The sequence below is a fragment of the Triturus cristatus genome, chromosome 3_2, assembly GCF_964204655.1.
Source record: "Triturus cristatus chromosome 3_2, aTriCri1.1, whole genome shotgun sequence".
In the NCBI taxonomy this organism is placed as follows: domain Eukaryota; kingdom Metazoa; phylum Chordata; class Amphibia; order Caudata; family Salamandridae; genus Triturus; species Triturus cristatus.
This window is the reverse complement of record NC_140584.1, coordinates 288,811,893-288,883,981: the sequence shown is the minus strand read 5'-3', so window position 1 is coordinate 288,883,981 and position 72,089 is coordinate 288,811,893. Positions and strand designations below refer to the sequence as shown.

At 46.3% G+C, this 72,089-nt stretch overlaps 1 long non-coding RNA gene across 1 annotated transcript; it reads left to right on the top strand.

Annotated features, from left to right (window-relative positions):
• The first annotated feature begins 24,079 nt into the window (after window positions 1-24,079).
• Window positions 24,080-60,080, top strand: LOC146857171 (uncharacterized). Its single transcript, XR_014979865.1, has 4 exons — window positions 24,080-26,332; window positions 35,524-35,581; window positions 58,462-58,521; window positions 59,466-60,080. It is a non-coding gene; the product is annotated as an uncharacterized LOC146857171 (long non-coding RNA).
• Window positions 60,081-72,089: the final 12,009 nt, after the last annotated feature.

Here is a 72,089-nt window from a genome sequence, read left to right as displayed (position 1 = left end):
ATAACAAAACTCACACCAGCACACAGCGCCATTCAAGGGCCCATCACTTTCACACGCCCACAATCCAGACACAGCAACTACACAGGCTGAAGGATTGCGTGGAGTGGCACTCAGCTAGCATTATGTGTAGTGACCAGCAGAAAGTCACTACTCACACACAGCCAGCCAAGCACCAGTCGACACACACCGCTAGCCAAACGCCAGTCCACGCACACCGCTAGCCAAGCGCCAGTCCAGGCACACCGCCATCCAATCGCCAGTCCAGGCACACCGGCAGCCAATCGCCAATCCACCTACACCGCCAGCCAAGCTCCAGTCCACGGACACCACCAGCCAAGCACCAGTCCGCACACACCACCAGTCCACGCACACCGCCAGCCAAGTACCAGTCCACGCACACCGCCAGCCAAGCACCATTCCACGCACACCGCCAGCCAAGCTCCAGTCCACGCACACCACCAGCCAAGCTCCAGTCCATGGACACCACCAGCCAAACACCAGTCCGCACACACCACCAGTCCACACACACCGCCAGCCAAGTACCAATCCACGCACACCGCCAGCCAAGCACCATTCCACGCACACCGCCAGCCAAGCACCATTCCACGCACACCGTCAGCCAAGCACCATTCCACGCACACCACCAGCCACACACCAGTCCACGCACACCGCCAGTCCATGCACACCGCCAGTCCACGCACACCGTCAGCCAAGCACCATTCCACGCACACCACCAACCAAGTGCCAGTCCACACACACCAACAGCCAAGCGCAAGCCTACACACACCGCCATCACATTTTGAATTTTTTTAGAAAAAAAAAAAAACACAAACAAATTGCAAATAGATACAAATCTTCTAACAGAAAATCAGCAACTAAATACATTGCACTAACACCAACCTTGAAACAGAATCATATTTTCCAAAGAATACAGACCAGGCAGTTCACTTTACCTCTCATGAATGTTCCCAGAAATTTTTACGCGTGTGGTACGCTCTGAAACAAGCAGGGAGACACAGTGCAGGATGAGAGGGACAATCGGGGCAGTACATACGACTCTCCTTCCGCAAACCTCTTCGCCAACAGACTCTACATCTCCTACTGGGAAAATCTTTTGCGGGTGTGGGAGGAATGTGATCTGGAAAGTGGCGTTCTTTCAATCTAGCAACATCCTCCACCAGTCCAACTCTAGGAACACTTGCCTGTTCCACTACAACAAGGCTGCCTATTACAGACTCCTGAAACTTAGCAAAAGTCATCTTTGACTCAGGGCAAGAATCCTGGAACACAACAAAAGCATTAAACATTGCCAAGTGGAAAAGATGGATAGCCAACTTCTTGTACCAAATGTAAGCCTTACGAAGAGCAGCGTAAGGTTCCAACCTCTGATCTACTCTGTCAACACCACCCATGTGCCTATTATAGTCTAAATTGCGCACTTCAGGGACCTGACCCCAAACAGTCACAGGTGCAGTGCTTTCATCATGGATGGAAGTCAGCATGTAGACATCTCTCCGGTCTGTAAACTTCACAGCAAGAAGCTCCTGGCAACGCAACGCACTGCACTGTCCCCGCACAAGCTTTTGACAAACAAGTTCTTTCGGAAAACCTTTACGGTTACAGCGGATTGTGCCACAAGCAAAAGTGTCCACTTTGGCCAATTCCCTGAACAACCGCACACCAGTGTAGAAGTTATCTACATATAAATGGTGGCCTTTGTTAAAAAATCCTCTACCAAGTTCCCAAACAATTTTCTCAGTCACTCCAAAAGTGGACGGACAACCAGGGAGGTTAAACCTAGATTCCTTACCGGTGTACACCCTGAAATTAGAGACATATCCAGTCCTACTGTCACACAGTATATACAGCTTTATTCCATAGCGTGCCCTCTTACTAGGAATGTATTGCCTAAAAACCAAGCGGCCCTTGAACAACACCAAAGACTCATCCACTGCAATTTCTCTACCAGGGGCATAAATCTCAGAAAATCGATCAACAAAGTGATCAAGGACAGGCCTAATCTTAAAAAGACTGTCACAATCAGGGTGATCTCGTGGCAACGCTAAACCATTATCAACAAAGTGCATCATCCGAAGCAGAAGCAAATACCTGTCACGACTCATGACTGCCGGAAAAATAGACGTTGCCATCAAGGGACTGCTAGACCAATATGAAGCCAATGATGGCTTCCTTAGCAAGCCCATCAAAAAAGTTAAACCCAAGAACTTCTTCATCTCTTCAACATTTGTGGGAGTCCACCGGGTAGCTCTAGAGTGTGGCTTAAGACTGGCACTGTTGTCCCTCAAAAACTGTTCGGCATACAAATTAGTCTGCTCAACAATCTCTGCCAAAAACACATCGTCCATAAACAACTGAAAAAAATTTACAGGCAAAAAGTTCTCAGTATTCACTCTAGACCCTGGAACACCAGTAAACTCTGGAAATTCCGGCTGCACCATGCCAGGGGCAACCCAGAGGTCATCAATTTCAACGGGAAGACTTGCAGCCCCAGCCTGCAGCCCAGATGCCTCTTGCCGCACTATCGGCACATCAGTCTCCTTCTCTAACACAGGCACTTCATCCGCACTAAGAGTATCTTCATCATCCGATGACCCCATACGGAGAGAAAACTCACTGCCAGAATCGTCCCCTGCCTCCTCTCCCCAGAAGCAGAGTCAGTCTCTGACCCAATATCAGAGGAAGACTTAAACAGCAAACCAACAACCTGCTGAGCAGTCATCCTGCGGCTAGCCATTATACTTACTAAGATAGAAGACTGCACAAACAAGTCAACAACAACCAACAATGTGCAAACCAAGTAAGTAAAGAAATGTGTACCTTTTATCACAAAGAACAATGTACTCAAAAACTATACAATCCAATTACAAGAGACAGCTGCACTCACCAGAAACAAACTCTGCAGTGACACAGCAAAGACCAACGATATCAAACTAGAAAGAAGAAAAAAAAACAAATTTCTCACAAGACAACAAAATACACATCGAGCACCAATGCAAAAAGTTTTTGACACTCAAAAACCAAACATACTGCTATTATTACACCATTTGCAAAAAAAAAACAGGCAGAGAAATCAAACACATTTGCATTGTACAAAAAAACAGTCTCTTACCAAACTACACAAACAGCAGAACCACCAGTACCAAAACGTCAACGTGAAAAGAAGAAAAGCCTTCACCTAGAACAAAAAAGTAAACAAAAAAAAAAACATTACAATTGGAAATCACAAAAAATATAACAATAAACATTATAACATGCCATGTCACTACCCAAATGGTCAATCGGGTTGTGTGCCAGGTGGGGCAGAAAACAGCAGGAAAAAAAAGGCTACTCAGTCCCGGGGCGGGTGAGCCAAATACATATAACAAATTGCACCCTGGAAGCGAGGGGTCACTTCTATTTCTAATTGAACTAATTCCCTGGTGTCTAGTGGGCTTTTCTGCCCCCAATGGGAGCAGAAACGGCAAAAAAATAAAACCGATCTGCCCCCAGAGGGGGCAGAAAAGTCTTCAAAAAATTTAGGGGCCCAAGGAAGCGACCCTTGCCCAAGGGGTCGCTTCCTACAATAATATTTATATCCCTGGTGTCTAGTGGGCTTTTCTGCCCCCCCCCTAGGAGCAGAAACGGACAGAAAGACGACCAATCTGCCCCCAGGGGGGGCAGAAAAGTCTTCTAAATAATTAGGCCGCAAAGGAAGCGACCCTTGCCCAAGGGGTTGCTTCCTACATAAAGAAAAAGACATCCCTGGTGTCTAGTGGGCTTTTCTGCCCCCCCTGGGGGCAGAAACGGGCAGAAAGACGACCGATCTGCCCCCAGGGGGGGCAGAAAAGTCTTCTAATTATTTTGCCACCCTAGGAAGTGACCCTTGCCCAAGGGGTCACTTCCTACATAACATAAGACATCCCTGGTGTCTAGTGGGCATTTCTGCCCCCCCCTGGGGGCAGAAACGGGCAGAAAGAAGACCGATATGCCCCCAGGGGGGGCAGAAAAGTCTTCGATTTATTTTGCACCCCAAGGAAGCGACCCTTGCCCAAGGGGTCGCTTCCTACATAACGAAATAGACATCCCTGGTGTCTAGTGGGCTTTTCTGCCCCCCCTGGGGGCAGAAACGCGCAGAAAGCGGACCGATCTGCCCCCAGGGGGGGCAGAAAAGACTTTGAAAAATGTTGCCCCCAAGGAAGCGACCCTTGCCTAAGGGGTCGCTTCCTACATAACATAAACGACATCCCTGGTGTCTAGTGGGCTTTTCTGCCCCCCCTGGGGGCAGAAACGCGCAGAAAGCGGACCGATCTGCCCCCAGGGGGGGCAGAAAAGACTTCGAAAAATTTTGCCCCCAAGGAAGCGACCCTTGCCTAAGGGGTCGCTTCCCAAATTCAAAAAAACAAATCCCTGGTGTCTAGTGGGGCATCCCTACTCCACGATCGCGACGCTGTGCGCGATCGTGGAGCAGGAATGCCCTGTATTGAGACATCGGGGGAGAGGAAATACTCTTTCCTCTCCCCCGATGCCTCAATACAAAAGAAATCACCCCCGCGGCCCCCACCGGACAAGGGAACCTACCTGTTGCTGCCTTGGACGCGCTGGAAGAAATGGATTCCAGCGCATCCACCGCTTCCTGATGACGCCGGCGCGCGCTGTGCGCGCTGACGTCATCAGAAAGCGTGGGGGGGCTCGGGGGTGGCAGCGGAAGCTCTTCCGCTGCCACCCCCGTAAAGGGGGGCAAGATCGATGCGCAAGGGGGGGAGCGCCAGCGCTTCCCCCAGGGGCTGTCCTCATGACGGAACGGTTCCGTCATGAGCACAGCCCAACCGATGCTCATGACGGAACCGTTCCGTCATGAGCATCGAAGGGGTTAAGATCAATAGTAGCTTTCCACAGATCATAACCCCTGACCGCCAAATCATCCATAAAGGATTTATAATACAATAATTTTGTGTGTGTCAGCCTAACCTTCGAGGCAGACTCCGCTGCCACTTTAAAATAGGCAGGTTTTGAAACACTGAAATCAGTAACATAAGCAAATTTGTTAACCAATGTGTTGGAGCTGCCTTGCATTGGCGTCCGACAATGTTCCCATTGTGTATAATTTACAAAATTTCGAAACGTATTGGCTTTATGTAGGAAATGATTGCCATAATGTTGATAGCAAAACAGTTCCCCATAATTAGCAGTGCCTAAATACAAATACAGCATCAAAAGTGGCATAATATTTCAAATCAGAAAATAATGCTTCTATGGCCTGAACGTCCCAATCATCAGAACGGATGTTCTGTTTCACAAAATCACCCATAGAAACACGAAGAACATTCGGAACATTAATAACCTCAGTGGGTCCATGAATTTGAATTTTAACAGCATCCCAAACAATCCCATCTAACACAGGCCAGGCAGTAATATTCACAAAAGTCTGGTCCCTCTTCATGATGTGTGATGAGGAGTGGGGGGCCAAAGTTCCATCAATTAGTCTATTTGTAGATCTTTCCTTCCATTTACAAGACGAAAAAATACCACCACAAATCCAATGGACATTATCAAAAAAATACATATGAGCACCAGCCAAATGTAAGTCCAAGGGGAAATTAAAAAATGTATTTTAAACCAAACAGCAAAAATAGAGACTTTTGACGGGGCACCGGAAGTCATAGTGTTAGTATCAAAGGAGAAACGTGACTGGGTAACTGCGGTTGATTGTAAAACAGGCAATGACACTTCTGTGGGATAAGCATACTCAGTATCTTCAGGTGGACCACCAGCCGATGGTAGCAACAAAGGATCAGCATCTCGATAACAATATCGGGCATGGTGGTAGAAGCCGGAGCCAAAACAGAATTTCTCAGCATCGCAAGGCAAGAAACCGCTGGAGTCATACTAAGAAGAATCGGCCATTCGCTGTAGTTTGACATTGTCAATGGAGATGTTATCCTTGCGACCAGGAAGTGAAGTTAAAATGACTGTTCTTGTACCCTGCACTCCAAGCACTGGAACCGGGGCACGATAAGAGGGGCCGAACTCCTTCTTGTTCTCCACCTTCTCACGGACCAGGTCTGCAACTCGAGGTAGCCAGCCGACTACCGGAATCTGAAGCGCAGCATCAGATGTGGAGGGCAAGTGTTCTTTTGTGAGACTGTCTCTGGTCTCTTGTAGACTCTGTAATACAGCACAGTTATCATCTACGTCAAAGGGTGCGGCAGACGGCGCCATGTCCAGACCATCAATGTCCGGGACAAACATTTTTATGCCAAAGAGCATCATGTATGGGGTCCGCCCACCCAGGGACCTTCTAGGGAGATTATTAAGAGCACGTTGAACGTTATACAGATGGGCTAACCAGTTCCGACAAGTGACTAAAACCCTGGCTGTCAAGGATAGCTTTAAGTCACGGTTCATTCGCTCCACTACACTATTACTCTCAGGTCGGTATGGAGATGAATATTTGACCTGGACCCCCAAGGATTTCATGGCTTCTTTGTACGCCTTCGAGGCGAACGCAGGGCCTTGGTCAGAATGAAAGGTACCACATGCAAAAATTCACACAAAGACACTCAAATGCCTGATGACAGTACGGGCATCAGCACTCCTTTGTGGCCATACCCAAAGAAAGCGTGGGCACGAATCCACTGCAACTAAGATGTACTTATACGCAGTATCAGAGGAGAAAGGACCGCAGTGATCTAAATAAACACACCCGAGTGGTTTATTAGATATATACAACTGAGTTTGTGGTGGGCGCGCAGCAGTCGAAGGTTTAATCTGCTGGCAAATGTCACAATCAAGAACATAAGTGCGAGCTTGTTTATACAACCTGCGCCACCAGTAACGCTGTGAGTAACAGTAGCTGAAACGCCGGCATGGGCAGAGGCCATACCCTTGTGAGCCGCTGTTATCAAGGAAGGTCTGCAGTCCGCGTTGGGAATCAATCTGTTGCCAACGTCGTTCATTCTCACATATGGGACTTTATCAGGACTTAAATGTTAAGAGTACCGAGAAGGGAAACCTCTCGGGTAATTACTTCCCTTCTCTGTAGCAGCAATAGCCGCCAAGATGTCATCATCGATCTTACTTTTGGATCTTGTAACTGCTGCTACTAGATATGTTGCCACTGCTTCGCTGCCTCGTCAGCCAAGCTGTTGCCGACAGCGTGTACACCAACTCGCTGGTGACCAAGAGTGTGAATTACATTCACGAGAGGCAGATTTTGTTTAAGTTCTGTCACTCGAACCCAAAGCATTTTATGCTTAATTGTGCTACCCTTGGAATCACGATATTCATTTTGAGACCAAAAGAACAGATTGTCGTTAAAAGACTGAACACAGTAAAACGAGTCACTCACTATAAGAGTAGTAACCCGAGGATCAGCAAACTCCAGTGCAAGCACCAGAGCACGGAGCTCTGCCAACTGTGTGGTACAATCACCCAATGACTGCGTATGCACGACATCAGACTTGAATTCTCCATTCACGAAAGTACCCGCCACAATCGCACAGGCTGCCGAATAAGCATGCTTCGAATCAGTCGCCGGTTGCGCCGAACCGTCAGTGTAAATGACACAATGGTAATCTTCAAGCGGGCGCAAAGACAGAGGAGCCGGATGAACGAATTCATACTGCAAGTACTCCTGCGTCTGCAATGAGGCATCAAAGATATAGGTGACATCTGGCGATGTCAAAGAAGTGGCTCATTGTATCCAACGTGGATGCAAAGCTTTAGAATTAGGTACACTGGCCTTTGTCACTGCATCTAGAGCAGGATATGGTGTGACCACCAACATGCGTTTTCCTTGCGATAGCGCTCGTTCTTTAAGAATCGCCATCTGCACTGCAGTCAAAACTTTTTCGACTGTGGGAAAGCGCAGTTCAGCCGAAGTGTACAGGTGTGATTTGTAGGCCATGAGGACTGTGTTGCCCTCATTGAACGTTAAGTACGTGAAACGCACTGCGCCTGGCACATTTCTTATTACCAGGTTAGTGTGGTTATCACGTGTCAGTAAGTATTTCAAAGCAAGAAGATCAGCTTGCAAAGATTGCAAAATAGCTGAATGCTCTGGCAGCCAGCTCGCTTTGGAAAAAGTAGGTTGTACCAAGGCATATAATGGCTTGATACGCTGGGCATAATCGGGAATATACATACGACCGAAATTCAGAAAGCCCAGCAAAGGCTGTAATTTTTTAAGTGTTGTAGGAGCACGAAAGCATGCGCACTTCTCCAGAAAGTGAGGAACTAACCCTCGACCCTCATTGTTGAGCTCGTAGCCCAAAAACAACACTGTATACTCTGCAATGTGAGACTTCGCAAAGTTGAATTTGTATCCGAAGTCTGCAAACATTACAATGATGCGATCAACGCGACACAGATGCGGCCACAACTCGTCGTCCGTAAGATAGATATCATCAACATACGAGTACGCATCTCTAACAGAGAGACTACACGTGTGGCAAAGACGCCAGGGCTGTTTTTATAGCCCATGGCAAATCTCTTAAACTGCTTTTGTTTGCCACCAGAGGTAAACGCTGTCCACTGACTACTAATAGAGGACAGGTTATGGCTGTAAAAGCCATTGGATATGTCAAGTTTGGTTTTAAACCTTTTTCTCACGAGACTATCAACAAGGGCAGAACTGTGGGTATTCTGTACAGCACATGTCCGACAATGAGAGTTCAAATGTTGGTAATCCAAAACTAGGCGGTACGACCCATCAGGCTTCATTACAGTGAATAAAGGATTATTCATTGGTGACACACGTTTCAATAACACCCTGATATTCCAATTGTTCAAGGATTTCCGCGACGTGAGATCTAGATTCGCGGTGCATGGGATATTGCGGATGTGGCTGGGGCATGGACCGTAAAGGAATCTCATGGCTTGGAGACCATTTATCCCACTTAACCGGAGTACGGTACAACACCGGAGCAAGCACCTGAGCCCACTCTTCAGCGAACCTTTCAGCGTGCTCCTTTGGCACTGTGTGCGCAAAGGATGGGAGGATTAGCTCCTCCCCTCTAGGAGCATCCAAAATGAAAGCCGGGGGCCAGTCTGCCTCCGCTAAGAGAATATCATAGGAAGAGGTCAGATTATCCCAAAAAATCCCTTGTATTGTACGTTGTATGTCACCTTCAATTAAAAGGACTATGTCATATAGTCTATCAGGGGGAGCCACTCTAGTGTCAGCAGTTTCTACAGTAATGAACGTGTCAGTTGCTGTCGCGTCCAGATATGGACACAGTGCTTGCCGCACTACTGTAACCTCCGCCGCGCTGTCGAGCGGCGTTAGTGCCCATGTCAGGTTCCGAAGCTGCGTTCTCACTATCTGTGGCATACCTCGCTGTTAGTGCAGCAACTTTCTTCTTCTGAAACGGGGGACGTTGACGTGCAAACTCGTCCTGCTTGCCTTTACCGTCAGGCTGACGGGGCTGCTCACGTCCTTGTTGGGCACCCCGACATTTGCCACGTTCTCCGCCACTGGACTGTGAGACCGATGTTTCCTGTGAAGAACGAGGAGAACGTTGTTCAGTAACCTGAAATCTATCAGGCGACCTAATATTAGTGCGATCGCGCAAATCTTATGTGCGTTCACCACTCGCCTGTACTGGAGATGCAGGACAAGACCCCTGTTTCTGTTGCTGTTTTCCCTGTTTCTTTGTTCGCCAATTTTGTTTCGGAAAAGTTGGACAATCGTCTTTGACAGACGAACTCACCTTAGTCTGCTGTATTATGTCTGGAATGACAATAGTTGGCTTAATCCCTAAACTACTGCGGCCAATAGTTCCATAAGCTTCCGCAATAATTTTAGGCTATTCTCGGGGCTTATCGAGTTCGACGCGGGCCAAGCCATTAGCCACTTGAAATTGTACAGCATCTCCCTTGAGATTACCAAGGACGAGAGTGGCAACTACGTTGAACACACCGACAAGCCGCATTCCCAACTCGACTGCCGCCTCTGGACCGTGTTGATCTTGAACACGTTTGATGACGGAGGGAAGCACAGCCATAGACGGGGTGCCAAAGCACTTTGAGTAGACCTCTGCAAAAACCTTACCCCAGTTGTCACAATCGGACACCTCTGGGACCAAGTCCTTCTGCAAACTAATGGTGAGGATCCTGTGTTTCTCCACAGGAGTAGAGTGTGGAAATACTGCTTCCAGCTGGTCAAATTTCTCAGCAAGCCAATAAGGCAAATCATCCTTATTCTGGGGCGCTTGCCCATTACCGAATTAACCATTAATGGACTAATAACCCCGGCCTGGCCAGCTGGCTGACTCGCAACAGCAGGTGCCCCCACCTGCACGTTGCGCGAGACGTATTGCACTAAAGCCCTATACACAGTAATCAGGGCTGTATGGAGGACACACAACTCATCCACCGCAACATTCAAATACCGAGGATGAGGCGTGAATCCGGCCAACACCGGCCAAGAGGCCCCTGGAATTGACCAATTGCCCATTCTAACCGCTGTAACCGCATGGGGAAGGGCGCCATTAAACCAAATACGATGCTGCCAAGCAGAAATAGGTATTTCTTGCGTCCTATATGGCGTATAGTTAGCTGGGAGCCGCGTAGGAGTATAGGAGTGAAACGTATCATCGTCCGCATTTACCGCCGGCATAGTCACCCAAGAGTAAAACAACTCGTAAGGATACGACGCATCGGCACTCACCACAATAATAACAACCATCCCATTGTCCGGCACCCCAAACTGCGTCAAATGTCGCCACAGAGGTGTTCGGCTATGCGCTGCAATATCGACCGCCATAAGGACACAGAGAAGTGCAACAATGGATTTTACAGTAGCACAAGGGTTCAGAAATATTAAAACCTTTTTAATTAACAAGCTTGAGGGAACCTATTGTACAAACAGGTAGGCTAAGACCGTCACTCCTGCTATCCGGAAACAAGAGTGAGGGCGTCGTGGACTAATATAAGCACTACTAAGGCGTTTCAAATCAAAAGACCAAACGTTGGGTGCGCCATGTTGAGGGTATTCTGCTCATGCACTGAACTATGTGCAGGAAACCAGGACCTCAGTGAATTGCGGTGTACCAAAAACTCACCTCAGTACCCAGAACCCCAATCCGACTAGCATCAGTGTCCCATTCGTTATCCGTATTCTCTCGGTGCTCCCAATGTATAGACAACCCAGAACAAGCGACTTAGAGTACTCTCAGGAATGGTGGGAATCAGAAATACCTGTTCGTTATTATACTGATATCAGTCCACAACAATATTCAGAGACACGGTAAAGTTTAAAATGTTTATTTTATGAACTACGTGTCCTAACATACAGTACTTTGGCTAACATAAGCAGACAAATGATTATAATTAAAACCATCAGCATTGTTACAATACCATAGAAAATGAAGGGAGAAATCATATTACAAATGACAGTGGAATACAACCACCCTCCCTTCACGAGTGAGCTAGTATTATTATAGTAATAGAAGGTCTCTAGGTTTGAATGGGGAACCCCATACCGTAAAGATCAGCTTAGGTGAATCACATCACAGGATCAGCTTTGCTCTGCGCCTGGAAAGTTCTTCTCCAGAATGTGTGTGTAATGCATGCAAACTGCAATATAAAAGGCTCTCGACTTTTAGATATTTGCAGCTGTGTGCGTGTTATGGCTAGAGAGTGGGCCGATCAACCTGAACTCAAAAACATACATTGTTTGGCGGCTCAGAGTGTTTCTACACACAATGTTCAGACCAAGGTCACAGTGCACGTCTAGGGATGTGAACAACAGACAGTTCCCATGTGAAGAAAATGCAAGCAAGCAGTCCACAGTTCCCATGTGAAGAAAATGCAAGCAAGCAGTTTTCAAATAATAACGTGTATCTACAGTCTCGTGTCCAAAAGCAGCAAGAAGTGGCAAGATGGCGTTTCTAACATCTGACGCGCTTATGCTAACATAGCAATGTATGTATCTAAAACACTGCCTCCACTACAGTTGTTGTGTGCAGAGTTGTGTTATTGCATACCTGCGGCAGCGTCTGCGACGGTGCCTAACTTGCTGGTAGTGTATCGGGTACAGCACCGGGAAGACCTGTAGAGCTGGATTCATTGCGGTTGGGACCGGGCGGAAAGGACCAGGAATCTGGTTTCGTACTCCGCTGTCATGCTTCCGCTGTCTCTGGTTGGGTAGTTTCTCCACTGCGGTGCGACTGGCTGTTTGGGGCATCCTGATTTATACAGCGGACGACAGGTCATTTCGCACGGCAGTGGGTCTCCATTGGCTCCCTCGCCGCAGTGGCGGGTGCATTTTGATGGCGGTCTACGTCGCACCGCAGCTGATGGGAAATGGGCTGTGTTTGGCCATACTAATATGGCGGGCGTGAGGACCGCTGCCGGCATGCGGAAAATGGCCAGCACTGCATTTGTACCGCCGCCCGCCATCCTAATGGGCCCCTAAATCATTTGAATGTATATAACTGTAGGGTGTGAATCATCACTTTTGAAACTAAAATAAGTGTGCTTAGAGTCCTTTTCATGCTCGAAATTGGGTAAAATACAAGTTTCTAAGTAGGAGGAAAAGTCTATAAATTAGCAATTTCAGTCACTGGTAGGCCTTAAAAAGGTGGTCATTCAACAAGAGGCGTGATACCATTGACATTTTCAATCATTTTTAAAACGATCCCCAAAAAATGCAGTTTCTGATGGAAAAAGTGATGACAAACGGACCTGAGGAACTTATGACGGTAAATAACTCTCGGATGTGAACCCTCATTTTATGACCTAAAATATGTGTGCTTAGTCATTTTCATGCTCGAAATTGGGCAAAATACAAGCTTCTGAGTAGCTGGAAAACTCTAAAAAAAAAAAAAAAAAAAATTACATAAAAAAAAATGGTAAATTTGGTCAATGGGAATCCTTAAAAAGTGGTTATTCAACATGACGCATGATGTTGACATTTGAATCATTTTTTGTACTGTCCAAAAAATCCTATTTCTGATGAAAAACGATGACTCTGGACCTGAGGAACTTTTTCCGAATGGACAGTAATGGTGATTTTTGTTATGATTAATTTTTAACCGTAAATGATTCTCGGATGTGAATCATTGCTTTTGAAACTAAAATAAGTGTGATAAGTCATCTTCATGCTCAAAAGCGGGCAAAGTGCAAGCTTTCAAGTAGGAGGTAAGTATATAAAATGGCAATTTTGGTCACTGGTAGGCTTTAAAATGTGGTTATTCAACATGAGGCGTAATGCTGTTGACATTGTGAATAATTTTTTGTACAGTCCAAAAAATCACATTTCCGATGAAAAACGATGACCTTGGACCTGAGGATCTTTCTCTGAATGGACGGTAATGGTGATTTTTTTTTAATGTTTATTTTTTGGACTGTAAGTGACTGTTGGATGTGAATCATCATTTTAGGACCTAAAATATGTGTGTTTAGAGCCATTTTCATGCTTGAAATCAGGCAAAATACAAGCTTCTAAGTCGTAGGAAAAGTGTATAAAATGTCAATTTTGGTCAGTGGGAAGCATTAATAGTGGTTATTTAACATGAGGCGCAATACAGTATGACCGTGGAGCGGTGCACTACCCGGAGCGCTTTCTTGATAACAAAAGACTGACCAGTTCCTTTATATGAAAAGTCTCTATTTCAATGATATCAGAAGGGAGTAGGCTCCAGCCAACGCATTTCGTTCAATAGGGATTGAATTTCATTAGGGCTGAAAGGTTACAATATAAATAAAATAAATCACCACGTAAACTCAGGTTGACACGACAGAAAATGATTACAAACATGACTAACAAAAACATATCCGACAAAACATATGACATGTGAACAATAAAAAATGTAAAAAGAAAAACCTGTTGAAAGAGAAGAACATACCTAGAGGAAAAAAAAAAGAGCTCGCAATGAGAAGGCAACTTAACAGGACTGACCATAATGATTGGCAGATTTAACACAGATGTGAATTAAAAACAACAACCATCACAAATACCCCTATAATCCTCACTAAGTGTATTGACATCGAGTGCGACAGTGGAGACATGCAAAGTCTTTACTAAACAAACCCTTGCAGGATGTGTGTGGAGTGTAGACAGTCAGTGGCGAGAGGAAGGCCCTAATGGGCCATATATCTCAGTGTCTATTTCCCAACGAGTAAAGACATCTTAAATGCGTTCCAGGACCATGCTACCACCTTTTCGGTGGTCCAAAAACGATCAGCTGTTATGAAAACACAGACCGTTTAAGTTAAAAAAAAAAAAGGTAGGAAAGGAGGGGACAGTGAGTGACAAGCGGAAACGGGGCAAAGGCGAAAAACATCCATAAGATCAAATTTGAGGTGGGACAGTGAAAAAGACAAAAGCGGTAACTGAAATGATCATCAGAAAGTAAACAACTGCCGAAGGCTGTAATTACCAGTTTCTAAGAATAACGACACACCACCGTAGGATGGATATGTTGGGTCGAATCGTGGGTGGAAGTGGATGTCAGTCAGCTCTGGGCGATGCGTCTTATTCCGGCCTCCCTGGTAAGGGCCTGGTTAATGTAACTGTGCGATAAAACCAAAGCAGTCCGCGTGTGACGTGAGTCCCCCTGCAGACAAAGCGGCTTAACTGGCAATAACATTAAAAATAGAAAAGTCTAAAGGGAGTATTCAGAAGGCACGCGAATGGAAGACTAATCCGACACTTAAGTATCCTGTACATAGAACAGATAGCGCCACCAATGCACATGAATAGTGAAGGCATGAATATGACAGTGTTATGGTGTTCTAAGGTGAAGGTGAAAAAGAAGAATAACTGGAAGGTGAAAAACAAGGGGGGGGGGGGGCAACTAAAGCCGAAAGGCGGTTGGGCAGGCAATAAGAGCGGAACAGTATGTGAGGTCGTTCGGGCAGGAAATAATCCGTCCTGGTGTTTGACTAGTCGGCTGCATATGTTGGGCGCTCGCAAGTATACGGGGTCAAAGATTGGAGGGTCAAATAGAGTGGGCACGTGATTGCGCAAGTGTGTAACTCTATGGCCCGTAGATTATAGACAATCTACTTGAGCCGCTAGTTAAGGGTGAGAGACTTATTATGCGGGGTCCTCACAAGTAAGCAGGGTCAATGAATAGAGGGTCAAAAAAGGTAGCGTGTGATCGTGCCGGTAGGTGTGTACCTTGATGGCCCATAGATTATGGACAATCTAAGTGAGGCGCTAATTAATGGTAAAATACGGCTAAGAGCGCGTATGCTCGTTGTAGCATAGTAAAGAAATGGGAAACACAAAAACAAAACAGTGATACGGAGTTGTGGATGGTTAATGGCTGAAACATGTTGACCTTTCTTTCATTCTAGCAGTTTTTAATACATACTGCTTAGCACTGCATTTTAATTCTGCCAGTCGAGATGAGCTCATAAAGTTTTCTTTTCATCTTCACCAGGCAGTTTTAGATTCACTCTTTTTCACTCACTTATTGCACTGCACCCTCACATCACTACTTTGCTTACTTTTGGGATTTTAGCATCCACATCTGAGGTTTAATATCAAAACATCCCAGAGCTCCTACCTATTAGAGAGGTGGTTGTAGCCCTCAGTGGGACTAGGCTTTCCCACTGGGAGGAGAAAGCCCAAATGATGACGCATGTCACCTTTGGTGAGTGAGGGCAATCGTCCTAAACGGGATTTTTTCCCCTTATTAGATTTCCATTTAAGAGACACTTCTTTTTCTTCTCTCTTTCTCTCACGCTGCCTTGTTTCATTGCTTTCAAGCTGTATTAGACCCAAGAAGTTAATTGTGTTTACACAATATGAAAATACACCCTGACTAGGAATCACCCTCGCGACGGGGGCTCCTGTGTGGTGCTTTAGAATCACAAACAGGCTTGTGTGAAGGCACCCAATATCAGTGCTGGAAAATGTGAATGACAAAGTATCGGGTATTGTCAAGTCACTATGTCAAAAATATATATATGCGTGGGTCACAACCGACATCCCACTAGTGAGGCATAAGCAGAGGTCAGTTAAGTGTGTACGCTCGCTGCATAAAGTGAGACGGGCTGTGGCAGACACAAACCCACCGAACGTGGTGTGTCATAAAATGAGCCCACAAAGGGGAGGTGGGGAGATGAGGACAGTCAAAGTGTGAAACTGAGAAAATCGCAAATGCTAACGCGGAAAGTGGAAGTGAAGATGTTTCTATTTCCAAACTATTATGTACAAATGAACGACTATGGGAAGGTTACAACAGAAGGGGGCCTCAGTGCAGTGGCTTCTGTTGCACAACAGCTCCCTGTCCCTGGGGGTATGTAAGCTTCTTTTCAGAAAGTAATGGAACTTGTTATCACAGTTATGTCCTTTTGCGACAGACTGCAGTCTGCATATCCATTTAGACTCCGTCTGTCGCAATAGGAGTTCTGTCTCCTCCCTGAACATTGGAGGAATACGGCTGATGCCAAAAAATCTAAAGGTGGTGTTACCTGCATGTGCGATGCGATAATGGTCTGTCATGGGATACCTGGTATCTCCATTGATTAAGGCCCGCTGGTGTTCCTGTATTCCTATTTTGAGACTGCGCACAGTGCTGCCCACATAAATGTCGCCAAATGGACATTCCAGAATGTAAATTATGAACTGTGTATTGCAATTAATGACCTGTTTAATCATGTGTACCCGATAGGTGTTATAACACAAATCTTTGCGTCTCTTCTGGCCAAATGCACAGATGTTGCAATTGGTGCAAGTGTTAAAATCCTATAGGTGCTGTCGGCAACCAATTAGTGGTCTTGGTTTTCTTGGTGGTAATGTAGCTGGGGCCTAGGGACCTTTTTAATGTGCGTCCTCTCCTGTAAACTATCGATGGATTCTCATTCAAGTAGGGCGTAGTGCTGAAATATCTTGCAACAAGTGCCAATGTTTTCTAAATGCCTTGAAAATGCTGTCACTGTGTGCTGTATTGTTGCTAAAAAATGCCACCTTATCTCTTGGTTGACCCCTGATATGTGGCTTTTGTGTTTTTTGGGTGTGGTATCCCCCAGTGTGTTTCACCTGGGGAGGCTTAGTGCCCTGCGTTCTGCTCTATCCAAGACTCTGATCATATCCCCTCACATGGAAACTTTGTTTGATGTTGGAGATGTTTTCTTTGAATCTGTTCTCCTCACTGCAAATGCTTCTAGTCCGTACCATTTGTCCCATATGGGATGTTAGAAATGACGGAGCTGGCATGGGCACTGGATGAGTGCAACACACTATTGCATGCCGTTGTTTTCCTAAATAAGTGCTGTGGACCACCCCCTCCTTTACGTAGAAATGGATGTCACGGAAATCGACGTGTTCCCTGTGGTGTTGCATGGTGAGCTGTACATTATAGGGGTTGTTGTTAAGGTGTGCCAGATATTCAGTCAACTGAGATTCGGTGCCTGACCAGAGACAAAAGATGTCATCGATGTACCTCCCCCAGAACACAATGTATTTGGTCCAGGGGGAGGCACTTTTGTTCTAGGCATGTTCCCTCTCATGCCAGCCCATGAAGAGTCCGGCATAAGAAGGAGCAAATCTGGGACCCATCGCAGTCCCCTGTAGCTGATGGTACCATTTTTCATTGTGTATGAAGAAGTTCTGGTGGGAATGAGATCGATCATGTCCATGATCATGGTATTGTAGGAGTAGTGATCTGCCCCTTCTTTGTCCAGGTAGTGGTGGGTTGCCAACATACCAAAGGTTTTCTGGATGCATGTGTACAGTCCTACTACATCAAAGGTGACAAATCTTAACTCCTCTGACCATGGAAACCCTTCAAATTTAACTAGGATATATTTACTGTCTTTTAAGGAGGATGGTAGATTGGTGACATGTTTCTGCAATGTGAGGTCCACAAATTCAGACAGTCTTTCTGTTGGTGAGCCCACCCCAGAGATTATTGGTCTGCCTGGAGGAAACTTGCCTCCCTTGTGCACTTTGGGCAAAATGTAAATACAAGGAAACTGAGCGTTCTCTACATGAAGGTATCTGTACTCATCATCGGTTAGCAAGCTTTCTTCCCTCCACTCCGTGAGTCTGGTGTTGATGGTGGTCTGTAAATTAGGTATGGGATTATGATTGACTAGTTCGTAGCACTGATGGTCTAATTGACGTGTGATCTCCCCCATGTAGTCATGTATGTCCATCACTACCACATTCCCACCCTTGTCAGCCTCCCTTATTATGATGGTGGTGTCATTCTGTAAGCATTGGAGAGCATCCCTTTCCCTTCTTGATGAATTGAAGTGATGGCGTGGTGTATGTTTGATGATTATCTCGAACTGGTGTATTTCCTGTGTGATTTTTCTCACCAAATTCGTCAAGTTAGGGTCGCAGCTACTGTGTGGTACAAACTTAGACTTGCATCTGAGTCCTGTGTCATGGTTGCAGTTTTCGCTAATGTCTAGATCATGAAGGATGGTATGCATATCAGTGATTTCATCATTTTCAATTGAGAGTAGCATTTGGACATGGCGCATCTCCCCAATTGTTCTATGCACAGTCTGCACATCAGAAACATTCATGACAGGTTTAGGTATTTGCTGTGAGAAAAACTCCTTTAATTTGAGTACACGGAGGAATTTGTACAAATCAATATTGACATCAACTGGGTCACCATATTGTGTGGGACAGAAGCCCAGCCCTTTTTTTAGAACATTACATTCATGTTCATCCAGTTCTCTACCTAAGAGGTTGATAATTTGCAAATCTAGCTGAGTGGTAGAAGTTTCTGATTGATTGGTGTCCCCCGTAGTGGAGACCCCTATCTGTGTGTGGGTTTCCATGCAGTCTATTTCTTATTTGAACGAAGTATCATCGAATGGCTGTCTGCCCTTCCTCCTGCTCTTTGACCTCCCGCCTCTCCTTGTCTTTAGTGGCCCTTTTTGAGTAGTCTGTCGCCTAGGTGCAATCTCTCCAACTCCTTCTGGAAATTGGTCACTCCTTCGCCTGAAGGGATATCTGATTGGGCAGGATTTGAGGTGATGCTTCCGCTGGATGCCAGGGAAGTACTACTAGCTGACTGTAGGCGTGATGCTGTTGTCATTTTGAATCAATTTTTGTACAGTCCAAAGAATCCAATTTCTGATGAAAAACAATAACCCCGGACCTGAGGAAATTTCTCTGCATGGTCAGTAATGGTGAATTTTTAAATATTGAATCTTTAAACTGTAAATGACTCTCTGATGTGAATCATCACTTTTGAAACTAAAATAAGTGTGCTTAGAGTCATTTTCATGCTCGAAACTGGGCAAAATACAAGCCTCTAAGTAGGAGGAAAAGTCTATAAAATGGCAATTTTGGTCACTGGTAGGCCTTAGAAAAAGTGGTTATTCAACATGAGGCATGATACATTGTACATTTTGAATAATTTTTAGTACGCTCGAAAAAATCCAATTTCTTATAAAAATCAATGAACCCAGACCTGAGGAACTTTCTCCGAATTGTCGTTATTGGTGATGATTTTCATGTTTAATATTTCGACGGTAAATGACTTTCATATATGAATCATCAGTTTTGAAACTAAAATATTTGCTTTAGAGTCATTTTCAAGGTCGAAATTGGGTGAAATACAAGCTTCTGAGTAGCAGGAAAAGTGTATAAAAATTGCAATTTTGGTCACTGCTAGGCCTTCAAAAGTGGTTATTCAACATGAGGCATGATACAGTTGACATTTGAATCCTTTTTGTACAGTTTAAAAAAATCCAATTTCTGATGAAAAACGATGACCCCGGACCTGGGGAACTTTTTTAGAATGGACAGTAATGGTGATTTTTTTTTAATGTTTAAAAAACATAAATTGTATTGAACAGTATTAGAGTGTACAGCGTGAAACCCTAAGGCAAAAGTACATACATTTGTATGAACAATACATAGATATACAATAACAGTTCACAGCTCTATTTCATACCCATAAATTTGCGACATTGCTATATAGTAGTATTACACATTAGTCTCTTAGCACTTCCCCCCACACTAATGGTCTGTTCCGTTGATTGTGTCCATTCACATCTCTATGAAATAGTCCAATCTTCTTATCCAAGTTAAAAAGCAATCACATCTAGCATAACTCTGTTCATAGGGCATTTGAGCTTGTGTTCTACCTTTACTGTTTCTATCTTACTCCTGTGTGCCCTGCACTAATACCCAGTACAATACTATATTTTCACTCATTTTATTCACCTGCTGCAGTAGTGTGATTTTCAAAAGGGTGGGATATCAGATAGGTCTTGATAGATTCCCATATATCTTGATGCCATGATGGTAGTGGGAGCAACTCCTGTATATAAGCAGTTGTTCTTGACAGAAAGGTAAGTCCCTTATCCATTCCTTAAATTTAGGATCTCTACCCCGTCCCATCTACATGCAAGTCTAATTTTTTCCATGAGAAAGCCAACTGAAATGTATTGTCGATAACTCCTGTCCAGTTGCTCAGTGTATCCCAACAGGGTTATATCTGGGGATGGGTCTATATTTTGTTTTGTCATTTGTTCCATTGCTTTAAAAACGTGTTGCCAGTATTCACTAATCTTTGTGCATTGCCAGGCTAAATGTAAGGAATCTGCTCCCTCATCCCACATCTATTACACGTATCGCTGTCCTTCAGTTTAAACTTGTACAGTTTAGTGGGTGAAGAGACTTAACCGGCTACTCACCGATACATGCTCTGTTTGAGTGCAGCAATATGGCCATTGTGCATATGACATTTCATACCGTAGATCTTTATCCCATTGTATCCTCGCAGGACATTGGCTATCTGCTTGGTTAGTGTGTAAATTATGGTACAGTGCAGAAACCACATGAGCTGATGTGTTCATTTGTAATGTGCAGTGGGGGCAATGTCAAGGGTTCTGATGGATATGCTGGCGTATTTTCTTTTACTACCTGTCTCAATCGTACATATAAAAATGTGTCCATGGGCATGGGTGTTTTGTTGATAAACATTTGCTCTAACATGCGAAATTTTCCATCTTGGTATAAATCTCCCCAACATGCTATATCCGTCTTTTTCTTGACTTTATGGAATGCATTTTATTGAAGCACTGGTATATGCGGGTGAAATACTAACGAGAGTAAGGGAGACTATATCACTGGGCTATGTAGTATATCCGCTATATGCTGCCACGCCTTTACTGTACATGTGACAGTTGTAGTTTCCTTCTCCTGGGGTTTAGGGTTATTGAATAACATGCCCTCCAAGGGGACTGGGTCCGTGAGCCATTTCTCCAACGCCACCTGTGGAATATATTTGGCCGGGTGGAACCAATAATGCGCATAATGAGCCTGGGCGCAGTAGTAGTATAGTTCCATGTCAGGAACATATAAATCACCCTGGGAGTAAGGCTTGGTGAGTGTATTACATTTTAGCCTTGGCGGCTTACTTCCCCAGGTCAGCTTAATCAATTCTGTGCGCAGCATCATAGTGTGGGATGTTCCTGAATAGGTACAACAACTTGGGTAATATTACAATTTTTATCAAAGACGTTCTGCCTGCCAATGATGGAGGCAGTGAGATCCAGCATGTGACACAATTTGTGATATGTTCTAGGGCCCTACCATAATTAAGATGCATTAATTCAGTAAGATCTGATGTGATATGGTTTCCCAGATATTTTACTTCCGAATTACACCACTCTAATGGGAAGTCAAGAGGGAACGGCTCCGCAGCTAAGGAAAGTGGAAATATCTGCGACTTCCCCCAATTGATATGGATCCCCGAGAGCTCTCTAAATGGTATCAATTCCCGTAAAATGAGATTTAGATTCTGTTGCGGTAGGTAATATCATCCACGTACAGAGAAATGAGTATCTGTCGCAGTTGGCACCTCAATGCTTTGTCCTGATGGTGCGGTCTTATTTTGGCTGCGAGTGGTTCAATTGCTAGCGCAAAAAGTAAAGGGGATAATGGACATCCCTGTCTCGTGCCACGTGTGACAGAAAAAGGTGAGGATAGTCGCCCATTGATCAAGACTCTGGCTGTATGAGATTGGTGTAGTAAGTTAATCCATGAGAGAAATTCCACCAGTATTCTCATACGTTGCGATATTCCCACCAAATAATCCCATTCTACTGAGCCAAAGGCTTTTGTCGCATCTAGAAAGACCGCCACAAGTGCCAACTCTGGATCTACATTTCGTAGTATGGAAAATAGGGTGTGCAAGGTATGAGACGTTGCTCGCCCTGGGATAAAACCAGCTTGATCAGGCAGTACTAATTTCTCCATTAATAGACTTAGTCTATTGGTCAACACCTTGGCAAGAATTTTTGTGTCATTATTAACCAGTGATAGCAGCCTGTACGAATCACAAATGTTCTGTGGATTTCCCATGTTTTGGTAATGATGTTATGAGAGCTTCTCTCATTGAGCAAGGAAGAATGCCAGCTTCTTGAGCTTTCCTCATAAACTTGTTTCAATATGGGTATGAGCTGATTGATGTACGTTTTATAAAAGTTTATCGGAAGTCCAACCATGCCTGGGGCCTTCCCAGACTTCATTTGCAATATTGTTGCGCGGATCTCAAGGGAGCCCCCAAAAATTCCCTTTGTGAGTCAACTAACCATCCCAGCGCATTGTCATCTAGGTAGTTGGTCAGTTCCAAGGGCTGTTGTCTGCCAGTACTATATAAAGTAGCATAATGCGAAGTAAATGCATCAAGTATGTCCGTAGTATCCCTGAGCCTGGCCTTCAGTATCTAGAATTTCCAGGACATAGTTGATGAATCAGGGCTTTCAAATATCTTCTGCTAGGGTTCTTCCAGGCCGTTCTCCCTCCCCATATCTACGTGCTACAAAATATTTGCCTCTGAAGCTGAGCTCTCTGCCTGATTTGTCTTTATATTCTCATCTTTTCTCTAAACTCTTTGTGAGTTGTTCCATTCGTATCATCTTTCAGCTCTCATCTAATCTTTTTAGTTCCATTTCTAGTGTCTGTAAGGTACTTCGGATGTCCTGCAGGACCCCTGAGCCCTTAGCAATGCAGAAGCCACAGATCGTGACCTTGAAGGCCTCCCAAACTGTTGCAATTCGTGCAACTAACCCTATATTCCGCTGAAAGAAGTCTTCGATTTCCTGCCCCAATTCCATCTGGAAAACTATATCTAACAATGTAAGATGTAAGTGGCATCAGTCTCCAGCTTCTATGAGAAAAACCTAGCGCCAAGGAGAAAAGGATTAGTCAAACTGGAGAATGATCTGAATACGTTTGCGCTAGTTGTTGTACTGTGTCTATCCATGGTCCTATACCTCTAGAAACTACCTAATAATCTGGCCTCGCCCATGTTGAGTGCATAGCAGTGAAGTGCATTTTCTCACGCTTTTCAGGGTGTACATGCCTCCATGCATCTAGAAGTCCATTATCTGTTGTTATGCCTTGCAGTAGTTTGTGTATAGTGAAGTGGAAGGGGGTCGGACCTTTCTTTCCCTGGATTCAGTGCGGTATTGAGATCCCCTCCCATATAATGTGTGTGGACCCTATTTCACGGATCCTTCCCCATAGCACAGTATAGAAATCAGGGTCATCTATGCCAGACCCATTGCAGCAAATCAAGGTGACAGATTCAGAACCCATTCTACCCCACATAATGCAATAGCTTCCTGAGTTATCTTGTGTCATGCCACTAGGAATGTATGGGGTGTTTTCCTTCATCTAAATCGCTGTCCCTCTGGAATATGAGTATGAAGAAAAAACTCTGGTCTGCCCATTTACTGGCAAATGAGGGTGTTTTCTGAGCGTCCAGGTGAGTTTCCTAAAGCATAGCCACCTAAACCTGCTGTTGATCTAAGTATGCTGTGACTTGTTGACATTTGCGGGGGTCCCCAAATCCTCTAACATTCCACGTTAACAAATGTATTTGCTGTGGTACATTGACCTGGGCCATATATCAATCACATATATAAACATTTTCAGATTTATCATTTGTTTGAGCTTTTCTACTGCATACTGTGACCAAATAAAAAGACTTCATACCCTGCCTCATCGCATGTCTAATGAACTGTGCCCATCCCACCCCATCCAACTTAAGCATCCCCAATCGCTGGTACCAAGATACCCACCCCCTCCCATCAATTAACATAACATTTTTGCATAACAACCCACAATAGGGGATCACCCTTGGGGGTACACCAGGGGACTCGCACGATTTCTCACTTCCCATTCAATCAATGGTATGATTAAAGATACACCTTAAGGTAGGGGAAGAGGTGCCCAGAGTAATTTGGTACATAGTCCCAGATGTGAACTTATCTGTTTGTTGTGGCTCTGTTCATTCTCCGCAAGTTGAATTCCCTTCCACCTCCTTATGTCACAGTTTGGTTTTGACGATGTGAGATGTTTTGGAGTATAGGAGGAGAGGGATATTAATCTGCGTTAGTCCAACAAACGCTTGTTACTCAGTCCTCCATTAGAGATTTGGGCCTTGACCTTTGTTCCTGTGTATTCCGTATTCATGCTTCGAATTGGGCAAAATACAAGCTTCTGAAAAGCAGGAAAAGTCTATAAAAATGGCAATTTTGGTCACCGGGAGACCTTAAAATGAGGTTATTCAAAATGAGTTGCGATACAATTGACATTTTGAATCATTTTTTGTACAGTCCCAAAAATTAATTTTCTGATGATAAATGAGAACCCCAGACCGGAGGAACTTTCTCTTTCCGACTGTAAATGACTGTCAGATGTGAATTCTCACTTTTGGAACTAAAATAAGCGTGCTTAGTCATTTCACTGCCCGAAATCAGTCAGAATAGAAGCTTTGAGTAGGAGGAAAAGTATGTAAAAAATGGCAATTTTGGTCACTGTGAGTCCTACAAAAGTGGTTATTCAACATTAGGCATGATCCAATTCGCTTTTTGAATCTTTTTTTGTATAGTAAAAAAAAAGAATTCTGATGAAAAACGATGACCTTGGACCTTATGAACGTTCTCCAGATGGTCAGTAATAGTGATTTTTAATGTTCAATCTTTTGACTCTAAATGACTACTGGATGTGATTTATCACTTTTGGAACTAAAATAAGTGTGTTTAGAATCATTTTCCTGCCCGAAATCGGTCAGAATAGATTTCTGAGTAGCAGGAAAAGTCTGTAAGAATTGCATTTTTGGTCACAGTGAGGCTTTAAAAAGTGGTTATTCAACTTGAGGCACGATCCAATTGACATTTTGAATCATTTTTTGTACAGTCCCCAAAAAATCAATTTAATGATGAAAAACGATGACCTTACGAACCTTTCGGACCTAATGACCGTACGAACTTTCTCCAGATGGTCAGTAATGGTGATTTTTGAATGTTTAATATTTTGACTGTAAATGACTATTGGATGTGAATTATCACTTTTGGAACTGAAATAAGTGTGTTTAGAGTAATTTCCTTGCCCGAAATCGGTCAAAATAGAATCTTCGGAGTAGGAGGAAAAGTTTGTAAAAATGTCAATTTTGCTCACTGGTAGGCCTAAAAATGTGGTTATTCAACATAAGGCATGAACCAATTGACATTTTGAATCATTTTTGTATAGTCAAAAAAAAAGAATTCTGATGATAAACAATGATCCCCGACCTTACGAACTTTCTCCAGATGGCAATAAATAGTGATTTTTGAATGTTTAATCTTTTGACTGTATATGACTGTTGGATTAGAAATATATCTTTTGGAACTAAAATAAGTGTGTTTAGAGTAATTTTCCTGCCCGAAAGCCATCAAAATAAAAAGCTTCTGAGTAGGCGGAAAAGTCTGTAAAAATTGCAATTTTGCTCACTGTGAGGCTTTAAAAATTGGCTATTCAACAAGAGGCACAATCTAATTTCTGATGAAACTGTAAATAACCCTCGGATGTGAATCATCACTTTGAAACTAAAATAAGTGTGCTTAGTCATTTTCATGCTCAAAATTGGGCAAAATACAAGCTTCTGAGTAGGAGGAAAAGTCTATAAAAATTGCAATTTTGGTCACTGGTAGGACTTAAAAAGTGGTTATTCAACATGAGGCGCGATACAATTGACATTTTGAATAATTTTTTTGTACAGTTCAAAAAATCCAATTCCTGATGAAATACGATGAACCCAAACCTGAGGAATAGACGCTGAATGATCAGTATTGGTGATATTTTCATGTTCAATCATATGACTGGAAATAACTGTCAGATGTGAATCATTACTTTTTGACCTAAAATAAGTGTGCTAAGTAATTTTCATGCTCAAGCTGTAATGTATAAAAATGGCAACTTGGGTCACTGGTAGGCCATAAAAAGTGGTTATTCAACATGAGGCGTGATGCTGTTGACATTTTGAATCATTTCTTGCACAGTCCCAAAAATCCAATTTCAGATGAAAAACGATGACCGAGGACCTGAGAAACTTTTTCCGGATGGACAGTAATGGTAATTTTTTATTGTTTAATCTTTCAACTGTATATGACTCTTGGATGGGAATCGTCACATTTGAAACTAAAATAAGTGTGCTTAGTCATTTTCATTCTGAAAATTGGACAAAATACAAGCTTCTGAGTATAAGGAAAAGTCTGTAGAAATGGCAGTTGTGGCCACTGTGAGGCTTTAGAAAGTGGTATTCAACATGAGGCACGAGCCAATCTACATTTTGAATAATTTTTTGTATAGTCCAAAAAATCAATTTAATGATGAAAAACGATGACCCCAGACCTTATGAACTTTCTCCAGATGGTTAGTCATGGTGATTTTTATTGAAACATCAGCAGTGTTACCAGACATTACCACAGTACATTTTTGACAGCACACATAGAGCAGCATGTTATACATTCCGGAAAATATTATCTTTTATGACTGGACTGGGATCCAGGCGAGCTGTACCCGTATCTATTGTGATCTCCCAACTTCTCCCGCCATTGCATCCTGACTTCCTTCACATACCCCTGTACAGTTCCCACTGAGTCCATACCTTTTCCCATTTCTTCGGGCAGCCATGACTCTCATATATTGTTTTCTCTGCTGCGCACCACCAGTCCATGTCCATTTTCTAACGCGCCACTGTAGGTGGTTGGCTGGCACCTCAAGCACCTGCAATTTTTCTCTTGGCCACCATTGCAGCCACTAGTAGCCAGATTTTTGGATACTTGGGCCATGTTTGTTCCCCGGATACACATAGAACTTGCCACCGTGCCTCCAGAGGTATTGCAGTTCCTAGGACTTCTGACATTATTTGCATCACTCTCCCCCAAAAATTGTTGTATAATCGGGCAGTCCCACAATATATGGAAGAAGGTGCCCTTCTGTTTACAGCTCTTCTGGCATTCCTCTGTGGGGGGGCGACCCTTTCTATACATGTGTGCTGGTGGAATAGGACCTATGTAGGATTCTCAACTGGACCAGTCAAAATTGCGCCCTGATTGCCACCTTCCTGGGGCTTTACATCGCCTCCACCCAGTCGTCATCTTCAAGCAAGCCCACGTTTGTTTCGCATGCCTCTCTTAACTTCACAAGGGGGTCAGTTGAATTGTTAATGATTTTCTTGTATGTACAAGACAATGCCTTTTCGGGTATCGGGTCCAATAATAGTCTATCTTCTAGTGGGCTGTATTCAGGGAGATGTACCCCTTCTTTGATATGTCTATGTATCACATGACCCAATTTTAAGCATCTATACTGCTCTGGTTCTGTTAGTTGAAACTCTTTTTGCAGTGTAGCGAACGGGGACAGGGCCTGTCCCTGCCATCCATCTCCCAAACGCATTATATCAATCATTTTCCACTTACCAAACCCCTGTAACCTACTACTTCCTTGAGCATATCACTATCCCACAAGGGGGTCTGTTCCGTCAGCTTGTTATCCCACCCAAGACATCTAGTGGCTTTTGCCCACATGTTGATAACAGTATTTGTATGCGGTGGCATATGTTTGTTTACAGCGCGGGAGTATAATGCCCTCGTGTACCCTTTGCACCCATCGCCCACTGGTCCAGTCGGTATGCCGGGTCGTTTCTGTCCATGAACACCGTCATTGATAAACATCCACTGCGAGGCCAAATAGTATTTTTGGACGTCTGGTATGGCCAGACCACCATCATATACGCCTCTCTGTAGCTTAGCTAATGCAATCCTTGCCCCCCCATTCCCATGGTAGCATCCGTAATTTACTCTCAACTTCCTTAAAGAATTTATCTGGCACTGGACATGGCGTTTTCTGTAGAATATATAATAGTCTGGGAAGGGACATCATTTTAAAAAGAACCGCTGTTCCCAGAAGGGAGATAGTCAGGATCATCCAGTGGGCCACGTCACTTTTTAACCTGTCTAGTTGCGGTTGTAGGTTCTTTGTGGGAAAGTCGGTATCTGTTTTTGTAATTTGTATGCCCAAATATTAAACCCAGCGATATCAACTGCGGAGTACCCCAAGGATCATTGCTCAGCCCCACGCTCTTGAACATCTACATGGCTCCCCTCACTGCCATCGTTAGACAGCATGGGCTCAGCATTGTACTCTATGCTGAAGACACCCAGCTCATCCTCCCACTCACGAAGAATCCCAAAGACACCAGACTCTGCATTCAGGAAGGAATGAAGAACGTGGCAGCCTCGATGAAAGACAGCTGTTTGAAGCTCAACTCTGAGAAGACCGAGGTCTTCATCTTATGATCCCGCACCTCCGCCTGGTACAACACCTGGCGGCCCTCCGCCCTCGGGAACCCACCCACTCCTACAGACCACGCATAAAACCTCGGCATCCCCCTCGACTACTCCCTCTCCATGAACTGCCAGATAAATGCCGTCGCTTCCACCAGTTTCAACTGCATGAGCATCTTCCGCAAGACCTTCAAATGGATCCCCCCTGACCGCAGAAAGACCGTCACCCACATGCTCATAACCAGCAGACTGGACTAGGGCAACACCCTATATGCCGGAATCAACTCTACTACTCAAACTCCACACCATCCAGAACGCCGCAGCCAGACTCTTCCTCGGGATACTGCGTCACAAACACATGACCCAACACCTCCACTGGCTCCCCGTTGGGAAGAGGGTCACCTTCAAACTCCTCACCCACGCCTACAAATCCTTCAACAACATCGGACCCAAATACCTCAATGAGAGCACATCCTTCCACATACCCAAGAGGAACCTCCGTTTCGCCGACCTCGCCCTGGCAGAGGTCCCCTGCATCCGCAGAAACAGAACAGGCAGGAGAGCCATCTCCTACATCGCAGCCAAGACCTGGAACGAGCTCCCCGTGAGCATCAGATGCTCCCCAACCCTGCACACATTCAGGAAAGACCTCAAGACCTGGCTCCTTGACTGATCCGGAGCTGCTTCCACCCCCTAGCGCCTTGAGACCCTCACGCGCGAGTAGCACACTTTATAAACCCCTGATTGATTTATAAACCCCTGATTGAAAAGTTATTCTTAACCTGAAGTTGGGTTCCCACCCCTAACAGAGGTGGGGGACCACCTGACAGCATACACAACAAGGATTTGTCCCAAGTAATCTGGTATCCCGAGTAGCTACCGAATAGTTTAAAAATCTGTAGGAGCCGGCTCACCATGAATCTTGGCTGTGTCGCGTACAGGAGGACATCATCGGCATAAAGCAAGATTTTTTCTTCCCATTGGTCCCCCCCCATAAATACCGGATATCACAGGGTCCCCTCTCACCCAGGCTGCCAATGGTTCCAGTGCTAGTGCAAATAATATCAGGGATAGAGGGCACCCTTGTCTGGTACCCTTATAGAGGGCAAAAGAGGAGACACCGAACCGTTCACTCTGACCCTGGCGAAGTGGATTGGATTTGGGAGTCAAACCCAAATCACTTCAGAACGTCAAATAGATGATGCCATTCTATGCTATCGAATGCCATAGGGGCGTCAAGGGATAGCTGTGCATCTTCCTCTTCCGGTTTCGTTTTCACTAGGTGCATCACCCCATAAAAATGTCTGATTGAGCCTGGTGCTCCTAAGGGTCATGAAACCAGTCTGGTCTGGATGAATCAAGGTTGTGATTGGTTCCAGTAGCCTATTTACCAATACATTAGCCAGTATTTTAACTTTGATATTCAGCAGGGATATTGCTGGTATGAGCCACAGTGGTCGACAGGCTTGCCCGGCCTTGGAATCACAATAATTGTTGCTGTCCGCTGGTCCACCAGTAGCCGCCCCTGTGTTCTTGCTTCATTAAACATCTCCCGGAGGTATGGGGCAACTACACTCGTTGTACATTTAAAAAGCTCCACCAGTTGCCTGTTTTGCCCGGGTGCCTTCCCTGCCTGCAAATCTTGTATCGCTCCAATTATTTCCTCTGTGGTAATGTCCCTATTTATTTGTTCCTTATCAGTGGACAGTTCCGGTAACCGCATCGGGCCATCAATTCGCTGCAATCCATTGCTGTCCTCTCGGGTTTCGACGCGCATATATTTTCATATTAGTCTGCTAACACTCACGCCACTTCTGCCCCGGTGTTGTACGTCTGTCCGTTCTCGTCACGCACTTCAGCCACCCAGCTCCTATCTCTGTCTCTTTTCGAGCCAGGCAATCATTTTATTTGCTTTATCTCCCAGGTTGTACACTCTTCGTTGCGTGTCCAGAGCTGCCGCCTCGCCACGTTATTTGCTAGATCCTGCAATTCTTGCCTTTAGAGGTCTAAACGGTGTGCTAGATCTTGATCCTGTTGCCATCCCTCTAGATAGGTTGCATCCATCTCGGTCACCTCTTTCTCTAATACATCCCACTGGAGTTTCTTCTCTTTATTACTGGCCCCAATACATGCCTGGACATAGCCCCTCACCAGCGGCTTAAACACTTCCCACAGTGTGCAGGCCCTCGTCACTGACCCTGGTTTTCCTGGAAGTAAAGTTGAGCCTGCTCCCGGACTTTCTGCGCATTGTCCTTATTTTTGAAGAACCATGCATTCAGTCTGGGTGGTAGAGTGAATGCTAAGACCCCTCACTACTACTTCAATTGGGGAGTGGTCCGATATACCACGGAGGCCAATTCTGGCACCGGTGAACCATTGTTCGCTCCCTCTGTGTGTTAATATGTGGTCAAGGCAGGAGTAGCTACGATGTGCTGCTCAGTAAAAGGTATTTGGGCGAACCGCAGGGTTATGCGTCCGCCAAAGACCCGTCAGTCCCATAGCTTCAGTAAATATTCGAAGTGGCTCAACCCCCCCCCCCTCTCTCCAGCGGCAGATGTTTCTCTATCTACATCTGGATCTATGGTGGAGTTCATATCTCCACCCAGCACCAGCAACCCGGCCGAGAGATCAACCAACAGGGTCGCCAGTGCTGCGTACACATCCGACCACAGCGCTGGAGGAATGTAGCTTGGCACGACATTAATTGCATCTCCCTCCCATTTCCCCGTGAGGGCCACTGATCATCCTAAGTGGTCATGCCAAATCTTATCTATTACTAATGGGAGACTCGCCTTTACCAATATTCCCACTCCCCTGGATCCGGTCGTATAGCCTGCGTGTGCAACTAATTTGAATCCATATCTATCTAATGCCCGGTACTTATGACCTTTCAAATGAGTTTCCTGATGCAACACTATGCTTGGGGAGTGATGATGTAGGTATTGTAATACTATGTTACACTTAATACAGCACCCCAGGCCATTCACATTCCACAAGAGGATTTTTAAATCCGTTTTCCCATAGAGCTCACCCCATAGTCCGCTATTAGAGGTATTACATCTGCCCTGTACTGTCGTTGTCTTTTCTGCTTCCATTCCAGTGGTGTTGTTCCCACCCCCTTCCCATCTGTGGTTGCACCTGTGTACACTGACATTGAAGGTGTAAATAACAAACAATATCCCAATTAGAAAGAACAAAACGAAACAATTTCCCAGTAGAACTAACCACCATTCCTGCTACCCTGCTGTCGGTCATAACAGTTTCCACCTCCTCAACTCGCAGAGTGCCTGTTGTCCCAAATGAAACACCTAAGGTGGGGTAGGTCTGCGCCACATCATGTTGGCTCCGTCCCCTGGCATCCCCTCCACCTGCCACCCGGTGTATGTCCATTGTATTCATGTTACAGCATTGCTATTCAGAAGACTGCGCCAAATGTCGTTCCATCAAAGAAGTCGAAGAAACCCCCCCTTTAACCCCTACCTCCGCCCCCATCCTGAACATACAACCTGAACTTCATTGTTCTTGGCGCAGTTCTGTGTTAGTGTCCCCCATTCCAGACCCTCTGTCTGTCCCAGTTCTGACCGACCAACCTCACCTGCTTAGTCGTCGTTGTCCATCGCTGCTTTGGGCTGTTCTCACCTCCTCCCTCGCTGACAGCTAGACTCCACAGTGCACCAACCTTCCAGCCATTCCCATGCGTCTTCCGAAGTACCATGTTTTCCCTTCAGCCACCACTCTCAATTTAGTATCTTAGTTCTTTGGCTCGGAGTTCTCTTTTAACTGATTCATATGCCCGTCCTTGTCGTTGGACATTTAGGGTGAAGTCTGGATAGAAATGGATCACAGCGTTTTCATGCTGTAGGTCTCCATGCTGACGTGCCGTCTGTAGGATTGTATCCCCATTACGGAAGTTGAGTATTTTGGCAATGATTGTTCTTGGCGAGGCTCCCGGTTTGGGCTTTGGAATTGGTGCCCTATGCACACGTTTGATCGTAAAATAGTTGGAGAGACGCTTCGGTTTCAGGTGGTTTAGGATTAAGTCCTCCAGGAAGAGGTCGATGCTAGCGCCCTCCATACCTTCTGGAAATCCTACCACCCATGTTGTTTCTCCGTGCCCGCCCTTCTTGATCCTCCAGCTTGGCTGCCATGGCATCTTGCTGCTTCTCGAGGGCCTGGACCCGCGCCTCCAAACTTTTTGTGGTGGTTTGCAACTGCGACACATCCTCTTCCATGACCGCTACCCTCTCAGATATTTTACGGAAGTCCGCCCTGAGGAGATTGACGTCCACCGTCACTGCATCTATCTTAGGCATGTAGCGTACCCTTAAGGTCACCTATCAGCCATAATTGCACTCAATGACGGTTCTGCTTGTTCGTCTGCGGGGATTCCTTGGGGCATCGCAGCCTGGACTGGCACTGCTTATTTGTCCATTTTGTTTGTCTGTGCACCTGATTGCCCTTTGGGCAGGCCCTCGAGAAGCAGCAAGATGCCTTTGGGCTTCATTTGGGTGCCCTGTATTTATTTTGTTTCCTTACTATGATATTAGAACATTTGGCACCAATCAACCCAATCGCTGTCTGTCGTTGGGCCTACAGCCTGGACTCCCAGATGTCTGTTGTGTATTCAGGTGCGTTCCCGCGATTCCCAGTCCAATCATGGATCGGGCGGTCAACAGTCTACCGTTGGTGCAGTGTCTCATGATTCTAGCAGTTGGAGCTATGCCGCAGGGTGCAACTCTGTCGAAGAGGTCCCACTTGTATAGACCTCCGCCGCTAGCAGCACCCGTGTGGGATCTTCTCTATGATAGGGCTCTGTGGCACTGCGACTATCTTGGGTGCTTATCCGTGAGTCTCAGCTTATCAGGTACGCCCTTTGGCCTTCAGGCAACTGTTCCCATTAACTTTAGGCTCTTTTTCACCTCCTTTTGCTCTTTTCCGACTCCCGGTGTCTGGCGCTCCCGTCCCGTAGTTGCTCTACCACCCAGAATGTTCACTGCCAGAGCGCCCCATGGATTAATCAAAAGGCAGAATCCATGCATCTACTAAATGTCATTGCTCTCCGAAGCAGTCGCTGCTCGCCTCCCGCCAACCGTCTCTCACAGGGGGGGCCCGCAGCTCGCCAAATGCTGGCTCAGTTACTGCTCTTTCACCTGAGGACCTTCACCGCGTTGGTTGGCTATACCCTGGCTCCGGGGGGGTGGGGCACCGTTTGGTAGATTTCCGTTGGCCTCGCGATGTTGTTTCCTCAGCTGGAGAACAGTTGCCCCTCGAGGTGTATGCGTCCGGTGAGGCACCAGGTCCCGGTCGCGTCTGCAAGGCTTGGGCACCACCTACCGGGGTCTCTCTCTACTGCGCCACCACTGCGCTCCAGGGGGTTCCACCAGGGATTGTAGGGCCGTTGGCCCACTCTGATCTTAGCTGCCCAGGGTGAGACGGCCAGGGGACACGCCAGGCCCCCGCCCACTGGCATCAGGTCTGGGCTCCTCTTGCGTCTCTCCCCGGTACCTCGTCCGTAAACTCTGTTGTTCCGTCGAGGAGGCTGCACAGTTTTCTCAGCTGCGGCCGCAGTCTCTATGCTTTCACTGCGCCGTAGCCCGCTCACGCATTCCAGGTCGTTTTGGCTCCTCCGGACGAGCGTAGATTTCCTCAGGGCCGCAGTCCATCACACTGGCTGGAGGCACGACAATCGCGCTGTTGGGTCAGTATATGGGCCGCTATCTCATGCCCCTGACGTTCCGGTGTACTGTCTGGGCATTTATATTGCTGTAGTGTACGGCTGGTTGGACGCATTTACAGGTTTCAGGGATCCAGTCGACGGAGCTCTGCAAAGACTCCACCATTGCCTTCGGCGCTGAAACCTCAACCCAGTAATGGTGATTTTTTTAATGGAACTAAAGAAAATAAGTGTGTTTAGAGTCATTTCCCTGCCTGAAATCGGTCAAAATTAGAAGCTTCTGTGTAGGCGGAAAAATCTGTAAAAATTGCAATTTTAATCACTGTGAGGCAAGTGGTTATACTACATTAAGCATGATCCAATTGACATTTTGAATCATTTTTTGTACAGTCCAAAAAATCTATTTAATGATGAAAAACGATGACCCCGATCTTTTCTCCAGATGGTCAGTAATGGTGAAATTTGAATGTTTAATATTTTGACTGTTAGATGTGAATTTTCACTTTTGGAAGTAAAATATGTGTGCTTAGTCATTTTCCATCCCGATATCGGTCAAAATAGAAGCTGCTGAGTAAGCAGTAAAGTCTGTAAAAATGGCAATTTTGGTCACTGTGAGGCTTTAAAAGTGGTTATTCTACATTAGGCATGATCCAATTGACATTTTGAATCATTTTTAGTATAGTCAAAAAAATATATTTTATGATAAACGATGACCCCGACCTTACAAACTTTCTCCAGATGGTCCGTAATGGTAATTTTTAATGTTTAATCTTTTGACCGTAAATGACTATGGGATGTGAATTATCACTTTTGGTGCTAATTTAAGTGTGTTTAGAGTCATTTTCCAGCCTGAAATCGGTCAAAATAGGAGCTTCTGAGTACGTGCAAATGTCTCTAAAAATGGCAATTTTAACCACTGTGAGGCTTTAAAAAGTGGTTATTCAACATGAAGAAAGATCCAATTGACATTTTGAATAATTTTTTTTACAGTCCTACAAATCAATAGTCTGATAAACTATGACCCTGCACATGTAGAAATTTCTCCAGATTGTCAGTAATGGTGATTTTTGAATATTTAATATTTTGACTGTAAATGACTGTTGGATGTGAATTATCTCTTTTGGAACAAAAATATGTGTGTTTAAAGTCATTTCCCTGTCTGAAATCAGTCGAAATAGAATCTACTGAGTAGGAGAAAAAGTCTGTAAAAAATGTCAATTTTGGTCACTTTTAGGCTTTAAAAATTGACTATTCAACATGAGGCTCGATCCAATTGACATTTTAAATCATTTTTTTTACAGTCGAAAAAATCTATATTCTGATGGAAAATGACCCGGACCTGTCAACTTTCTCCAGGTGGTCAGTAATGCTGATTCTTTATAATATAATCTTTTGATTGTAAATGACTATTGGATGTGAATTATCACTTTTGGTGCTAATATAAGTGTATTTATAGCCATTTCTCTGCCAGAAATCAGTCAAAAAAGAATCTTCGGAGTAGAAGGAAAAGTCTGTAAAAATGACAATATTGGTCACTGTGAGGCTGATGCAAGTGTTTATTCTACATTAGGCATGATGTAATTGACATTTTGAATACTTTTTTTGTATAGTCTAAAAATCTATTTTCTGATTAAAAACGACCCCGGACCTTTACGAACTTTATCTAAATGGTCAGTAATGGTAATTTTGAATGTTTCATCTTTTAACCGTAAATGACTATTGGATGTGAATTCTCACTTTTGGAACTAAAATAAGTGTGTTTAGAGTCATTTCCCTGCGTGAAATCGGTAAAAATAGTAGCTTCTGAGTAGGTGGAAAAGTCTGTAAAAATGGCAATTGTAATCCCAGTGGTTCTTTAAAAAGTGGTTATTCAACATGAGGGACGATCCAATTGACGTTTTGAATCAATTTTTTACCGTCCAAGAAAATCAATTTTCGGATGAAAAACAATTACCCTGGACCAGTCAAACTTTGTCCAGATTGTCAGTAATGGTGATTTTTGAATGTTTAATATTTTGACTGTAAATGACTGTTGGATGTTGTGATGGATCATCACTTTTGGAACTAAAATATGTGTGTTTAGAGTAATTTCCTTGCCTGAAGTCGGTCAAAATAGAATCTTCTGAGTAGGAGAAGTCTATAAAAATTGTGATTTTAGTCACTGTGAGGCCTAAAAAAGTGGTTATTCAACATTAGGCATGATCCAATTGACATTTTGAATCATTTTTTGTACAGTCCACAAAAACAATTACCTGATGAAAAACGATGACCCGGACCTTACGAACTTTCTCCAGACAGTCAGTAATGGTGATTTTTGAATGCTTAATAGTGTGACTGTAAATGACTGTTGGATGTGAATTATCACTTTTGGAATTAAAATACATGTGTTCGAGGGCGTGGCCAAGATGGCGACCTGAGCAGTTCCAGGACTTCGAGGCTCCTCGCAGCCGGGCACCTTGTCCAGCCAAACTCTTCCGAAAATCCTCCCGTTGTGCCCCGCAGGCAGCGGTACGATGAACGGGAGTACAGTGCCCACCCCGGGAGTGATTTTGAGCAAGGAATACCTCCGATCGCCACTCTCCAAGGTACGGCAGTTGGTTGGCGGAAATGGCGCCCAGGCTGGGAGCCCCGCAGTGCGGAGGAGCGGGGGGAGAAAGACATGGCCCCTAGCCAAAGGGGGCTCTGCCTGATCTGATGGCGGCACACGGAGGCAGCGCCCAGTGAATCGATGTGGGAGTGCTCGCGGTGAAGATGGAGGTAACGCAGCAGCAGGCAGTGGCGCAGGGGGAGACAGTGGGCCTCGCCTGGGCTGTGGCGTGCAATTCAGGACGCGGCTTGCAGGCCCACTTGGGCACGCGCCCAACGCTCGAGGCGGAAAGCCGAGAAGAAGTGGTGTACAGTGCCCCCACCCATGAGGCTCAGGAGGAGAGGCGATCGGCTCTGGGGGGGGGGCGTCGCCATCAGCAAACAGCCACTCTCTCAGCTCCCAGACCCCAGGCCACGCGGGCGGTGAACACCAAGGCCACAAACTACCTGGAGCGCCAAGCGGCAATGGCGGCCAGCAAACTCCCCCTTTTGAGCACAGCCGCAGCCTTGGGGCCAACAAATCCAAGGGAACACACAAAGCCCGCAGGTGCACGCATGGCACGGCTCATACGCCCGGGCTGATAGCCACATAAACGGAGCCACGACAGAGCAGGGGTAGGGCAGAAGCGCACATGCGAGCGGTCGCATCCTTTCACAGCGGAGGCAGCAGCAGACACGGGGCTGTCTGGTCCACTGAAGAGGAACCACCCACGAAGGCCACAGAAACCCGAGACGGTGGGGGGAGGCCCACACTCGGTCAGCAGTGGACTTTCAGAGTAGAGAACTAAGACCGACCTGTACATGCCCTGGTGCGGAGCAGCAACAGAGGATCTTACCCATCTGAGGGCACAAGGGGGATAATGTTTTGTGTATTAGGGGCCCACCACTGCCCACACAAGGTTAACCCCCCGAGCAACCAAGGACTGCGCGACAAACACTGGGATCTGGGCCACAGCCACTGCACGAGAAAGGACTCCGGTGACAAGGGGGAGACAGATGCCGGGGCTTGCCTGGAGGTTGTCTTTGCGGTCTGGCAGCAAGGCATGCTAGCCGGACTGGGGGGAAAAGTCTCATCAGCCAGGAAAAGTTGCACAGCCAGCACATACCCCTGAGCCCTAAGAAGCACTGCAATGCGGAACGCAGCTGCGAGTGTCCATAGAGAACCCCCCAAAACAGCTAAGTACTCAACATGGACTGGAAGGGTGGAAGAACCCCATTGAAACGCATCGACGCAGGCCCAGCATCCGTTTGCCTTGAATCACATCCAGGGGTGCCCACTCGTAACACACGTGCTGACCAGTGCAGAGACTCCTAACCGGCGAACGGAAGACCCCGCTATGTCTACTGCGAAGAAGAGAGGGGAGTGATCGCTAAAAGAAATGCTCACTAAAGGCTCTACGACGGGGAAAAAGGAGGTTGTGCCTCCCTAGCCCCTAAACCACAGGCAGAACAAGAAAATGGGGAGGTGCCAATAGCTCGGGCATTTCTTGAATCGCTCTTTAACACCCTACAAGAGGATTTTCAAATGCTCAAACATGAAGTGGCAAGTGAGGTGAAAGAGATACGCCGAGATGTGGACGAGCTCGGGGAACGGGTGGCCGCCATAGAAGACGGTGTACAATCCAAAAGCGAGGAGATAGAGCACCTACAACAGGAACTCATACGCCTAAAAGACCAACAGGTGGACTTGCAGGCCCACATGGAGGACCTTGAAAATTGGTCAAGGCGTAACAACATCCGCGTCAGGGGGGTTTCGCCTAAAGAAGAAGGAGCAGATATCGTCCGATACTTACAGGGCATGTTCCGAGAGATCCTGGGAGAGGCCTCTGATTTTGACATTCGCTTTGACCGAGCGCACCGGGTGGGCATAGCGAGACGGGCGACAGCCCCTCCACCAGACATTTTAGCCTTCGTACCCGACTTTCCGCTCAAGGACCGCATACTATGCGAAGCCAGGTTGAAACAACGCCTCCAGTATCAAGGCAACTCTATAGCACTCTATCAAGATCTGGCCTTCATTACCCTGTAAAAGAGAAAAGCATTCGCGGAAGTGACAATGTTTTTAAAAGGGAAAGGAGTGCCTTATGTGGGAAGTTGGCCTGATATGTAGTGCTCACTATTCTAGTGATCACTGTGTATCATTCCAAACAACCCTTATTGATGATTGGTTGTAAGTCAACCTTATAGACCAGCTATCCTAGTAGCGTGGATACGAGCAGTCTTAGGCTAAACTCTAGAGGGCGTGTTAAGCCAGCTGTTTACCATCACATATACCCCTTGAACACCAAGTGAAAGGACACCACACAAGTTGTTATGAAAATAAAGGATATTTATTTATAACAAGACTACCCTGGCTCTTTATGAGTCAGGGAGCTAAGCACAATACAAAACTCTTAGGAGAATACTTCTGGTTGCACGATTTACACAAATGCCCGAGGGCACGGAACCATTACACTGTAAGTGGAAGGGGAGAAGTTAGAAAGTCTAAAGTTACTGATTCCGGAGTGATCCGATCAGTGGGACTAAACGAAAAAGGAACTGGACACTTGTAAAGCGAACCTGCGATGGAGCACCGAAATGCTCGAGTTACCTAGCCCAGAGGCTGCGGCTGTGGAAGGTTCGGCAAGATGTCGGAAGTCCTCGTTGCAGTTTCAGGAGCCTGAAAGAAGAGTTGCTGGCAGGCGACCAGTGTCGATGTTCAGCGAGATCCAAGCCTGGATCGGTGATGAAGGAAACCTGAAAGCAGAGGGGACTCAGTTCTCAACCGCTAGCCAGCGATCGTGTGGGTACCAGGAAGGTACCGGCTGAAGTCACCTCGACCAGGTGAGTGGATGACGTCGGACTCGGCTGTTCCTCGGACCAGGAGGCGCGGCGGCGACCAGGATGGAGGGCGAGCTGTCCCACGCAGGTGTCTGCTGTCGATGATGCTGGGCCCAGGAACGGGGCAGCGGATCTTGGCAGTGGCAAGCCCACGCGGTGGAGTCAAGATGGCGTCTGGAGTGGACCAGGAGGGTCCGTGGTACTCCTCTGTTGAAGGGGAGCAAGAGCCAGTCTGGAGCAACCAGACTAGTGATGAAACAAACGTGGTGCGTCGTGAAGAGGGCCACAAGCCGGTCGGCAAGTGGTCGAACAACGCGGTGAACAGCAAGGAGCGGAAGGGCCCCCACGCAGATCTCGGGGATGCTGGGGAGGCAGACTTCGGTGCTGGAGCTGCTCTGGGTTAGGGCTTCTCAAACTCTAGGTGCACTCACTCGAGGGTCCCTCAGTGGGCGTGCTAGATAAGCGTCGTGCAGGTTCTGAAGATGGCCGGTCCCGCAGGTCTCGTCACACCTACGACTCTCAGCTGGGCTGATGAGGTAGGTAAAAGGTCGGAGATGGCAGGGACTCGGGTCTCGTCGAGCTGGGCAGTCTTGATCCGTAGGAGAGACTTACAGCAAACCGCAAGCGCTTAGGTGGTGCCTGCTGGTGCAGGGTGGCTACTCCTTAGCCACAAGGGAGAGTCTTCAGAAATAGTCAAGAGTTCCTTTCGTGGAAAGTAGTTCAAGATTCAGAATTATCCAATTTGGGAAGGGGACTCGCTCCTACCTTTATTCTAAGAAAAAAGGGGCTGGCCCGTGACTAGGTTCTACCTATGGGTGGAGCCAGGAGGGGGGTGGTTACACCCCTCTCCTTTGTCCGGCTTCGCCCCAGCTCAGGGGCTGGTGTGCCCCTGAAACTGGTTTGAGCCGGGCTATGCACAGTGAGCACCGGGGTGCCACTGGCAATCACCTTCCTTTCAGCCCTGCCTACCTGGGATACACAAACCCTGTCTGGGATGGTGCTAACACCGCCCTCGACAGGAAACCCTTTGTCCAAGCTCCCCTCGCTGGAAGGTCTCCCAGCAGCAGGAGGTCAGACTTGTGTCTGGTGGCAGCATCCATTTTGTGATGCTGAGGCTTGAGTCAACTTTAACCGGGGTTCAAGGTTACTTCCATGTCGTGCCCCTCTAAAAGAGGGGAAGGCTAACCCCGTCGCCAGAACTGGAGAGGGGTTCATATTCCAATTCGTATGACACCTTACTCGACATGTGTAGGTGATGCGATGCCAAAGTTAGCAAATAACCGCGAGGATTATAATGCATTTAAAAGTAGTTGGCCCGCGTCACCGTGGAACGGCTATTAGGACTTGGTTCCGCAAGCCGTCGACGGGCTCAGCTCGCGCCAGAGCACCGTCCCACATGATTCCCTGCACTCTGCCTTCAGGATTGATAAGGCCTGCCATAGGAGTGACTGATAGGAATCCATGTGTCCATCTTAGGGTTAGGTGTAGGAATACTACACCTATAGCAACGGGTGATTACACCACGTTGCCCCAGCTGTCGTGCAGCCAGTTGTGTCAGATTTGGGCGGCCATTCCAGGGGTGGCATAATACATGCTGCAGCCCCTGGTAGGCCCTGGGTACACCGATGCCCTGGATACCTGTGGTATGCTGAGACAGGGACTGACAAGGCGGCCCAGTTCCAATTGGTGGATGCACCTAATGTACATGTGTTTAATTTCGAGAGAGAACAGCTAGGCTGTGGGTCTGATTGGCAGGCCCACAGCCGGGGAAGTCATAAACCAATGAAGCAAAAGCAAAAATCTGGGTGATCATAGGATTGCAGACCCTACTCTCCTACACCTTATTCATGGGGTCATCCCTTCCGCTTGATTTTCAAATGGAATGGCACGCTGCATCAAATGTACTCTCTTCAGGAAGCACAGGCGCTCCTTGGCCTAGAACAGCGAAGCAAAGACGTGTCACCTAGCCACACACAGCAGTCTTTAGGGGGAGGATGGCAGAGAGTGGGCCGCAGGAGCTTGCCTCTGGTGCAATCACGACCGGATCTTGCTACCTTGATGCAAGAAAGGACAGCGGCCCTAGAAGCGGTGTCACGGGATACTGCATCGCCAGACAAACTTTAACTGGCATGGGGGACACAAATGCATTGAACTAACGCTGGCTGGGGGGGCTGGGGTGGGGGGCCGGGTCGCCTGGTTCACACGTTCACCCTATCTTTCTTCTTCCCCACATGCCCGCATTTGGGACTGACGGGCATTGGACTATGGTAAAACGTAGGAGTTGTTTATTTGGGGTTAGGGAGGGAGAATGGGGGTTTCCGGAAGCTAGGGTGGAGGGGGAGAACACGCAAGTTGTTGGGGCTTGGGCGGTGGGGAGGGGGAACTGTTGTGCAGAGGGGGAGGGGCATGGATGGGGACCTGCATCAATGCTGGACAGCACCTCGACACAGGGAGTTGGGCACACCAACACAGCGGGCAGACTTCCAGCGACACAGCAGACATTACCCAGGCGCGCGCCATGTCACGACATAGCCTTCAGGTGATCACGCCCAATGTGAAAGGGTTAAATAACCCCGTTAAAAAGCGAGCTATCTTGTCTTATCTAGAGAACTCCGGAGCCTCGATGTGCCTTCTACAAGAAATGCATCTTCTCTTCGGAGATTGGCATAGAATGAGGTGCCGCGCTTTCCCCCAACAATTTTACTCCTCTACAACAGACAAGAAGGCGGGGTTAGCTATATTATTTGCCAGACACTTCCGGGGCAAAGTGGGAGATGGTGGCAGAGATCAAAGACCGACTACTGGTGGTGGGGTCCCTGTATGCCCCCAACTCAAGTCAAGAGAACTTCCTCAAAGGAGCCATGTCAAAGATTCTTAGCACCCAAGAAAGGCAGTTACTAGTAGGCGGCGATCTCATGCTGGTCATGGACCCCGAGAAACATAGGTCAGGTCAACGCTATGGACAACCGGGGGCACTATCGACAGATGGGAAGGAATGGCTGGGACACAGGGGGTTGGTAGACATGTGGAGGGAGGCCCACCCCCGGAACACACAGTTCTCCTTTTACTCCCATGCGCATCGCACATATGCCAGACTAGACCGCTTTATTGGGTTTTCAGAGTTAAACGCACTAGTAACTTCAGGGGAAATCACCCCAGCGTCACTTTCTGACCACGACGCGGTAATGGTGACACTCGAAGTTCCCCCAACACACAGACTGAAAGGGAGGTGGAGACTACAGGAGAACTTGCTTCAACGCGAAGGGGTATCCAAACAGATAAACAAATTCATCACTGACTATCTCGAAAGGAATGGCAACCCAGATATATGTATGGCAGCACTATGGGTGGCCCTCAAGGCAGTGGTGAGGGGCAAACTAATAGCCATTTCCGCTGCAGAGGCGCGAGAACGAAAAGAAAAGAGACTCACTCACGGCAAAGGTAGTCGAGAGTACACAGTCGTACAGGCACCCCTAGGGTATGGCGCCAATTGAAGGCAGCCAGAGCTCAGTTGGCCAGCTTGGACTTTTTGCAGAACTGAATACGCGGCCCTGCGGCTCAAACATACATATTATATAGAGGGAGATAAAACAGGACGCCTCCTAGCAAGTAAGCTTAGAGCCCGCACCCAGCGTTCTAAAATCACGGCCCTTCATACTACCATGGGAGAGAAGGTGGAACACGATACCCAGATAGCGGAAGCCTTCTGGGATTTCTATAGCTCATTATATAGTAAAGATGCGCAATTAGAGGTCGATGGTGGGTCGTATCTCCAACGAGCTGCGTCAACAGCTCTGAGCGCGACAGGGGCGTAAGCGCTAGATGCACCAATCGGGATCAACTAAGTGGTAGGTGCAATTTTTTGTCTTAAGCCTCTGAAATCACCAGGGCCAGATGGCTTCTCTGCCGGATATTATAAAATGTTCTGCCCACTCCTTGCCCCAGTCCTTACCCGCCTTTTTAATTCCTTTCAGGGCCCTGGATCTATTCCCCCGGACATGCTCGCGGCAGATATCGTTCTTCCCAAACCTGGGAAAGACGTCACCCAATGCGCCTCCTTCCGGCCGATTTCCCTACTCAGTCTGGACCTGAAGTTATTTACAGGGGTTCTTGCGGCCAGACTCTGTCCACGAATGCCTGGTATTATCGAACCGGACCAGTCAGTCTTTATTCCAAATAGACAGTGCAGTAACAACACCAAACACATCCTGCTCCTTATTGACAAAGCCCATCGCACCAAGATGGATGCCTTACTGCTGTGGATAGACGCCGAAAAGGCATTCGACAGGGTAGACTGGGGCTTCTTGGACACAATGTTGGCGCACTTTGGTATTTGAGATCGGTTCAGGGCGTGGGTTGCGAGCTGCTACGACAAGCCCCAAGCCACAATCCGGGTGAATGGGACAATTTCGCAGCCCTTCGGCATCCAGCGGGACACGAGGCAGGGATGCCCACTGTTGCCCCTACTTTTCGCGCTCTACGTTGAGCCCCTAGCACAAAGGATACGAGATAACCCGGATGTCCTTGGCATTACCTTCGGCGGAGGAAGGCACACAATCAGTCTGTATGCGGAATATATTTTGGCGACTCGAGCGCTCGGTGCCTGCTTTCCTTCAGAAATTGACTACATTCGGCAGCGTGTCCGGCTTCAAAATAAATATGGGGAAGTCGATGATCCTACCTTTAGGGTGTAATAAGGACCTACCTGAAAGTGCACACAGGTGCCCCCCCCGTACGAAGGATGGTTAGGCATTCCTAATTTTATGGAATACTTTCGGGAGACACAACTCAGATACATGGTCGAGTGGAGTAGACCAGAGTCCGAGAAGAGGTGGCTGTTTCAGGACAGGGCGCTGGCGCAGATATCACTCTGGAAAGTGCCCTTTCTCACATGGCCTGATAGACCTCTGAACCTAGACGGCTCCCCAATTACACGCACTGTGTTGCGGGTGTGGGACACGGTTGTGATCAAATGTGGACTCACCTCCTTTCATTCACCATTAATGCCCTTGTTCAGCAAACCGGACTTTCCACTGGGGCTAGAGGAACAGGCGTTCCCGCAGTGGAGGGCCTTGAAGTGCAAGTCAGCAGGACATTTATTTGACCTATAAGGGATCCTCAAGTTCTCAGACATGTCACATATTCACGATATTAAGGAACTGAAACGTTTCCAATACTTCCAAATTCGTCATTGGCTCCTACACCCGGAGGTGCGCCCAAAGGTCGGTAAAAAACTAACAACCTATGAGAAATGGCTCATAACCAAAACCTCAGACCGAAAGATGATTTCTGAACTATATAGAATGCGACGACCCTCTGCGGTGCCAGGGTCCTTGGATGGGCAGAGGTGCTGGGCAAAGGAACTCGGTAGAGACCTATCGGAGAAGGAATGGCATGATATTTACTTCAAAGCAAACCACACGGCCAGAAACGCAGCAAGCAGCAGTTAAGGTTGCAACCTACTGGTACTTGACAGTGACACCTGCCAGACTTCATAAGGGAAATCCTGATCGTAGCCCGACATGTTGGAGAGGCTGTGGCGAGGAGGATACGCTGACCCACTTACTCTGGAACTGTAATGAAGTGACAGGATACTGGACCACGGTCCTAGACGACATTGACAAACAATTTGATACCGAAATACCTTGCTTTCCTGCCTATACCTTACTGGGGCTTCCCAACTCGCTTACCTTTCCACTGAAGTCTGTTAGGTCGAAACAAATGGGCCTGGCAGTGGGAGCAGCAGTTCAACTCATTCTTTCTCTATGGGGCACGCGAAATCGGCCGACACACACGGGATGGCTACACAAACTCTGGTACACCATTGGAATGGAGAGAATACAAGCCAACCTTGCATGCTCAACAGACTCATTCAAGACTATATGGCGCCCTCTACTATCTCTACTAGCATTGGAATTCAACGAAATAACATGCCCGAAATACCTTCGCCTTTTTCGTCTCACAGATACTTAACGAGCATTGGCGGCCCCCTAAGGTACGACACGAATTAGGACTCACGTAACATCCTAACAGGATACAGATGCAGCACACCGGTCCCTGGGGGGGGGTGGAGTGGTTAGGGGTTTTGGTTATGTTGGGCCTTGCGTACTACCTATCTCGATGGGGCTCATACCCCACTCTGCCAGCTTGGGCAGAACATTCACTACAGAACCATGTTTTGGTCCTCATAGAAGTGAAGTGGCGGGGCTGGCTCCGGGAGAGGGGGGATCCAGTTGCCGAAAAGTGGAATAATTTGCTGTATGTAATGTGCGTATTTTGTTGCCTGAAAATCATTAAGACAAAGTTAAACCTAAAATACATGTGTTTAGAGCCATTTCCCTGCCTGAAATTGGTCAAAATAGAGTCTTCCGAGTAGGAGGAAAAGTCTGTAAACATGGCGATTTGATGACCCTGGACCTGTCGAACTTTCTCCAGATTGTCAGTAATGTTCAGTATAGCAGTCTCCCTGCTGCAGCCTTCCCTAAACCCAGATTCAACTGATGTGAATTTTCACTTTGGAACTAAAATGAGTGTGTTTAGAGTCATTTCCCTGCCCGAAATTGGTCAAAATAGAAGCTTCTGAGCAGACCTTACTCCTGTAGACATTGACTAATTGCTGTCAAATCCCTACTGTAGGTCTGTTCCTAGAATGGTCAAGTTGGGCTTGGAAGATTTTTCTTTAAAGATTTTGTTTTTGTATTAAAAGTATTCAGCTCCGAGGATCGGGAGCATGGTGAGGGAGGGTAGTTGTCTCCAATATAATCCCTCCATTCAGAGCTGTCTCCTCTCATTGTTAATGTCTGTATTAAACCAGGGTCTTGAAGTAATACTCCTTGATTTCTTGAGTTTCCGAGACACAACTGTATCAAGGAGTTCTGCCATTTTTGTGTTGTAGTGGGCAGTGAGGTCATTTGCAGAGGTGAGTTCTGGTGGAGGTAATATTTGTGAGCAGACTCGTGCCTCTAACTCAACCTGGGGAATTTGATATGTGTTTCTCATCCAGCGCTTGGATTGGATAGTTTGGGGGAGGTTCTTAGGTTGGATGGCATTGAGATCGAAAAGGATTAGGTGGTGGTCAGTCCAGTCGGTGTTATGTTTGGAAATGATTGCTTCAAGGGTAGAGCCCTTGTCATGAGTTGGTTTATTGTAGTGTTGGATGATATCATTTGCTTTGAGGAGGGTGTATATTGTTTGTACTAGTCGATCATCAGCATTGTTCAGGGGCAGCTTTAGATCTCCTACTATAATGTTTGTGCTACCTTTAAAGGAGTTTTGGGATATGAGAATTGATAAGTCTTCAAGGAATTAGGGGGCAGATTTACAAGCCCCTTGCGCCTCTTTGCGCTGCTATTCCATCACTTTTTTTGACGCAATGGCTTTGCAAACAATGCAGTCAATTTACAACGTGACGGATCTAGGGAGATGCATCACTTTGTAAAGCCCTGCGTCATATTATACCTGCAACAGTTATAATGTATGCAGGGTGGGCCTTCCGATGCTAAAAGCCATGTAGAACTGACACAGTCACGGCATCACTCTATGCCTTCACTGCCTCAAAATCCCTAGGCCTGCTCAGATAAGGCGTATGGAATGAAGCAGGGTTTTTTGAATGGGACTCACTTGACTGTTATGACGCATTGCTGGAGTTGCGTCACTTTCATGAGCAACTCCAGTAATGCGTCACTTTTGGGCCAACAGATGCGTCCGAATTTCTGACGTAGCTGTTAATCATTGCCCCATTGAGCACTGTATTGTAAATACATCGCATCCATGGTGTGGCGCAAGGGCATTTGGCACTGGCGCAAGGAAACTGACGCATCTATTCAGATGCGTCAGTTCCTTGTAAATCTGCCCCTGTGAGTTTTCCCCTAGAGGGTGATAGATAACATAAAATTCAATGGGGTTGGAGCCTTTAGAGGAGAGCTGGGCAACCAAGTGATCTAAACTAGAGTATTTGGTAATGCAGAGGGGAGTTGAGCAAAGATCGTTTTTGTGTATGATGGCTTATCCCCCCAACGCGATTCTTCAGGTTCCAGCGAATCATTGAGATGCCCGGAGGGGACAGGAGGTCCGTGACTGGGGATGAGTGGTCATTCAGCCAAGTTTCAGTTATAAAGCAGATGTCAATTTTGTTCCCTAGGATAGTTTCAGCTATATTCGTGGCATGCTTGACTGCTAACGAGCAGTTTAGTAACATACAGCTAAGGGAGGGTGGTGATTTTTGACCAGGCTGACTGGATTGGATGATACTTCATTGGTCCAGAGGTCTAGGGGAGCGAGTGGTGTTCCGGCTCCTAGTCATGCCAAGAATGACTGGGATCTTGTGGTGGGAGGGCTGGGTAGGAGCATTGTCATATGTGTAGCTCATCACCTCGGCTTCTCGCTATGACAGTCCAGTAGCGGTGCATCTCGTAATGAGGTGGTGATGAATATAGGAGCTAGTTTGGTTAGGTGCGAGGGATAGGGGGGGTCAGAGTGTGTGTTTGGGGCAGGATCGGTATTCACTGTGTATGCGTGAGGTTGGAACAGGATATTCTTAGTCTTTGCTTCCTTGCACAGTGATAAAATTTCATGCAGAATTGTATTGATTGTGTGTTCTGGATGTACTATGCACTATCATAGGGATCACTTTAGAGACTATTGAATCAATGGAGAGGAGTGGAGTATAATGGGGCTTGTCAGGGTCTGAAGAGGAGGCTTGGGTTGAACCCAGTCTGCTGAGGATGATGAACTGAGAGGATTCAGGCACAATCGATACGTTAGGCTGGGTAGTAGCGATGTGCCCTGGAGATGGGGAAAGTAGTTTCGGTAACAAGACTGAGGCTTTAGGGAGTCTGGTTGTGGGCGAGGCTGTGGGAGTTGTGGAGGTGGAGACAGAGAGAAGGGTATTGGGAGTTGAAGGTTCGGCAGGTAGAGAAGGAGGTGCATGGGTGCGTTCTCCGGGATGAGGTGGAGGGGCGTCTGTGGGAGCGGATGGCATTGAGGTGCAGAGGAGAGGGAGGTGTTGATCTAAAATGGATGGGTTTTGGTCAGAGGCTTAGATTAAGATGAGCCCATTTTTGTAAATGGGTATGGATACTATCCTGTTAAAGTTCTGGAAAGGGGTTATAGTTAGTTTAGATCCATTAGGGATGTTAGTACCATTTGTAAAGCGAAGGTGTCAAAAGAAATTCTCTCTCCATTTGGTGGGTCTCTTAGTGTGGAAAATAAAGTCCGTTTTAAGGCCTCCATGTGTTGGACTGTGGAAGATGTCCGTTACTATTTCTGGATGCTTTTTGGGTATGTTGAATTTGAAGTTTTTAGAAGCACTTTTGCAGAGGTTTCATGGGACTTTGATGCAATATGAGTTGGGGGCCGTATCTTTCCATGACTGTGTTGCGGTGGGACATTGACCCAAAAGTAGGCACCCCAATCTAGGTATGAAGGATTGAGTTTGCTTCTGGGGCCCCACTGAGGTAGGCTTTGAGTGGCTCTCTTAGGCTTCAGTTGAGTTGTGGGGTGGTCTTTCAGCTAGAGTGTGTAGGAGTACTGCATGCAGTTGAGCTTAGATTGGAGACAACCTAAACCATGATGGCCACCAAATCGGTAGGTGGGCAATGGGCTTGGGACATCATGCGTAGGGAAACCTAGGTTCAGGGACATAACAGATACTCAGTACAAGTGTCCTCCAAATATGTCTTTGCTAAGTGTGTTTTCTCCCATTGAATTCAATGGTGAACAATTGACTGTTTTTATTGCATTTCTTTCCAGATGCCTTAAAATTCACAAGTACAGTTGCTTTCAAGATACAAAGTTCACTTTGGTGTCTAAATTTCTGTAAAAATATGATCTAGGTTTGTAAATTGGAGTCCAGATTTCTTTTGTGTCATGTCATTTACTTATTGTCAATTTTGGTACTGTGCAATGCTTAACACATGTAACTATGAGTGTGTCTGACTGCTCTGTGCCACATTACCAGGACTTTGTTGGGAGGGTGAGAGATAAGTGGTTCGTGGTTTATCCACAAAGGAGGGGCTTCAGGGCTGTGGATTAGGTCAGAGGCTTCTTTTTTTTTTTTATTATCCCAGTTAGCGGATTGGCCTCTAGGTGAAGCTCAATGTCCGTGGTTAGATAATGGCCTTCTCTTCATATTCCTGGAATTAGGGCAGCGCTGGAGCCGAGGTCCTTTCGTTGTATTTGGGATTGTAGGTTCTACTTAGTATGAAGGAGGATAAAAAGGGAATTGGAATGAAGATTGTTGCCCTGGTGGGGGAGGGGGCTGTTGTGGGAATCTGGTCGACCAACAACCAGGGCAGCAAGCGACCAGATTTAAAATGCGGGTGAGCTGGAATGCTTTTCTCCTTGCAGTCTCAAAAATGTGACACAGAACAGTTCACTGCATATTACCCTGACATTTTCCAACCGGATGGTGCCTCACCGCAGCGCTCTCATGCTCCCATGATTGCCTCGCCAATGTTTGTTGAGAAATGCTTTCCTAACTCGGTAGTTCTCACTGTGAGAAATGCCCTGAACGCAAGCGCTGCAGATGTGGACTTAGTTTGTATCTGATTATGACCATCTGTAAGCAGCAGTCAGCGCTAAAGTTCAGGCTCTCTCTTCTTCTTTAACCCCACCATTTCAGGAGCCTAATTGTCTAGATGAAACGTGTCATTGTAGACACGGGTACTTGAGGGATCGATCCAGGACGGACAGGATGCTGCTTACTTTAACGGATTCATATGCAGCCCAGCAAAGTCCATTTCTGTCACTGTTGCTGCCCCGTTGCATGAGAAGATATCGTATAGGCAAGGGGGATCATATCGAGTGCGGCACAACTGAACTCAGGTAGCCTTGGCGCAGCGGCGATGTCGTGGTCCCCTCCAGTACAAGGACTGGGGGTTGAGGTCAGTGGGTGCCAGCTGGTAGAGTCTATAAGCGGGGACGACTAGGCCAGGAGGGGGGGTCAGTAGAACTGAGGTGAGGTCTCCTCGTCGAGTGCCACAGTCTCCTGACTACCAGACAGCTGGGCATGGCGGAGCACAGGTGGCGGACCGGGAGCCACGTGTCACAAGAGGAGCAGCAGTCTCCTGATTACAGGAACCCATCAACTGGGAATATCAAGTGAGGAGTGGCAGTCTCCTGACTACCGGTCAGCCAGGCACTGCTTTTTTGGCAGGAGCGGTACTCGCTGCCAAGATGACGGTCTTCGGCAGCGGTCTGCAATCCCTGATACAACTGGGTGGTAGTGGGGTGCCAGCCAAAGTGCCGGCAGATTACTTCTGACTGCTTACTCTCCGTAGGTCAGGGATCAGAGGACAGAAAGTGAGGCCCTGAGCCCTCTCTATCCGCTCTCAATCCGCTATGTCGGGAGCCGGTTCAAACACCATGGTAGCTGTCTTGGTGAGAGGGCCAGGATGGCCACAGAGCAGGTAATGTGCCCAAGTTATTAGAAGCCTCCTAAGTTGTTGTTGTTGTGAAGGTTGTGATGATACCGGGGCTCGGATGGCAGGCTGAAGACAGGGATTTACACCAAAAAGCGAGCCCGAGTCCAGAGCCTCCTAAAGGCTTGACCGTCCGGCAGCCATCTTGAACAGTTTCTTGTGGCTGGTTATCCATTACCTGCCCAACATGGTAGCCAGTGGGGGATGTGTGATCCGGGCCTACCCCATGAAGGTGCGGAAGCAATGGTAGGAGAGTGTATGCCAACAGATGCTGAGGCAGTTTGGAGTGGACTGGAACATCCATCCGTTCAAACATCTCTGGGTAGCAGAGAGTCTGACCTCCTCAGCTACATTGGCAATGAAGTTGGTGGACCAATTGGTAAGTACACATTATTTGTATGCTTTCCTATGTGTCTCATGTACCTATTGATGACTTTTGGTAACATTAAGTATGGCTTCCATGACTTTTGGCTCAAAATAGCCATTCCCCCATGCAAATTAGGGAAATACCATGGCAATAGTATGTTATGTTAAAAATATTTGTTATGTTAAAAATATTTATAGAGCGCTCTTACACCAGACGGTTTCATGGCGCTAGTGGAGATACAGCAGAAGTATGATAGTCAGGGCTTACTCATATGCCTGTGAGAATAGGAGGGTTTTAAGAAGAGTTCTAAATCGGGAATATGAGGTTACTAGCCTGAGCTCAGTAGGAAGGGAATTCCAGAGTTGGGGGGCCAGGAGAGAAAATCTAAGGCCACCGTGTTTTTTCCGCTTGAAGGGAGGGACGACGAGCAAATTTGAGTGAGAGGAGCGAAGAGCATGTTAGGGAGTGTAACGAAGTATCAGGGATGAGATAAAGGCTGGGCCTTGACCGGCCAGGGCTTTAAAAATAGTGCAGCCCAATTTAAATGCGCAGCGATTTGCAACCGGAAGCCAATGGAGGCTCTTCATCAAGGGGCGGTTATGTTGATGTCTTGGTTGGTAGAAAATGAGCCTGGCTGCTTGGTTCTGGACCAGTTGTAGACGGTGAAGCTGGTAAGCCGGGATGCCAACATAGAGTGAATTGGCATAGGCAATACGGGAGATGACTAGGGCCAGAAGAACCAAGGTAAGGGCCTCGGTGGTCAGAAATCTAGACATCTTTCGGATTCTAAGAAGATGAAAAAAGCACGATGATACAACTGCGCCAATTTGTGCTTTCATGGACAGATCTTTACTTATGATGACCCCAAGGCTTTTCACGGAGTCAGCAGGATGGGGAGGGTTACCTAAGAGAGGGGGCCAAAAATTGGCGTTCAAAGGGTTGGAGGTACCGCCAGTCAGGACAAGCTCAGTTTTGTCAGGATTGAGTTTGTTGACTGGCGTTCATCCAGTTACTGATGAGGTACAAGGTGGATTGAAAATTTGAAACAGACGTGGTGGAGGAGTCAATTTTAAACACTAGTTGAAGGTCTCCAGCGTAATTAAAAGTGGCCTCCTCGCAGTTACGTAGGGAGCGAATCAGGGGGAGCATGTAAAGGTTGAAAAGAAGGGGGAGAGAGAGGACCCCTGAGGGACTCCGCAGGTCAAACGTACCCTCTTAGCTGAGAAAGTGGCCAGGCGGACTGCCTGGGACCGATTATCAAGAAAGGAGGAGATCCATTTCAGGGCGGTTCCCTGGATACCGGCGCTTCCGACACAGTCGTTCAGAAGATTATGGTCGACCGTGTCGAACGCAGCCGAGAGGTCCAGGAGGATAAGGGCCTGAGAGATGTTGTGGTCGGCCCCCTTTCTGAGTTAGTCCATGGCTGCAAGTATGACCAGCTCTGTAGAATGGGCTGGTCTGAAGCCAGCCTGCTGGGGATCAAGAAACAACGAGAGTTCAATAAAGGAACTGATACATTTGGCGACATGAGCTTCTAGGATCTTACTGAGGTGAGGAAGTAGGGAAATCGGACGAAAGTTGGTGAGTATTGAAGGGTCGGCGTTGGGTTTCTTGAGGATAGGGACAACCTCGGCAATTTTAAAAGAGTCCGGCACTAAGCCTAGTTTCAAAGATTTGTTGAAGTGCTAAAGGGGGATCAGGACATGTGGAGAACGCTTCTTGTAGAATATGAGGGGGACCGGGGTCTGTTGGGGAGCCTGATCCAACTTTTTTTACTAGAGCAAGAAATTCCTCTTTCGAGATCAGGGGTATTTGATCTAGCACCTGCGGGTTCTTAAACGTGATTGGGGAGTTTTTAGGGAGAGCGGGCGGGGGGATGCTGTTTTTGATAGTGGCAATTTTCTCTATAAAATAGTCATGAAGGGAATCGCATACCAGATGGGAGGGGAGTGGTTTAATAGTTACTCTGTCTGGTAGGGATAGTTCGTCAACTATAGCGAATATGTCTTTGGTTGCTGAGTTGGTAATTTTCAGGGAGATGTACGTGGATTTGGCCTGAATAATGGATTTTTTGTAGTCGTTTAGAAGACTGATGTAGGTAGCTTTTCTTTCCACGGAGTAATCACGTCTCCAACTGCGCTCAGCCTGTCTGAGTGCTAATTTTTTTGTTTTTAGTTCGTTGGAGAACCAGTGTTTGGCGTTGTGAGGACGTTTGAGTTTAGATAATTTAAAGGGAGCAACGGCATTGCTGGCTGAGTCAAGCCAGCACTTGATGGCGGAAGCCTGATTATTAAGGCAATCCACCTCAGCAGGGATGGAAGTCTTTAATAGGGAATGGAAATCGTCCTTGTTGGCCCGATTCCAGTTTCTAGCCCAGTGCTAGCCCAGGGACGGGGGTTTAGCGAGGGGAGAGCAATCCAAGGAGAAGTGGATAATATGATTGTCTGACCAAGAACATGGAGAGATGGAAAGGGATGTAATATCCAGGTTGGCAGTCGATACCTGATCCGGGATATGACCCTTGACGTGAGTAGCAGTGTGTACATGCTGGATACGATTTAGCCCGGAGAGGAGGTCTGTAAATTCTAAAGAGCTAGTGCGTTCCTTAGTGTCCGAGGGCCAATAATTGAAGTCCCCTATAATAATGGTTTTAGCGTTATTGATGACTAGTTGGGAGATCAATTCACCTGCCAGCTGAGGAAAAGCGGGCATGTGTTGGGGGGGGTCTGTAGAATAGAGCACAGATAAAGGGGAAATGAGGGGAGTCGAATTTTAAAATGAGACTATCAACAGACGATATGCCAATAGCTGTTAAAGCAGTAAATCTGAATTTATGATGGATGATGGCAGCAACTCCTCCGCCAGGTTTCCCCAGGGATCTGTTGGTCTGGAGTATATAATACCCCGTAGGAATTGCTGCCAGGATGTCGGGTAGGGAGTCGGCGGTGAGCCAAGTCTCTGAGAGAGGGAGTATGTCGGGTTTATTGGAGTCAAGTAAGTGAAAGATTTCTAATTGATGTTTGACCAACGAGCGAGTGTTTAGATAGTTAAACACCATGCACGTCTTGTTTAAGAGAGGGGGGGAGAGATGGGGTCCGGTGTGGCTTCCGATTTGGCCGGTGGGCACTCTCTAAACGGTAGAATAGGGAGTGCAAGCGACCCATACCTGGGGTTGAGTTTCCCTATAGCAGATAGGTAGGATTTTAAGAGGGGATCAATGGGCCAATTCGCCTGATAGTTTCGCAGTTCAGTAGCTGAGTAAGATGTAAATTGGGCATAGTGGGTCGCCCCTAGCCCCAGCTGTCCGCGGACGGGCGCAGCCGGGCTTGCCTTTGGCGCGCCCGCTGCGTGCGTCCCCTGCGCGTGCGTTTGACCATGCGACTATGTAGTGGTGGGCGCGAAGAGCTAGTGCGCTAACCCTCACCGGAAATGCCTCCTTGTTGGAACTTCTGAGAAGCCCTCCGCGCAATGGCACAAGCCGCGTCGGACAGGGCGATGGAGTTAGTCTGAAGCAGGTAGGCGAAATCGAGTGCAAAGTGCAAGTTAGTAGGCAGACACATTTAAAAACAGATTAGCCAATGATGAATTTAAAAACAATTCTGAGATAAGATTCAATTATTGCTTTAAAGCACCCACAGCGTTTCACGTGGATTGATTGATGCGCAAGGCTAAGCAGCACAACTAACGGCATCACCCACTATCAGGATTCTGCCGCGTCCTGGTGCGATCTGTACACCAGTGCTATCTATCACACTAAGCCGATCACACAAATGTTAGTTTCCCTGTAGGTGATACAAATGAGTCTCAAGGAAGCTTTTAACTGGTGCACCATCCAGAGAACTCATATGATGACAGACCAGGTGATCCAGAGATGCTTATTTCACAACAAGCATTTATCGGGTACAGGTGTGATGTGCCATTACAGAACATACGTTACACATAAAGGGGCTTATTTGCAAGCCTCTTGCACTGCTGGGATGTCATTTTTAAAATATCAAAAGTAATGCACCGGCCATGTAAGAGCCTTGTAAATAACCCCCATAGTGATGTGCTGATGATCCGCCTTGGCACATCTCCCCGGGTAGTTACGCATTAATGAGGCCTGCCAGGGCTTACACTGTTCATCTAACCTGTGTTCTTGAACAGCATTTCCTATGTAAAAGATATTGCCCCTTGATGTCCACTACGGCTATGCTGTGCTTTGCACTGGCTTGCCTGACTAAATACCTCTGAATACATAGCAAATGCTGCCTTTGCAGGGCCTCGTGGAGGTGTTTTTGATGCCAGAGCCATTGGATCTGTCCTTACATGTGAGACTCCTGTTTTGTACATGCTGCTTCAATGAGAGGCCCAATGTATGTCTGAGGGGAACCCACTCACATGGTACTGTATCCAAGGGTATGCTAGCCTGAGTTTCACACATTTCAACATATCCCATGTGTGTTATTGCTCAATTTTGCAATAAAACGTTCAGGATGCTGGGAACATGTCTGAACAATATCTGAAACACTGCAGCACTGACAGGTACATATTAGAACTCTCCTAACCTAAGGAACAATTATGCATGATGTGTGATGGGGGTAGTATACTCATTTCCTGGTGTCAAAATATAAGAGGGCATGGGTATTGCTGTACCTTGCTGAGGATGGTATGCGAGTTATGTAGGTGCATAATGAAATATAGTAGTGATGAGGTTGGTGACCTGGTTCCACAAATGTGCCAACAAGCCATGTTTTGTCTCATCATATTTATGTACTCTTCAGCCTGCCTTTACCTATGCGTATCATTCAGGCATGACAACAGTGCCATTTGATTACTTACAATCCGAAGCGTTACATAGCCAATAGCTATGCATATGCATTGTGCTTCTGTTGCATTTAATATATGTAGGCTTTCCTGTTTTCAGTTTCTATTTTTTGTAAATTCTGATGGATTTTTCCAGTGTTTTCAAGTAATTTCAATACCTTATCAGTGTTACCAGTGGTTACACATTTTCGTGCCACAAAAAACAACGGAAAAAGTGTTTTTCCGGTGTTTATGGAACGTTTTGCTTTTATTATTGCTTGCTGCACTGATAGCACATCGTATATAGACAGTGTATGTTTAGTGTATATGAGGTCCAAATAGATTTTTGCAAATTAAACTTATTGTAGTACACCATACAATACTTCTCCAGTGAGTCTTTGGTCATGTGCAATCACACTTTCTTTCCCATGTAAACTTCTGTGAAAAGGTCCTCGCAACATTGGCACTTGAGACGGGCAACGGAAAACAGCCAGTACACAATTTGTTAACTCTGGCCACTGACATAGCTTTCCATGCCAATACTGGTGCACTTGAAGAATGCGATTCTCAGGGCAGGTTCTACAACATTTGTGTTGAGCTGGGCCCTTATGCCCTCATAGTTATTGAAGCGGTCAAAAATGAAGCAGCACTTTTGAAACTACGGAGGAAATTCCCCTTTACCGAAGGGATCTAGAATTTGTACAGAGTACCATAGAGAGGTTTCATTGACTTCAAATGCCATTGGTGGTGAAGGGACACATTGCAAGCCATTTCTCATACATTGTAAAATAAACGTTCCTGAATTGCTCTTTGATATTGATTTGCTTACCAAGTGGCAAGCACTCTAACATGGACAATGTTACAGTGCCAAAGTCACTAAAGGTGTCGCCCAGCCTACTCTCTAGGAGATGTTTCACATCTGCACCAATTATGCTCAACACTTGGCAGATGAGGGTTTTTTCAGACTCTAGTTTTTTTATTATGTCCACTCCAGCAGTTATGTTTTCCTGTAAAAATCTAAGAATGCACTAGAGTGTACTTTTTCACATCACTATCAATATGAGACCAAAGATCCTCACATTTCATGCCTTTGGCATAATCACTCAGCAAAAATTCTGTAATCGCTTGCCATGTGGATAATATAGCATTCATAGCCTCTTGGACTGAGTACCATCAGCTAAGGGACACAGTTGGGATGACTCTTTCTTTGATGCCACACAAAGCATGAATGATACATATTTGCGTGTTCATAAGAAAACAGTGCTCCAGAATGGACTAAAAAGTCAATAGCATCCCTCATTAACTCCGAAGATTGTAAATATGCTTTCAGCATACCATCTAACAAGTGGCAAGGATCCCGTACAGGGAATCACTTCAGCTCAGGTGTCAATTTTGACAGGTCCTCACACAACATTTTCATATACATAGCTGAATCGCTGCAAATACAAACAATATCACTTCAATCTTTGTTGAACTTGGAAAGAACCTTTTTTGCAGAGCATTCCATATGACACTGTGTTCCATGTTGTCCAAATGTCTGGTGTCATGTTTTCACCACTGTCCCAAATGCTTGGTGATAGCGCTCTTTTTACATATAATTGTCACCATACCTTGCATTGAATGTTTAAAGCCTGAGGCATTGGCAATTCACCTACTATCAATACTGACCCACGAGAAACTGGGGGCTGATTCTCTGTGGGTAAATGTGATGACACATATTAGGATGACACATATTAGAAAAGATTTTTATGAAACCAGTCATTGTACCTATCAATGAAATAATCAAACGCAGCCAAAATATCAAATATGATTTTCATATTTCCTGATTCTCTACAGTTTATAAAATAATTAAACAAAACCTAAAATATGCTTCTAAACTCTGCATCATTAGACCAAAGATCACAAAACTGAAAAAAGCAAAAGGAAGAAGAAACAATATTTTAGAGGCAATCCTAAACACAACTCAAGAAGAATAATGTTAGCCCAGTCTTTCTTACTGCTAGCTTGTATGACAAAGTTACATTGTATTGGTCCCTTCAGGAAGAAAACAAATGACTCTTTCACTCTCTTTTTCCTGTCTCTGAATGGCATTTAGTTTGTGATTGTGCAGGTGTTATTTCAGTGTTTGTGTTTTCACTGGTGAGGGCTACTTCTCTTTCAGTGGGGCTTTATCAGTTAATGTAGCTTTAAACCTAAAACCCCACGGCCTAAATATATGTCACCTAGGTTTACTGATGTGTTTTACACGTTATGTCTTGTAGGTGGACCCCCAGCATACATAGTTGGTGAGGTGGATAAGTTCAAGGACCCCAACTTCACTGGTGAGTGCCTTCATCAATGCTAATTGGGTAGAGTAAGGATTGAGTGAAATGGCAGATGCTGTGTGATTTGCCAGATTTAATGTGCATCCCTATCACAAATAAACGTTTGTATGATGATTAGTGGATCAGGAAAAGTGGGTGTTAATTGTTGCATGTCTATCAGCCTCTGACTACTGTCAAGGAGACTGCATTGCCAATCTAATTTGGACCATGTGATAGAGGCTTGACAGGGGAGCCATGATCACTGTAACAGACTATGTGAAAATATGTGGTAGTGAATACATATCTGAACATGGCTGTGAAGAATTCAAAATGCATATCAGTTGCACATGCTATGATATTGGGAACATGTAATGAGCGCTGGCATGGTCCACCATGGACTTACAACAGTTCAGATAGGAGAGGTTTCATATGTCTCTGCTTGATGTGAGGTACTTATCCAGCATCCATTGTTACATTTCACACTTGCCAAGTCTTCAGTATAGATAGCAATGTGTCCTGCTATGGTTGCTTGCCTGGTCAGTTACACTACGTTATGACACAATACATGAACGTTGCAGGCATTTCACATCTTATTGTAGCGAATGCCAGTGGCAGAAAGGCAATTGCAGGATGAAGAAGGCACACTAATGTTCAGTAAAGATGACGTGTACCATTCTATGGGTACCAAACAGCATTGTTCCCAGGCATACTAATTACTGACATGGTTATCCCTTCATGTGCCAAGGTGTTGCAATTGCAACAATTGTCCTGCCTTCATAATTGGCCCTAAGTAAACAAGAAATGATAGATAATAGGCATGCGTAGGCTCACTCTAAGCTGCAAGATGAATTTAGGCTGTAAGGGTTGCTACCTTAGATGTTGGGCAAATAATATTGTTTCACGATGTATGTGCCTGCTCCTAGTCACCCTTTGACTGACAGTTATCCTTATTGCTTAAACAGACAACATGACCCCAGAGCAGCTGAAGAAGCATAACTTTGGAAAGGAGTGCTACTTCCATCTTCAAAGAGTCGCTAAGGCACACATGGCCATGAGGAAGTGACACAAGGAGGAAAAGGCTTTGGGAAAGTGGAAAGTCTTACCTCTGGGACCACCAACAATGGACAGAGAAGCTCAGGCAAAAATGGACGGCCAGGCCAAGGTACCTCCAAGGCACTGGTACCCAGCACCTCCTCAAGCGTACCATCCCAACCACCAGGCCCCACAACTCAGGTAACAGGAGAGGCTTGCTCATTTTAGCTTGATATCAAGAAGGATCTTTCGGACCAACAGTTGAGGGTGACTGTGCTTGAAAACAAATTTGGCCAGACTATAACTCTTCTCCGGGAACTGAAGCAGGCAGTGGGAAGACCCAAGCCACGGTAGCCACTGGAAGCCTTTCTGCCCTTCTCCCTGTACATAGTTTTCATGTTGGTCATAATGTTTTTATAGCTTAGTATAGGTTAGATAATGTAGTGATAATGTAGGGGTGGTGGTTTTGTAGGGGTGAGTACAATTTTATTGAGTAGGGGTCCTTTGTGTTTTTTTGGGGTGGGGGTTGTGTTTTATATGTGTATAAAAAACAAAAATATACAAAATGTAAAAAAAAAAAAAAAAGACTTTTTTAGGATTCTATGTGTAGTTAGTTGATATTTAGGTGACTTTTCTGCTGTCCTTCTGTGAAGACATGTCTTAAGGGGGTGGGGATTTGATGTTTCGAATGTTGTGCTAAATGTGTAGAGTAGGCTACGTTAAGTTAATGTAGTTTTAGATAGTATGGATGGATAAAATAGTGTAGGTTAGGTTAGATTAGTTAGTGTAGGGTATGTAATTTTAGTAATTTAAATGTTATTGTTTGCTACCTACAGGTCTACATCATTATTTATTGTGTAGGAAATAGCAGATGTGCGCAGGTAATGTTATGTACATGATTTTTTCTTTGCTAGCAGTGTTTGGCAACATGTGTGAGTAGGTGTCTTACCTATGAGCAGGGATCTGTTAGGTTGGCCATGGCTTTTACATTATCTATCTACAGACAGAGTTGAGCAGTTCACGTGGCAATCATGATCGAAATGGTGCACAGTGCAACACGTATTCATATAAGATTTCTCTGTGTGGGAAAATCATGCGACATGCTTTGGAGGGATGTTGTGTCAAACAAATTGCCCAAATTGTAGGTTTTTAGGACTCACACACTCATGGCTGCCCCATACCCACTCACACTTGCAGCATTTCATTTCAGTCCAATGTTGTTTCCTTGCTAGTAAGCATGGGTAGACCCTGCACTTGGGGTATGGCTTCATTGACCATTAACAATGACTGTATGGCACTGTTAGACCTGGCACCATTGGCGTGAGTCTCCCTTCCAATTTTGTGCTGTTGCCTTATGTGTTTTTGCTGGTTATAGATGCTTTGGGCACTGTGCCACTGCTATTCAGTGCCACAGTGCAAGTGCTCCCTATGGTAAATTGGTGTATGGATTAGTGACTCCATGATTGGCTGGTTTGGTTTACTTGTCAGACCCTAGTACAGTGCGCAGCGTGTTCCCAGGGCTTGTAAATCAAAAGCTGCTGGTGGGCTTGCAGCACTGGTTGTGCCACTCACAGAAGTAGCCTGTAAAGTGTATCTCAGGCCTGCCATTGCAGAGCCTATGTGCAGTCTGGTACTGCCCTGTTGACTGCCAAGTGCACCCACTTGCCAGCCCCTAAACCTTCCTTTTTCTTCATATCAGACACCCCTATGGTAGGCCCAAGGGCAGGGTGCATTGTAAGTAAAAGGTAGGACATGCCCCGATGTGTGTGGCATGTCCTGATAGTGAATTATAGCCATTTTTGTTTTTCACTATTGCAAGGCTACCTGTTCCACATAGTCCAGAATGGGCAGTTTGATTATAACATTTTATAATCCTAACTGACTCAGGGAACTAGGTAGAAATTCGAGTTTAGTATGCCTGAACTCGGAATGGTAAAATACATCTTTTAGTGAAGTTGGTTTTAACATTGTGTTTGAAAATACCACTTTTAGAAAGTAGGTATTTTCTTGCCTAAACTATACAAGCCTGCCTCTGCTAGGTTGTGTATTCTTTGTCTGGAGTTTGAGTGACAGGGGCTGGGGGATTTCAGGAGACAGGGTGAGTCAGCACAGGGCTAAGTAGACCCATCTGCATGTAGGGTGGTGGGAGGGGAGCACCTGGGACCTGAATAGGGCTGTGCCTGCCTTCCACAATGCTGGCTCCACCTTCTGTGGTCTGTCGGATGTTCCTGGCCCACACTGTCAAAGGAAAGAAGGAGTCCTGTAAACGTGCTCCACGACTGGCCAGAACTGGTTTGGACTAGGTAGACACTCTCTGCCTTCAGAGAGCAAAGAGAATAGTAGTATAAATATTGGGGCCCAGACCCCAGGACTTTAGATCACTTTTGGGAAACAAGAAGAACCTTTGCTGAGGAGAGGAACCAGAGAGAAACTGAAGGAGGAGACTATCCCTAAGCGGAGTGCTGTTTGGGGGTTGGCCTGCAGTGGTTGCCTGACTGCCAAAGAAAGGAGAAAGGAACTTTGTGCTACTTTCATCAACTTGTAAAGGATCCCCAAGGGCTTGAAGATTTAGCTTGTCTCCTGCTGAAGTCTCAGGTATAGCAGTAGGGAACCGACTCATCATATCCCCCGGAGTAAGGAACCAACGAATCCCCGTTCTTGCATGTAAGTCACCGACGCATCACCTTCCCTGCAACTCTTTTGTTTGTATAGCGTTAAGCATCCAAAGGTACATTGAACGTAAAGTGTCGCATTTACCATCTAAAGAGAAGTAAGCTATTTCTACCATTGTAAAGGATAGTATTGTGGAAAATTGGTATGTGGCACAGATGAAAGCCACCGGACACTTTTTAGTAGGAAAGAGGTGCTGTCCATATCTTCCTCCTCTTATGTGTGCAGTGTCTCCTGTGAGGGGGCTGTTGCAGTTGCGGCAGCTGAGGTAGGCATACACACGTCGGGGAAGATGTGAATGCCATGCTTGCAGCAGCATTCATCTGTGCCAACACATGAGGTAGCACAGCAGCATGGAGGATCTGATGGTTTTGCAACACACAATTACATCGCAGTGGTAGGCAGCCATGGCAGCAAAGTGGGAGGCCTTCTTCCGCTGCATGGACTCTAAGATGCTAGTCATAGCCCCCAGCCGGTTGTCCACCTCGCTGGTGCCACTTTGGCAGGGCATTTGTTCATGCCTCTGTCTCATGACCCCAGCGATGTCAGCCAGGGTCTGCTGGAGGCACCATAGTGGAGAGTAGGTGACCCTGATGAATGAATGAATGAATGAGGGATTTATAGAGCGCATAGCTACCCGAAAGCATCCCAGCGCTAAGCCGGAACAGAGAGACCGGAGAAGAAGTTAAGCATGATTACGGAAAGAAGTGGGTTTTCAAGAGTTTCCGAAACCGCAGATGGCAGGCTTCAGCCCGTAGTTTCAGGGGAAGGGAGTTCCACAGTTTGGCTGTGTTTACCGAGAAACGCCGTCCTCCTGTGCGTACCTTTCTTACTCTAGGTACCGTGACCAAACGTTCATTATCTAAACGGAGTGGTCTGTTGGCTTTGTAGGGTACGATTAAGGTCTTCAGAATGGGGGGCCCCTTACCCTGCAACAGTTTGTGTGCAATACATAGGGATTTGAATTTTACTCTTTCACGTATCGGAAGCCAGTGTAGTAGTTTAAGTGCAGGTTTAGCTGACATTCTGACTGAGGTGCCTGTGAGAAGCTGTGCTGCAGCATTCTGGATCTGTTGGAGTTTAAGTGTGGTTTCAGGTGCACCCAGGAAGATAGCGTTACTATAGTCCAATCTGGACAGGATCAGTCCTTGGATCAGCAACTTCCTAGAGGGCTGTGGAAGAAGAGGCAAAACTTTCCGAGCCGATCGGAGGAGGCCAAAACAGGCTCCTGCCATTTTTTTTGCTTGAGTCTTGAATGAGAGATCCTGTTCCATCCAGACCCCCAGACTTTTGATCTCATTTTTTGGGGAGGGGGGGGTTCCCCAGACAGGTGGGCCAGATTTTCGGAGGCAGTGTGGATACTTTATGGCCTAGTAACATGATTTCGGTCTTAGACCCATTCAGTTTTAGGGAGGATTCACACATCCAGGTATAGATTTTTGATAGACAGAAGTGGAAGGTGTCCGGGCACTGGGCAGGTTGGGATAGGGAGACGACCAAATGGGTGTCATCAGCGTAACTCACGATTTTGATTCCAAACGGGGCAACCACCTCCTCCAGTGGGGCCATGTACACATTAAATAATGTGGGGCTTAAGGATGAGCCTTGTAGTACCCCACACTGGAGGTAAATTGCCATCGACCGTAAGTTACTTTCCCAGACCTGGAAGGTGCGGTTGCTAAGGAATGAAGTAAGCCAGGACAAGGCTGCTCCTGCTACGCCTATGTCTGTTAGTCGCTGAATTAGGACCTGATGGTTAACCGTGTCGAAGGCTGCACTTAGGTCCAGGAGGATCACTGCCACTGATCCTCCTGAGTCCATAATGCATCTGGCCTCCTCAACGACTGCCAGAAGGGCGGTATCCGTACCCTGTCCAGGGCGAAAGCCCGTTTGTGAGTTCCGAAGAAGGCCATTGGACTTCAGAAAGTGGGAGAGTTTCTGGTTAACTAGTCTCTCTGCGATCTTGCTGAGTCCGGGAAGTAGTGAAATTGGCCAATTCTGCCGGGTCTAGGAGAGGCTTTTTAAGGAGAGCATTCACGATAGCTCTCTTCCAGGCAGGTGGAACCACTCCCTGTGAAAACGAGGCATTAATAAGGTCAGTGACCGGAATAGAGATGGTGGTTGCAATCTGCTTCAGGATCCGCATCGGTACCGAATCGCTAGGAGAACCGCTTTTGATGTCGGCCAGAGTTTTGAGTACCTCATCCACTGACACAGGACCAAAGGCATCAAGCGGAGTGTCGAGTGTTGTAGGCCGATTGTTTATATACATTCCATGATCGGCTTGGGGCAAGGTGGCTAAGATGTTCTGAATTTTGGCGTCAAAGTAGTTCGCCAATTTGTTGCATTTGGCCCCTGAGATGTCTTGAGCCAGCGGGGTTCAGGCACCTTGAGCAGTTCCTTGATGATTAAAAAGGTTTCTCTAGAGGAATTAGAGGAATTTTTGATTCTTTCATCGAAGAAATGTCTTAGTGCTGTGCAGAGCAGCCTTATATGCTCTCATAGCGGTGCGATACTCATCTTTGCTGGATCCTGCCCAGTCTTTCCTCCAGCAGCACTCCAGCTTCTTGCATCCTTTTCTTAGGAGTTTCAGCTCGGGTGTGTACCAGGGGGCAGAAGGAGCTCTCTTCTCCTTTTTTTGAATCCTTTTCTTGGGGAGGATGGAGTAAAGTGAGTTGGTAAGCCAGTTTTCAAGGTTCGTATCTGCAGCTACGGGATCAAGAGCCGAGGGGGGGGTAGGAAAGTTCTAGGTTGGAAATCCAATTCTCGACAGAGTTTGGACCAGACCCTATCCATGACACGAGTATTGAGGGGTTGAGGTGGGGTGGCCACGATTTGCCAGGAGAAAGGAATCAGGAAGTGGTCTGTCCAAGGAAGGGGGATAGGGTGGTCTAGCTATCATTGCGTGAGCATTGGTGAAAATCGGGTCGAGCAAATTCCCCTTGATATGTGTCGCCTCTGTATTGATCAGTCCCAACTCATAGGAAGTAAGTTCGAGGAGGAGGTCAGATGCCACCAGGTCCAGAGGGTCATTAAAATGGAGATTGAGATCTCCCAAAATCATAAAATTTGGAGTTGAGGATGCCAGTACCGTAACAGTTTCCATCAGGGCGCCAGCGAAATGGTTAAGGCGACCTTGCTGTCCCTGTTGGGACTGAGGCACCCATGGACTCCCTCTAGGGTCTTATCAAATGTGCCATATGGTTTCAGACCAGGTGTAGGGACAATAGATCAGTGCCTAAATTCTACATGTTAACTGGGAAATACGTAATGGCCTAAAAGGGAGTACTTCATGTGGCATTCATTGATCCATTAGGCGCTTTTGATTTGGTAAATCGTTCAAAACTGTGGGCACTGATTGAGTCAATGGGGTGAAGACAGACCTGCTCATTCTAATTTAACATCTCCATCATGAACTAAAAGGGAAGGTCCACTTAGGGTTACAGGGTGAAATAACTTCCCTTTAAAAAATCTACCCGTGGGGTACGACAGGGTTGTATGCTTGCTCCCTTACTATTTCTTCTATATATCAGTGGGATTTCTAAACATTTTGCTGGGGTAGGAAAGGATATTCCCAGAATAAGCAGGCAACCTATCCCCATTTTATTATATGTGGATGATGCCATGCTAATAGCTTACACGACAAATGATTTACAATTCTTATTGGACTCCTTTTTTTCATACAAGGGTAACTTTGATCTCAAGGTCAATATTTCTAAGTAATTTATTACGACATGTGGGCAGCATAACATGAAGTCCAAATCCTTCTTCATAGGAAATTTACCACAGGAAAGGTGAATGATTTTAATTCCTTTGGAATCCTTTTTAGTTGCTCTTTTACCTGGATCTAACTACTGACTGCTAGAGCACAGCAACTAAAAAGAAATATAAAGGCAATTTTTTCATTCTCCCACAGGCTAGTTCAGAAACTCATGAAAGAAATGCATAATTTGTATACAACTAAATGTATATCTAAAGGGTCATATGGTGCAGGCCTATTGGGGCATGCCCATCTGTCACTTCTACACTGGGTTGAAAATCGCTTCCTACGAAAGGTTACTCATTGTTCCTTCAGGGACTGCTACCCCGATTTTCCAGGAAGAGTTAGGCCTCACGTATTTGGAAGATGGATTGGGACTAGCACCTCTTCTATTGTGGATCAAGTTGTGGATAAATCCAGAAGCATCTTTGGGTAGAGCCTGTATTTCTGAATAACTATGCCTAAGTGGATTGTCTCAGTACCCTTGATTTAAGTATTTAAAGTAAACCTTTGGGAAAATAGGCATGAAAGATCTGTTCAATAATCCACATTTCATTACCGGAAGAAGTAAAGAGGAAGTAAAATCATATTTTTTTAATTACCAATCAGATCAAAGGTTGCAGAAGGCCCAGTTTATGGCATCACTTATAAAATATGTCCTGATTAGTACCACTTTGACCTAGAACCCATCTTGTTTGGGGTGCAAATCTCATCCATCGCTGATACCTTTCTCTCCTCAGATTTTCTATGATCCATTTTAGGACTGGTTTTCCACTACAGTGTGCATTGTCTCATGACTTACTTGCTTGTCATTGTAACCAGGTGAAAAAACAAACCACCTGCTGCTTTACCTTGTTCTGCCCTTTATATGCAGAACCCAGACAAGACTTTTTAATGCCTATTTTAAGGGACTCTAAATTGAGAATACATGGGGAAGGTCTGATGTTTTTACAAACAAATTCAATATTTGAAATATGCTTCACACCACTCGATTTTATTAGTGGGGCATTAGTAATAAGGAATAAGTATAAAACTTCCATCTGTAAATAAGGTTTCTGCCCTTGTCTGTTGTAAGAGATTTAATACTCACATGGTTGCTTCAAAGTGATAAGGCACTGTCAGTTCAGATTGCACTGTAGGGTTCTTCTGGGATGCAATGTTTTCCCAACTACTTTTAGTTCCTGCAGAAAGCAAAACTGAAAGGCATATTTGCACTCATTTTACTTCTGTATTGTGTTTTTTTATGGTATAATGATATATTTTACTATTTTGTAATATACTATATTTTTATGGACTTTTATGGCTCAAGCCGAATAAAGTTTTCTTAGTCATAGTGAACCCACTTTGGGGTTACTCAGATTCCCTTTAGACTTTGCGAGGTACAGAATCCGCTTGACTTTCCTGATTGTGTGGCTTCATGCTATAAAAGATTCCTTTTTTTAATAACATTTTATTGAAAGTTTTGCGGCAAGACAGTGTATTGCACATTAGCAACGGCAAGTACATTAGAAAACAGAAATTTCTGACATCAGCATGGCAAAGTAACACAGAATAAAATTGATAACCCATAGTAAGCACACCCATTCCCCCAAATGTGGCCGTGCTTCTCAGGTGAGCTCCAGGATGTTAAAATGGTTTTCTCCTGGTTTGCTCACCATTCTACCCCCTTGTGCCTGCACCTGACAGTGTTGCCCTCTGTTTCCAGGCATGGACCACATCCCTCTTGGCAACCAAACAAGCCAGCCCCAAAAAGGTCCACTCCACTCTTGGTCCCCTGAATTGCTCTACATGTCCCAACAACACAGTATGCGAGGTAAACTCCAGGGTGCGGCCCAAGACAGCAGAACGTTCTCAACCCACTCCCTCCCAGAAGGGCAGCATCCCTGGACAATCCCATGCCACATGGAAGAAATCTGCAGTTGGTGACATGCATCTAACACGAAACTGGGTTGTCGGGAAGAAGGTGCTGCAAGTGCTGTAGGGCAAGATGGGTGGCTTGGAGGTAATTAAATTGGATCATGCGCAGTCGCGCTGCAATTGCCAATTTCCTGGGCGCCATGTAGGCGTCTCTCCAGACAGTGCCATCCAACTCACCCACCCAGGCCTCCCACCTCTGTTTAGCCCGTTCTAGATCATCCAGAGCATGAGTCACCAACGAGTGCTAAAGCCTTGAGATAGCCCCCTTTTCAAGTGCCCAAAGAAAATCTTCGCATCCACTGGGTTGTATTCAGGGAGTGGGTCTTCCGGGAGGGGGGTGCGAGCCCGTAGAGCATGATGGAGCTGGAGATAGCAATAAAACTGGGAGTTAGAGAAAGAGTATTGGATCTGCAGATCCTGAAATGCTGCAAGGTTACCCCTCTAGTAGACATCCCCCAGATAGGAGATCCCACTCCGAACCCTTCAGGGTTGAGAGCTGACAGAGCCATGTTCCACCCTACAGAGGAGTCATACCTGTAAGCTGGCAGTCACATCCGATAAATCGGAGACCCTTCCTCCAGCAGGTCAGAGACACCTGGGTACAAGAGGGCAGTGCAGCTGGCAGTTGTGCCCCGTACAGCAGGTCTAGCAATATGTGTAAACCCAGTGCATAAATCTCCTGGCGGTATGCCGGGTCGTCCCACACACCCGTGAACCATTCATTGATTGGCGCCATCTGAGTCAGGAGATAGTAACGGTATAGGTCAGGTAGGCCGAAACCACCCCCAAAGGGGCATTTGCCCAGCATCTTAAAAGCCACCCTGTGTCTACCACCCGCCCATATAAAGTTGACAATCTTGGTGGTCAAAGACCGGAACCATGTATGGGATAGGGAATGAGGATAGCTACTGAGGGGGCGCACTAGAGGCGCGGCAGACGTATCATTTTGAAAAGGGTGGAACGCCATGGATTTCAAAGGGAGCACCACCCAGTGACCCAAGTCACGTTTGAGCATTTGGCTGAGCCCTCGAAATTTCAGGGTGCCAGCAAGGTCTGGGAGAGGGGGCACATGGATGTCTAGGTATTTGAAAGAATTGCGTCAGACAGGTATGTTAGGACACCAGATCCGCCCGTGGGCATCTCTCCCCACCTCCACCAGGCAGGATTTACCCTTGTTGACACAGAGGCGGTACACATCACCATAGAGCCAGAGGAACAGAGATCCTGGGCCAGAACGCAGTGGGTCCTTCAAAAATAAACGGGTGTTACCCGTATAGAGTGCAATGCTATCCTTAAAACCGTTCCCCCACTGCCAGCCCCAAATCTGGGCGTTGCATCGTATAAGGTGTGCCAGGGGTTCTATCGCTAGGTCGAAGAACAGTGGGGAGAGTGGACAGCCTTGATGCGTTTCACGCACGATAGGAAATGGAGAGGATGGTACTCCATTTACCCTAACCTGGGCTGTCGGGCGTGGTAGAGAAGATGTACCATGCGGCAAAACACTTCCCCCAGTCCAGCCCACTCCAGGACTCTCTCTAGAAAGTCCCATTAGACAGTGTTGAAGGCCTTGGTAAAGTCCACCACAAGAGGCGCTAATAGGCCATCAAGGGTCTGCGCCCAAGACCGCTCTGCATGGGCCTTCCTGATACAGTGGCATGTGTTGCGGCCCGGCATGAACCTGCATTAGTCTGTATGAATCGGATACGGCAGGGCCTGTGCCAGCCAGGTCACCAGGATTTTGGCATAGATGTTGATGTCTGTGTTAATGAGGGAGATCAGGCGATGGGCCGAACACTGATCTCTAGGGAGGCCCTCCTTTGGTATAACCACCATGGTGGCACAATAAGGATCGGCTGGAAAAGCTCCCTGTTGTATGGCAGCATTGTAAAAATTCAGAAGATGGGAGCAGAGGATATTGCGAAAATGCTTATAGTATTTGATAGGGCATCCATCTGGGCCCGCCGCTTTCATGGACTGCAACACCATCACTGCAGAGTGAACCTCCTCGAGCTGCAGATCCTGGTCAAGTTTCTGAGTTACCTCAGATGGTATGGTCGGCAGTGGTATGGTCGGCAGTGGTATGCCGTTCAGAAGCGGGTTTGCGACCGCCTCAGGTTGCAGGGGGTGCCGTGAGTACAGTGCCTGGTTAAAGACCGTGAAAGTTTGGGCAATGGCCGGCAACTCCTCCTGGAGGCAGCCTGAGGAGTCCTTATTCGCTATAAAAGATTCCTTACCAAAGAACTTCTACAGAGGTTCTGATGCCGACACCTTTCTTGCATCCTTGATTCAATAGGGTTTCCCCTATCCTTATGTTAGTGTAGGGTTTATTAGATGCTGAAATTATTTTCTATGAACGGGGGGAAGGATTAAAATCATTCATCCAACCATCAAGTTCTTTTCCTCATATTTTGTATTGCAGAACCAGAGATTCTTATATTCTCCCTGTTGTTGAGGGCTAATATTGTGCACCAGTTTGGGCTTCCTTTAATCATTATATATTTCAAAAATATGTTCTTGAGATTGATTTATATTAGTCTGGCTTTGAGTTTGTAATAAATCTTTTAACTTCAAGTTACTGACTCAGACTTTTATTGAGGCGTCTTAATGATCACATTGTACTTGGATATTTAAACTGTTGCTAACCCCTTTTTCCTCTCAGGCTGCTTAAAAAATGCCTATTGACCAGAGCTGAATTTGAAGAAACAGCCAAGAGCAATCTCACTTCTATTTCCAAACCTTCGTGTTTGTCTGGCTTTCCTAGCCTGCCTCCCTCGGCCTGCCCACATATGGGCCAAATGTACTGGTTTTGGAAAACGTACCGACATTAAATTCAGACATTAGTGAAGACGATGAAAAATTTAAGAACACAGTCATGCATTGATTACCGAATCAAGAGTTTCAACATCTGCAATAGCAATCATATTTTTTCTGTTAGAAAGGACCTTGGAATGGGATTACATTGTAGTCTGTTGTAGATGTCCTATTTGCAGTACGTTGTGACTGAAGTCTCCCAGGGAGCACTACGGGTGAATGGCAGCAGAGCAGCAAGTGCTCAACCAGGGACGGGGCCAAGAGAGATTCGAGCAGGGAAAGCTGCCAACCGGAGGCAGAACAGCGCCTGCCATGAGCACCTATGAAGGAACGCCAGCCAAAACTGTTTCCTGGTATCCTGAAGTGCTGCTGCAGATATCCTGGGCTATATGTACAAGCCCTATCGCGCCCATTACGTCACTATTACCAACATGATGGTGGCGGTAGGGGCTGCACCTGATTTACAAGGCAGCGTTAAGCCACTTAATGTGGCTTAGCGCTACCTTGTAAATAAGGCTCCCTTTCACGCTGTTAGCATGAAAGGGGTGGTCACTGTGTGTGTTGCGGTGGAACGCCATTCATTTTTACGCTACCCCCTATGTACAAGGGTGGCGAACATAGGAGGCAGCACCAAAAATTAAGACCAGGTAAATCCTGCTCTTAAGTTGGCAAAATGAGGAGAAATGCATTTTTTTTCCTCGTTTTTGCTTTTTCCGTGTGTGCTGCCTTGTGCAATTTGCCATGGTTTGTTTATGCCATGGTTTGTTTATGTACAGGAAGGTGTCCCTTCCTATACATAAATATTCTGTTTTAAATATGCCATTTTGTCACCTTCATGTGTGCTGCATGAAGCTGCACACATGAAAGTGACAGAATGGCATTTTAGGATTGTATATGTGCAGGAAGGGGCACCTTCCTACACAAACAATCCTCCCCTGCACGCAGACACCCTTGCAGGACACACCGGGATTTCGCAGGAGCAGATTCGAAGGGAGATGGGCCAGTAGGGCTGGGGCCAAGTCAGTGGGCGTCTTCCTCTTGTTAGCTCGCTGCACGGCTGTTCGGTTCTTCGTCTTTTCTTCTTGTTGTCAGGCTGGATCTGAGGAACCAAGGTTCAGGGTGCCCCCTAAATACTTGATTTAGGGGTGTTACAGGTAGGTAAGGGCAAGGACCAATGGGTCCCTTCCCTGAGGTGGGTACACGCCCTATCGTACCACCCTCCAGTGGGAGGGGGAAGGAGCTTGGCCCTGGTTGGCTAGGTCCCACCATCCTCAAGATGGCAAGGACTCAGAGTTGTGCTTCACCTCGCCTCCCCCACCGGAGGGGTGGAGTTGGCAGAAGTGGGCACACCTCTTTTCCTCACTTGTTTTTCCCGCCGGCTCGCCAGCTCAAAGTG